Below are 70,508 nucleotides of genomic sequence, written 5' to 3'. Positions count from 1 at the left end.
GGAGAAATCCTGTATAAAAAGAGTCGAGATCAAATTTTGCTAAGGTGCGTCGATGCTGTGGAAGCAAGAATGATACTTGAAAAAGTACACGAAAGAATTTGTGAAACACATACTAATGGGCATATGATGGCCAAACAAATCATGAGAGTTGGTTACTACTAGTCTAAAATGGAAAATAATTGCATCAGTTATGCTAGGAAGCGTCACAAATATCAAATTTATACAGATAAAATTCATTCTCCTTTAGTTTCGCTACACGTCTTGGCACCTCCATGGCCTTTCTCCATGTGGGGAATGAATGTAATCTGACCTATAACCCCAAAAGCTTCAAATGGACATTGATTTATCTTTGTGGTAATCGATTATTTTACAAAATGGGTGGAAGCAACTTCGTATGCTAGTATTACGCGATCAGTGGTGTGTAGATTTATAAAAAGAGAGATAATATACCGGTATGGTCTTTCAGAAAAGATTATCTCAGATAATACTAGCAATTTAAATAATAAAATGATGAAAGAATTGTGTGCATAGTTCAAGATCAAGCATCATCATTCAGTATCATATCGCCCAAAAATGAATGGTACAGTGGAAGCTGCAAATAAGAACATCAAGAGAATATTAGGAAAAATGACTGACACATATAAGGATTGGCATGAAAAGTTACCTTTTGCTTTGCTTGCCTATAGAACATTAATCTGAACCTCCACAGGGGCTACCCCATTTTCACTAGTGTATGGGATGAAAGCTGTACTACCGATTGAAGTGGAAATTCCTTCTCTGAGGGTGTTGATGGAGACAAAATTGGATGAGGCAAAATAGGTTCAGGATCATTTCGAGCAACTGAATCTTATTGAAGAGAAAAGGCTTTCAGCACTCAATTATGGACAAATGTATCAAAGGAGAATCATAGGAGCACATGACAAAAGGATACGACCTTGATGCTTTCGTAAGGGCGAATTGGTTTTGAAAAAGATTTTGCCATATTAGCATGACAATAGAGGAAAATGGATGCCCAATTGAGAAGGTCCATATGTGGTAAAAAAAGCTTTTTCTGGTGGAGCTCTGATCCTTACAGAAATGGATGGAGGTGAATTACCAAACCCTGTAAATTCGAACACTGTCAAGAAATATTTTGCTTAAAAATTATATATATATAAAAAAAAGAAAAGAAAGAAAGTGATTTAGATTGAAAACCCAAAAAGGGCAGTTTGAGTCAAAGGGGAGCATTTAAGCTGAAAACCTTTAAAGACGGCTTGAATGAAGGTAGAGCTCGAAAAAAGTTTTTCAGAGAATGAAGGAGTGGCACCGAATGGGCAAATTGTCACTAGAATTAAAAGAGATGACTTTTAGGGGACGAGTTCTCATTAGTCACAGATGTGAGGCAAGGATTGGTCATATGAAATCACTGGCGACAAGATCGCAAATGTAACGAGTTTTTAGAAAAGACTTGGTCTGAGTAGGCCAAAGTCATTCAAATGTTCATTATCTAGAGAATTGATAATTTGGTTCTTGAAATACTTTTGAGTTAACTATTCTTTATGGCCCGAAAGGCTTATCCTTATCTTTCTAAACCCAAAATACCTCATTACTGACTTTGTTTCACACCCAACTTTAAACCTGAAAACATTGCATTTGTCATTTAAAATTAAGATATTGATTGATAAAGTTTATAATAGACCAATGCATTGTTCGAAAAAAGAATGCATTATAAGGATGACAAAAGTAGTAATATGAGGGCAGAAAGAATGAAACAAAATCGATTGATTACTGAAGACAAAGAAGAGAAAAGGGGATAAAAATAAAAAAAAAAGATTTTTGAGCAATTAAAAGCCAAATAGGTCCGTCATGAGACAAAGATTTTTGGTCAAAAATTGAAAGATTTACAAGAGTAGGACTATTGGAAGCAGCTTTTAAAGATTGAAAGAATTAAACCAAAAATTGAATTAACTTGGATGAAAATGCATAATATAATTCATTGGTTGCATATTTATCCTTTCATTCATCACAATTATTATATGCATCGCTTACCTCTTGGTAAGTTGCATAAAAGGTTTCTTTATGAAACATCAGGAAGAAGTCCTCTTTTTCAAAACAAATATGATGGCCTTGAGGGTAATATGTTACCTCCAAGATAATTCTTAAAACCAAACTGTCGGTTTATGGAGTACCCAACCCCCTATTTCTCAAATCATAGCTCAGTTATGGTTATTTTTATTCCCTTGACTTACGGTTCAGTCTCGATCATCGTTAATATTTGATTTGTGATTTAATCTCGATCATTCTTATAGCTTCTCGACTTACGGTTTAATCGTAGTCATTTTTATTTTTTTGACTTGCGGTTCAGTCCCAATTATCTTTAATTTTTAACTTGTGGTTTAATCTCGATCATTTTTATAGCTTCTAGACTTACGGTTTAATCCTAGTCATTTTTTTTTATTTCTTTGACTTGCGGTTCAGTCCCAGTTATCTTTAATCTTTGACTGTGGATTAATCTTGATCATTTTTATAGCTTCTCGACTTACGGTTTAATCCTAGTTATTTTTATTTCTTTAACTTATGGTTCAGTCTCAGTTATCTTAATCTTTGACTCGTGGTTTAATCCCGATCATTCTTGTAGCTTCTCGACTTACGGTCCAATCCTAGTCGTCCTTTTTTCTTTGACTTACGGTTCAGTCCCAATTATCTTTAATCTTTGACTCGTGGTTTAATCCTGATCTTTTTATTCTTCGATTCACAATTCAATCTCGATCTCTTTAATTTAAAATCACAGTTTAATCTCGATTGTTGTTATCTTCTGACTCCTGGTTTAATCTCGATCTTTTTATTTTTTGATTATGGTTCAATCCCAATCTCTTTAATTTAAAATCGTAGTTTAATCTCGATTGTTATTATTATCTTCTGACTCGTGGTTTAATCCCGATCTTTTTATTCTCCAATTCGTGATTCAATCCCGATCTCTTTAATTTAAAATCACTATTTAATCTCAATTGTCTTGTTGACCCTTGACTCATGGTTTATTCTCGGTCTTCTTATTTTTTGACTTGTGATTCAATCCAAGTTAATGTCATTTTTTGACTCGTGGTTCAATCCCAGTCTCTTTATTCTTCGATTTACAGTTCAATCTTGATCTCTTTAATTTAAAATCATAGTTTAATCTCAATTGTTGTTGTTAACCTCTGACTAGTGATTTATTCTTGATCTTCTTATTTTTTTGACTTGTGATTCAATCCAAGCTAACGTCATTTTTTAATTCGTGGTTTAATCCCAGTCTCTTTATTCTTTGATTCATGGTTTAATCCTAATCCTTAGTATTTCTCTTGCTCATGGTTTAATCCCAGTTTCCTTATTTTTGACTTGTGATTCAATCCAAGTTCAATCATGATCTTGTTATTCCTTGACTCGCAGTGTTGTCCCGATCACTTTCTTTATTATTTGACTTTCGGTGTTGCCTTAATCGATTCTTTATGTTTCAACACACGATGTAATTTTCTTTATCACTTGACTTGACCTGTAAAAAAAAATATGTTTGGATTCCGAACAAAATTGTTGTCTTTGTCTTTGCCCTATTATTGATTATCAGTAATGTGCAAAGAAGAGCAGCTATAGACATCAATTTTGTTCGAAAAAAATAAAAAAATAATATTATTAAATACAAATACCAAATACCAAAAAAAAAAAAACAAAATACAAAAAAAGAACAAAAAACAGAAAAAATCGAGGATGGCAGTGGTGCCTCCCTTGGCACCATTGCCACCATACCCTACACCCATCCCTCACCATGCCTTACGCCCCACCCCTCTGATCACCTAACCCTACCACTGTCAGATGTTGCTAAAAAAATAATAAAAGAGGCATGGGACTCGTGCCGAGCCCCATGCCCTCCCTTCCAACACGCACGGTCGGAGCTTTATAAACAGAGCTCCTAGCCAAACTAAAGAGGAGACACAGAGAAAGAAGGAGAGATTTTACCAAAAACAAAAAAAAAAACAAAAAAATCAAATAGTCCTCCCTGTAGGGAGGAACCCAGCGTCGAGAGCCCCTGCACAAAGAAAAAAATAAAGTCAGTTCCAAAAAAAAAAATAAAAAAGTCAATTTTTTTTCTCTGCCTAGATGTTGGAGGGAATTAAATCATATTTCAAAAATAATAATTTCGCCTAGATGTTAGAAAATTATTATTATAAAAAATATTAAATAAGCTAATAATATTTTTGATAATAAGTTTTCATAAAAAAGGAACCTTTTTTTTTGTAAAAAAGGAACCTTTTTTTTTGTAAAAAAGGAACCTTTTTTTTTTGTAAAAAAAAAGAACATTTTTATAAAAAAAATATGTTTCTTAAATTAATTTTAAAAAAAAAAATTATAAAAATTGAACTTGCTTTGAAAGTCCACCTAGATTTGGGGATTTTTAGAGATGTTCGCGTTTTCTAAAACCCTAAAATCCGAAATACTTTTAAATCCAAACCCTTAAAATTCAAATCTTCAAAATCTTGAAACCTTAACCTTTAAAACCTCTACTCAAGCTCTTATTTAAAACATTCTGAAAATTTTAAGGACACGTGTGAGAATCTTATTTGAAATTATTTGTTCTTGAATGCTGCCTAGATGATAGGGTATTTAGAAAACTTTATTTCATTAAGTTTTTCACACAAGTTCTTAATTCGCATTAATAATAACTTTAATAAATAAAAAGTATAATAGTAAATTACAATCTTAAATATAAACAGTCGCACCTAAGCTCTGCCTAGATGTTGGAGAGTCGGGGTGATCTCATTATACTTAAGAACCTAACTTTAAAATTGCATCTCATTCCACATAACATTCATTGGCATATATCCATCAGCGTGTTATCTTTGGTAATTATTTGTATTATTCTGTCTTTAATTTTCATTTACTATTTGATGATAAAATATTTTACAATAAAAAAAAGAATAATGCATTTTTTTTAAAAAAAGTTGTAATACTACAAAATAAAATAAAAATAACATTACGAAAGAAATAATTTTTGGTACTCTACCTAGATGTTGGAGAGTCACTAACAATTATTTTCTATAAAGATTGTTATTTCATTTTAAGGATTATCGTGTTAAATCTTGAGCGAAAAGAGTTATTTTAAATTCTGCCTAGATGTTGAAGAATTTTAAAATAATTCTTTAACTTTAAGATTTTCTCAATATTCCTAAATAAAGAGCTTTAACAAAATTATTTTTTTTCAAATGAAGGGAATTAGTGTTAAATTTCAAAATGAAACTATTTTTATCCAACACTGAAAATAACGCATAATTAAATGATACCAATTTATGGGCATTGTGGGGTGCTAATCCTTCCCCGCACGTAACCGACTCCCGAACCCAACTTGATTTTTCGTAGACCGAAATTTATTTTTTTGATAAATTTTAAACCCGTTTTTATAGTTTTATTAAAAAGATAAATTTTTGGGTGATTAATCACACCCTAATAAAGATTGGCCACGACTCTTTTTATTTCTCTTGATTTTAAAACACTTTATGTCTGGCGATCTCAAAACCGTTACGACATTAATAAGTTTCATTAAAGAACATTTAGTCAAAATCATGTGTTTGGAGAAACTTATGAACATTATACATCATTGACAATATTTATATTTAATTTTTAGAATTTTACTAACGCGTATACTAAAGATGATTATTTAATTAAATGTGATCGATAGTTGACAATCAATATACTAATTTTCAATGCAATGACATAAAATATTAGATCAAATAAAAAATTTAAAGAATGGCCTTAGGTATTAGTTAGACTTGAGAGTTAGTTCCTTTCCATTTCCATTTCCTTTTGCATGAAATCTTCCTCATTTTAATCATCAAGTCAGCACCTTGAGACTGCAGGGAGAAAATGGAAAAAAATGATTACCTTCCACTCTTTGAAACAAAGCCAGTTAGGGGACGGATCCTTTTCAGGTTGTTTGCAGCTTCAATCTTGGTGGGTATCTGCTTCATTTGTGTCTATAGGATAAGGTTTTTCCCAGTGGGAGGAAAAGTTGAGAAATGGAGTTGGATTGGATTGTTTCTTTCTGAGCTTTGGTTCAGTTTTTATTGGTTCCTCACCATAGTTTGTCGATGGAACTCTGTCTACCGTTTTCCTTACAAAAACAGGCTCTCTCAAAGGTATCTCATACATATCGCTTACTATAAAATTATAAAATTATGTTGTTTATATATCTATGAGATCTAATTTATCAGGAATAATAGGTTTGAGAAAGAATTACCAGGCATAGACATATTTGTATGCACAGCGGATCCATTAATCGAACCACCAAGCATGGTGATCAACACAGTGTTATCAGTGATGGCATATGATTATCCACCTGAGAAATTAAGCATATATTTATCAGACGACGGAGGGTCAGATTTAACGTTCTATGCCATGTTAGAGGCTGCGACTTTCTCAAAGAAATGGCTGCCCTTTTGCAAGGAGTTCAAAGTAGAACCAAGAGCACCCGAGGCTTACTTTAGGACAGCTTTTGAACCAGATGACGATCCTGTCAAGGTCAAAGAGTGGCTTTCAGTGAAGGTAATTTACAATAATTCTTGCACTTACTTGCATCAATAATGTTTTTGGACGTTTGCTTCTGATTTGTCGTTTCGTGCAAATTATTCATGCTTTGCCACATCCAAGTTGAACGGCCTAAAATCAATATGCATGCTTGCTTATATATAAAAAGAAAAAACATTATCCATTACTTTCCATATTTATTACTATTATTTTGCACCAATATATATATATATATATATATATATAACATGCAATTTTTATAATTTTATTTTTATATAAATAAAGTGAAAGCTTAAGAAAATTGAAAAAAAAAATACATGTTGGAATTTAATTTCAACTCTTAAAAAACTGATGAATTATTTGAATTAATTCAAGATTTCAGAATTTTTTTAATTTGTTATTACTTAAAAATGTTTAAGTTTGAAATGAGTAATTTGAGAAAAAGTTGGATTTGGGTAATTAATTAATAAATTAATTTCTGTGCATTTTCATCTAATTTCTACTACAAAAAAAAATGTTTATTATTCTCTCTTTATTTCATATTTTTTAGTTCATCTTTCACATTTCCTTTTTCGAAATTTTTTAAGCGGAGTGCTCTTTCTTTTTAAACTATCAAATAATACTGTCATTTTAATATATATCACAAATTTTCTTCATATTCTCTTACCCTGTAAAAAGCATTGAACATCAATATTATCCAAAAAAAGGTTTAAAATTTCTCTTGTTATCAACTGAAAGTCAAACAGAGACAAACATTTAAAGACAGAAGCTACAATTTTGCAATTTATTTATTATTTAATTTCGTTTAATTTTTATTTATTATTGGATATAACCTCACGTGCAATAGAAAAAACACAAAGCCGATGCGGACCAGTTTATATTTTTGCCTGAGTATGTCCAAGAGAAAATTAAAGTCTTCCATTAAGCATATATAAAACAGTGTTTGTCTCATGCTAATTCGTCCAAAATAATTGGGACCTTAAGGTTGAAAATTAATTATATTCTTTTTGTTTGCCGAAGAGAGTTGGGTACATCAAAACTTAAAACATATATAATATTATATATATACTGTTTTTTATGTAAGAAACTAACTTTAGTCCAATCATAAAGAGAATATCATTTTTTTTCACCCAAACAACTTAATGTCCTTATCTGTAAAGGAAATATTATGTATGGGGACAAAAGGAAAATTTATCACTGTACAATAAGTGTATGTTGAATTTTTGCCATTCTATTTTGATTTGGTTGAATTTTATCATTGTACTTTTCAAATATTAATTATGAAATATTTAAAAAAAAATTAATTTCAGGTAATTTGCTCTTATGCCCACTAAATTCTCTTTGCAAACAAATTTACATAAGGTTATTAGTGCAAAAAAGTAGAAAAAAATTAAAAAAAAAATTCACAATACCTATTGGCACTCCCTATTTTCTTTCATTACTTTCATGTCGATTGGTTAAAATTAAAACTCACTGAAGGGTTTAGCATGAAAAATATTTTTGGGTTATACATATCTAACCTATTAACGTAAAGTTTTAATAGGAAAAAGAAATTTCACAATCCAATTTTTAGAGGAAAAAAATGTTTTTAAGTGGTAATGGATTAAATTAAAAATTAATTATGAATTTAAAACGAAATGATTAAACATGAAAATTAGTAATCTCTAAAATATCAAAATAAGACGTAAATTAAATACTTTAAATTTAATATTTGAAAAATATTTATTTTAATATTTGAAGTATAAATAGTATTTGCCTCAGAATTTTCATGTAAAAGGTGTGGATATATATGTTTTTTTTTTTTTCCTCAATTATGCAGAAACTATATGAGGAGATGAAAATGAGGATTGAAAGCCCCACAAAGTTGAACCGAACTCCAGAAGACATTCGTAAACAGCACAAAGGATTTCGTGAATGGGACTTTGTTTCTAGCAAACGTGATCATCAAACCATTCTTCAAGTAATATCTTCCATGAACTCCTAATTAATTGAGCTTCAAAAACTTTTAATCAATAGTACTTGAGCTAATTGGTTAATAGTGCTTTAATTAATTTCTTAGATCCTAATTGGTGGGAGAGACTCCATGAAAGCGAGCCTACAAGTTTTCCACTGATTTTTTTCATTTTTCTGTCCCGATACTTAGATCCTAATTGATGGAAGAAATGCTGATGCCATCGACGTCAAGGGAAAAACTTTGCCTACTCTTGTATATTTGGCAAGAGAAAAGAGACCTCGGTACCACCATAATTTCAAAGCAGGAGCCATGAATGCACTGGTAAGCCATGTTTTACTCTGCTCCGGCAGAATGCTACTACTACAAGAATAAAAATTTTATATTGACTTTATCACTTATCATTCTTCATGATGGATTGATAGATAAGGGTGTCTTCGAGGATAAGCAACGCGCCAATTATCCTTAATGTGGATTGCGACATGTATTCAAACAATTCAAAGGCTATCAAAGATGCTATGTGCTTTTTTATGGATGAAGAGAAGGGACATGAAATTGGTTTTGTTCAGAATCCACAGAGCTTTCACAACCTTTCTAAGAATGATCTCTATAGCAGTTCCCTAAGAGTTATAGTGGAGGTGAGCATTAAATAGCCAAAAGAAGTTTTTAAAATTGATTACCAATTGTAAAGCTGTAACAATAAGAGAATATTTTGATCTACTTCTAATTAACACTATGTGCATGGTGATAATCAAGGTTGAGCTTCCAGGATTTGATGCAAATGGAGGGCCTTGCTATATTGGTACTGGATGCTTTCACAGAAGAGAGAGTCTTTGCGGAAAGAAGTATAGCAAAGAATTTAAAGGAGAATGGAGGAGAGTGAACAAAAAGGTTGAAGAAAGTGCAAGTGTCTTGGAAGAAAGATGCAAAGTCCTTGCAAGCTGCACATATGAACAGAATACAGATTGGGGAAATGAGGTCTTTATCTCTATCTCTCTGTATGGTATGATTCTTTTTTCCTGCAAAAGAAAAAAAAAGCATATCGTTCCTTAATTGCAGATGGGGTTGAAATATGGCTGTGCATTAGAAGATATAATCACAGGATTAGCCATACATTGCAGAGGTTGGCGATCCATCTACTTTAATCCCATAAGGAAGGCATTTCTAGGAGTTGCTCCGACGACACTGTTACAATACCTAATACAGCATAAGAGGTGGGCTGAAGGTGGCTTGCAGATTTTTCTCTCAAAATATTTTCCTCTTATTTATGGACATAAAAGGATCCCTCTAAAACTCCAGCTTTCATACTGTCCCTACTTGCTGTGGGCTGTAAACTGCTTGGCTACACTATTCTATGCTACAGTGCCATCCCTTTGCCTACTTAAAGACATCCCTCTGTTTCCGAAGGTAATTTTCTTCTCGAAAACAACTTTTGGATTTCTTCTCGGTTCATAATGCCATGAGAATATATGGTACTATAAAGAATCTGGACCATAAAATATATTATGATAAAAGCTTAATGATTTATCTTGATCATTAATTTATAGTACCTTAGACAAATCTCATTGTGACAATTAAGCTACTAACAATGAAATCATTTTGAAACGCCAGATGTCATGCCCTTGGGTCCTATCATTTGCATATGTCATGATAGCCAACCGTGCATACAGCCTGGGAGAATTTATATGGTGTGGAGGCACAATACAAGGTTGGTTGAATGATCAAAGGATGTGGATATTCAAAGGAACAACTTCCTACTTCTTCGCTTTCTTGGACACTGTTATGAAGCTGTTTGGATTTTCAGAGACAGCCTTTGTCATCACTGAAAAGGTGGCTGATGAGGAGATATCTCAGAGATATGAGCAAGAAGTCATGGAGTTTGGCACGCCATCAATAATGTTCACGATTTTAGCAACACTTGCACTGCTCAACCTCTTCAGTTGCATTGGGGGAATAAAGAAGGTTGTGGATGATGTTCAAACAAAGGCTTTGGACCAGTTTGGGTTACAAATACTTCTTAGCAGTCTTTTGGTCTTCTTAAACTTACCTATGTACCAAGGGCTCTTCTTTCGGAAGGACAGTGGTAAAATGCCTCCCTCTGTCACATACCTGTCAATTATTTATGCTCTCTTAACCTGCACAGCAGCCATGTACTAAGTTACTGTTATCTCACTTACTAAACAAGCTGTCTTCTTATAAATATGTAGGCAAGTTTAAAATGACCAAAAGATTTTATTTATGCAATTGTCAAATTTGTTGTAGTGTTCAAATTTTGGTAATCTCAAGTATCAAAAAGAAAGAAATTTGAAATTGAAAAAAAAAAAAATCAGAAGAAACAGTCTATGTGTTCAGAATGTTTTAATGTAGCAAACTTTATGGGATTCATCTCTTAATCCCGCATGTTGTCATATTCGAGATCAAGAAATTAAAAATTATCAATTTGATTTCATGATCTTATTACTACTACTATATATTATCCCCATGCCTATTCAAGACCGATAGAAATTAAATATTGAACTTATTTTCAAATGAATTCATAATACAATGGTGTTTAATATCATTTTCAAATGAATTCAAATTAAGGTAATTGATTTTTTAAAATCAAAATAAAAAAAATACAATTAAGCAAATGATATTTCATAACATAATTTCTTTTTTTTTTTAATTTAGAAGACAATATTCCATAATTAATTGCCACTCTTTCATTCTTGCGTACCATTTTTGGTACAATCATATTTGGTTGCATATACGTTTATGGTCCATAGTTCAGCCAGACAGCCTGGACAAAAGACTTACACAATAATGAAAATTGAACAGGAAAACGATGTCAACATTTTATGTATGCAGCTATATATGGGAATAAAAGCGGGTCAAGTTTCAGTCAATTTAAGCTAAGTAGTGGAGAGGGGGGCAGGGGGAGAGAAGGAGAGGTGGTTAGTAATGGGTGTCTTCCTCCTTTTGAAACAAGGCAAGCCAGGGGACTGCTCCTGTTTCGATTATATGCAGCTTAAATCTTTGTTGGCATCTGCTTCATTTGTTTTTGCCGAGTGAGCTACTTTCCAGTACAGCAAGGAAAAACTGAGAGATGAGTATGGATTGGAATGTTTCTTGCTGAACTTTTGTTTAGTTTTTACATTTTTGTCACTGTGGCCGTTAGATGGAATCCTGTATTTCGTAACACATTCAAGAACACGCTCTCAGCCAGGTCTCTCTTAACCATTGAAGAAATTAACGCAGAGAATTTTGAATTCTCTTATAACAGGTATGATGAAGAAGCTTTGCCAGGAGTAGACGCTTTTGTTTGCTCGGCAGACCCCGTAATAGAGCCACCAACAATGGTTTTGTACTTTGCCCTTATATTTTGATTTGGTTAAATTTTGTCATTGTACTTTTCAAATCGTAAATATAAAATATTTTTTTTAAAATTAATTTCAAGTTACTTTTATGCCACTAAATTCTCTTTTCAAGTAATTTATTTCATAAACTCCTAATTAATCAATAGTACTTGTGTCACGTCCTAAGATCAAGACGTAACACGATCATATTACCTTGAAATAAACTCCAAAGTAATACGAAGTTTTCTTTCTTAATCATTATAACATTCTTCAATAAACTGATATAGTCTGTCAAGTAAACTTCATATATTTAATCTAACTAATGATATATCTTTATATATCTAAACACAAATCATATAAAATACAAAATCATTTCGTAAAATCTCACTAGTCAACAATGTCTCCAATGCCCAAGTAATCTTTCCAACTTGATCCTCTAGCTTCTCTCAAGACTAAGCAAATTTATCATTTCAATCATCTAAAAAGAAAAAGTAAAAGGGGAATGAGCAAACCACAACTTAGTAAGTATAGGCTCACACACCTTACCGGATCAAGCATCTTTTTCATACATATCAGATATATCATTCAAAACATTCATCAAATCATAATATCAAAACATTTGCCAAATCATAAATCACGGTCAAATACATATTTCATACAAATCATAGATCAATATTTAAAATCATTATAAATCATCATCATCATAAATTATCATTACCATTTGTTTATCATTAGGTCCTGCTATAACTCGTGACATTGGCCGTATGGACAATTTCATCCTCATGATTATTGTAACTATTATATAACCCACTAGCTAGGGCCTTACACTAACTACTATAACCTGTTAGCCAGGACCGTTGATTAGTTTTGGTGTCGATGATCCCACTTCCTAGGGATGTAAAAACGTAGCCATCATAAAATTATTCTTTAAACATAAATTATTTTCTCATTTCATTCATAAGGATGATCCATCATTTATATAGAGAAACACAAAATAATCATATGCTTGATCCTATTTTCATATAACGAAAATAATGAAATAAAATATTCATTCATTTAAAAATATACATATATACATAGATTCAAAAACAAGCAAAGTGTGTGAGATTCTACTTACTTTCATTCGATTCCACCACTTAGTTTTTATCGCAAAATAATTAATAGCCTATCCAAGATCATTTCAACAAATATGAATTTAATCAACCCTTTTTGAGACCATTTATATAAAAATCAACTAAGTTATACAAGGGTTAACTTAACTAATTAATATTGGCAGCCTGACCTCTTTTCATTAAAATAGTCATATCTCAATATATCTAAATCAGAATTATGATCTCTTTAATGCGTCAGAAACTAAACTTGATAAGCTTTCTAACCATATATGGCACACCTCTTAATTCCTTGTAGATTAATTATAACAATTTTTGAAATCTACGTTATATGCTGCTACCAGACAGCCTGTATACCCTCTAATAAAAATTATATATTTATTCACAGGAAACTCCAAATGCAATTCTGCTTATTTCATTGGAAAGTAGACTCAATAAGCTTTCCAAAAATATATGGTTCAATACATAATTCCTTGTATAAAAATTAAGAAGAATTTCGTAATTCCTCACTGCTGCTGCTGCTACTAGGCAGCCTGCACATCTTTAAATAAAAATTAGGCAACTCTTCATAAAAAACTCGGATTTGACTTTCGTTTGTTTCATTAGAAACTAGATTCAACATGCTTTCCAACAATATATAATAATCATAGCAATAATCTATCCATTAATACAAAATTATATTTTAATTCATTATTACAGATCACAACATCTCATCCAAAAATAACATTTCTCCTTCAATCTTTAAATAAAACTCAAATCCCTACTTTTAGCCTTTAAACTCCATTCAATAATCATCAATAAATCTTAAGAACATGAAATAAACAAAACACAGTAATTTACTCAAATAGATCATCAAGATTAATGAAAGATTTCATGATTTTTCTTGGTTTGGCTCTCAAAACTTCAACTCCAAATAATAGCAATCAACTTGATATTTCTTTTTAAATAAAAAGAGGGTATGTACTCACCTTTAAGGGATTAACTTGATTGTAGCCTTTGATTATGAATCTTCAACTTGATTTTTCATATTTTCTAACCCTAAGAAAGATGAGGAAGAAGAACTCTATTTCTTTTTTGTTTCACGATAGCTAGGTTTTCTTTCATTTAATACTTCAGCCCTTTTTCTTTTACTAAATAATGTCTTAATAAATTGATGGGCTTTAGTATTAGTCTAGCCCAATTATTATTTGGGCTGGGGTATTACATTCTCCTATCCTTATAAGAAGTTTCATCCTCGAAACTTGATTTACATCCGCATCTCATTCCTCTAGTTTTGCAATCATATCTCTTACCGTATAATTGTTTTATTGAACTTTGAAAAAAAGTAATCATCTTGCCTCAAAACTTGTTCTTTCTAATCAACCATTCGAAATAAGATATTTCAATATGTTAAAACTTATATCATCTTGAATATTCAAATACTTATATCTAATCACATAGCTTTTACTAAGATATTCTCTTAACATAGATTCATCATGTACATTAAACATCAGAGGTGACAATATTCTTTATTTTGAACTTCTTTCACTTTTCCAAGAACTTCAAATGTCTTTACAATGCAAACTTAACCTTTCTTACTTTATAATCCTCGTAATGAGTACAAATGATTGACCACTTGAAGCAATAGATCATATCTCCAAATTTTGGTATAATTCTTGTGCTTACTTTAAACCATTACTTAATCAACCAAAATTTATCAGCCATTTGTTCCATAAATTCAAGAAATAAAAGTTTTTTTTTTCTTTGTCCTTATGCCAATAAGTTTAAGACTTGGATCTACTTCCATACAAAACCTCAAAATAATGAATCATTGAATGTTTGTCTTATGACTATTGTTATAAAATATTTCTCTTCAAGTCATGACATATGCATTTCTTAAAAAAATGTCAATCAACGATAAAGCCTCAAGAATGAAGGGAACACAAACTATTCTTATCCAAAATCCATTAGTCCTTTATTTAGTAAAGATTCATCACTTTTTTAACTAACAATAGCATAAAAATTTAGAACTTAAAACAAAGCAAGCTTCCACTGCGCACTCTGATATTTTCTTCCAATAAAATTCAAACAAATTAACTTTCATAACATTGTTTCATAACAAGAAAAATATATATCCACAAATTTTCATGTAATTTATTTTACGTCAGGTATTCATAGCCATAACAACCTTGAATGACAATATCAACAAATCTTTTAGTCCCCAAAAAGATATCACATAGTACTTTTTTTTTCTTTTCCACCAAAAACATAAAATTTTCTATCAATTAACCACTAGAATACATATGAAATCAATGCAATAGATCATATCCATAAATTTATACCATATAAATTCAATCATAAACCTTTAGTTACCTAAGTTGTCTCTAATTTTGAATATTGTTCTTTCTAATATACCAATTATCATATAACAATTGATTCTTCATAATCCCCATAAACATCATAATGTCTCAAATTCTCTTTTTATCAAATATATTGCTATCATCTCCACGTTAAAGTTAAAAACTATGCATCATAATCCATAAAAAAAAAAAATTCTTTTGTAAAGTTTGAACCAATAAGAACTCCAAACACTTGAATTCACACCAAAAGTATAATTATGAACAATAGCCAAATGCATCACATTATTTCAGAAGTTTTTTCAAACTTTTCTAAATTGAATAGATGCTCAGCATCACTAAGTACACAAAATCATCACTTGTAAGATTTCAACCAAACTTTTGCCCTTGTAAAATTCAAACAATCATTTGCACTTGTAAGATTTCAAACAATCATTCTTAACCAAAACATGCATATTTTTCTGTAAATCGATTACTCCTTTAAAACCAACTTCTTTACTAAATCATCTAGATAATAACAATTTTAATTCCTTGCTAAGTACACAACCTTATACCACAATAGGCCATGTTCTCCATAAATATAAAATTTGAAGGAATCCAATAGTATACTTCAATTAAAAACTATAACCATAAATTAATCACTTTAGCCATTAAAAATATCAACACACCTCAAATAGGAATTTAATAGTCAAACTTCAAATTAACTATACAAACATCCAACTCGCATGATCAAACCTTAAATACTTTCTTAATAAAAATGTAGAACCAAATCAAGTGAACATTCTTTTTTACATATATTAAATTATTTACCACAATTATCACATTTTTTATTAAATCCATCAAAATAAATTCTCAAACACTATAATCCATTGTGGAAAAATATTTAGTTACAAGCGGTTGTAATCTGTAATCTGTTGATTGTAATATGTATATATCTGTATCCTTAAAATTGAGAATTTGTATCTCTAAAATTAATGACAGAATATCAAGATAGATAATTCCTTGATTATAGGGATCATATTTAGGAATATCTAGTTTCCTAGTTTACCTTTTAGCTAGTTGTATTTAAATATATGGTGTTTGTATGATTCGATATACAAGTTTTTCAATATACTATCATTTTTTCACATGGTATCAAAGCTTTAAGCTCTTCTTGGAAAGCAAAATTTTTCAGCTTTCATTGCTAAATTTTATTTTAGGCTTTCATAGCCAAATTCTGTTAAGTCTATCATACTTTTATTTTTTCCTTTTTGGCCTTCATTGCCTAGACTCGTTTCAGTCTTGAGAAAGGTAACCATGTTAAAAATAGCAGAATCTATTGCTACTACTCGATTTGAAAAAGTAACAATTGGTCAAACCACAGAGAAACTATAAAATATCAAAGCTGCATACAGATTGAATGGAAAGAACTACTTGAAGTGGTCTCAGTTGGTTCAAACCTTTCTAAAAGGGAAAAAAAATTAAGCCATCTTCTTGGCACTGGTCCTAAGAAAAGAGATCCAAAATTTGAGGCTTGGGATGAAGAGGATTCTATGGTTATGTCATGACTGTAGAATTTTATGACACCAGATATTAGTGACACTTGTATGTTTTTATCCACGGCCAAAGACATTTGGGAATCAATTCGGCAAACCTATTCCAAAGTTAAAGATGTTGCTCAAGTCTATGAGATAAATATCAAGACTGTAGCTCTCAAACAAGGGAATAAGTCAGTCATAGAGTATGTTATTCTTCTTAAAAATTTTTGACAAGAGATAGATCACTATCAGTGCATAGAAATGAAGTGTATTGAAGATGCAGCAACTTTGAAGAAATTTATTGAAAAAGATCAAGTTTATGATTTTCTTGCCAGACTGAATGTTGAGTTTTATCAAGTCAGAGTCCAAATTCTGAGAAAAGAGGATCTGTCTTCTTTAAATGAAGTGATATCCATGGTTAGAGTAGAAGATGAGTGATGCTTGATAGTTTGCATGTAGAAAGATCTGCTATGGTATCTAATGGTGAAAGAACCAAAGCTTAGAACAATTACCAGTCAATGAGAATAGGAAAGGTAATTCAGCTAAAACTTTAAATCGTGACAATCTTTCATGCACCTATTGAAGAAGCCAAGGCACATCAGAGATCGTTGCTAGAAACTACATGAAAAACCTTCAACTTCAAGCAAAGAATGGGGTTATAAAGGAGGACGGCCATGAAATCAAGGACAAGCTCACATGACTATAATGGAGTTAAACCAGAAGAAGCTTCAGGAACAAAAAGAGTTAAATAAAAAAGAGATTGAGAAATTAAGAAACCTATTGGGAATTCTTGAAAAGGCTACTGGTGTATGCTCTTTGGCACACTCAAGTAAAGACTCTAGTGCAGGTAAAGTCTTTAATTCTCATGGATTAAATGTATCAAATAAATCTATTAAAAGTTCTTGAATCATTGATTTAGGAGCCACAGACCACATGACACATTTTTCACAAAAGTTTAGTACATATACCCTATATCCTGGTAATAAGAAAATTATTATTACAGATGGTTCACTTACTACAGTGGCAAGATTAGAAGATGTTCAAATTAATCCTTCATTCATTCTTAAAAATATTCTTCATGTTCTTAAATTGTCTACTAATCTGATATTTATACAAAAACTTACTAGAAATATGAACTGTAATGTAACTTTTTATCCCTCTTACTGTGAATTTCAAGACCAAGATTTGAGGAAGAGGATTGGACTTGCTAAGGAGAAGGATGGACTATACTATATTGAGACATCTAATAATATAAGTAATATGAAGAATAGTTTACCTTTGTCATTTCTTTTTAAACAATTTTTTAATAAAGACAAAATCTAGCTTTATCATTTTCGTCTTGGATATCTTTTTTTTTGGAATTTTGAGAAAGATGTTTTCTTCTTTGTTCAAAGGATTAAACTTTAAAGATTTTCATTATGATGTTTGTGAACTTGCAAAACACAAACGTGTGTCTTTTCAATTAGTAACAAAAGAAGTTCTACTCCCTTTTACTTAATTCATAGTGACATTTGAGGTCCCTCTATATTTTCTAATATTTTTGGGGCAAGATGGTTTGTTTCATTTATAGATGATTGTACCAAGATTTTTTGAGTTTTTTTACTTAAATGCAAATTAGATGTGAATAGTATATTTTTAAGCTTCCAAAACATGATCCAAAATCAATTTGAAGTGAGAATCAATAGATTTAGGTCTGATAATGCAAGAGACTATTTCAACCAGAGTCTATCCACCTATTTTCAAAATGAAGAGATTATCCATGAGTCATCATGTGTTAATACTCCACAAGAAAAGGGAGTGACAGAAAGAAAAAATAGCCATTTACTAGCCATAACCCAAGCATTCTTTTTTCAAGCAAATGTGCCCAAATCTTACTGGGGAGAAGCTATTCTCACTGTCACACACATTATAAATAGGTTATCTTCAAGGGTTTTGAGATTTAAAACTCATATTGAACTACTCTCACAATTCTATCACAACCTTAATACCACAAATAGCCTCACACCTAGGATATTCGATTGTACATCATTTGTTCATATTCATAGTCATAATAGGAAAAAGTTAGATCCAAGAGTAATTAAGTGTATCTTTGTGAGGTATTCATCAACTTAGAAAGGGTAAAAGTGATATCCCCTCCTACCAAAAAATTTTATATGTCTGCAGATATCACTTTTAAAGAAAGTAAATCATTTTTTACTCAATCTTATCTTCAGGGGGAGACATCATTTATAGAAGATAAGGATAAAGACTTCTTTTTGCTTGACTTGTCATCTTTTTTCAAAATAGTTCCACCCATTAATTCTTTTAAGCCTAAACCCATTTCTTCAGAGTCCAAGTCAAACACTGATTCTAAATCTAAACCCATTCCAAATACAAAAGTTGTGGCTAAGGATAATACTATTCTTAATTCTGTGAAAGAATTACAGGTGTACTCAAGAAAGAAAGTTTTAGCTCTTGAACTAGTGTAAATCCAAGAACTTGAACCTAACTCTGAAAATGAGGTAATTACAGTATCTGATTCTATTTCTCAAAATAAGCATGAATCTCTTAAACGTAGTGATTATGATCTACCTATTGCCATTAAGAAAGGAACTAGATAATGTACTAAACATCAATTATACACAATCTCTAATTTTGTGTCATTTGAAAAGTTTTCACCATCCCATAAATATTTTCTTGTAAGCCTAAACATTATTTTTATTCCAACTACATTATCTGAGGCATTATCCAATGAGAAATGAAGGCAAGTGATGAAAATAAAAATGGAGGCCTTAGAAAAAAATAAGACATAAGAACTGCTAGAGTTGCTCGTAGAAAAACATCCATTTAGGTGTAAATAGGTTTTCACTGCAAAGTATAAGGCAGATGGTACTGCTGAAAGATACAAGGATAGGCTGGTGGCTAAAGGCTACACTCAAACTTATGTAGTGGATTATCAGGAAACTTTTGCTCCAGTTACCAAGATGAATATAGTTAGGATTTTATTATCCTTGGTGGCAAATTACAATTGGCAGCTTCAACAATTTGATGTAAAAAATACCTTTTTAAATGGTGATTTGGAAGTAGAAATATATATGAAAGTTTCACCAGGATTTTAGGATCATCTAGAAGCAAAAAAAGTATGCAAGTTGAAAAAGGCTTTATATGGCCTTAAACAATCTCCTAGGGCCTGGTTCAGGAGATTTGCCAAAGTAATGCTAGGAATGAAATATAAACAGAGTCAAGGGGATCACACACTATTTATCAAGCACTCAGATTTAGGGAAGGTCATAGTTCTATTAGTATATGTTGATGATATAATTGTAACTGAAGATGATGAACAAGAAAGAGAGTCTCTAAAACAGTGTTTGACCAGAGAATTTGAGATAAAAGAGCTAGATAGATTGAAATACTTCTTAGAAATTGAAGTAGCCCACTCACGGCATAGTATTTTTATCTCACAATAAAAATTTATGGTGGATCTTTTGAAAGAAACTGAGAAGCTCACATGTAAACCTACAAGTACCCTATAGATTTTAATCATAAGCTTGAAGAAGCTAATGAAGATGCTGCTGTAGATAAGGAGATGTACCAGAGATTAATTGAAAGGCTTATTTATCTCTCATATACTAGACCTGACATAGCATATGTTGTGAGTGTGATAAGTCAATTTATGCATAGTCCTAAAGAAATGCACTTACAGGCTGTCGACTGTGTACTACACTATTTGAAGGCTAATCCTGGGAGAGGTATCTTATTTTTAAAAAAATTAGGGTTGGTACTAGAGGCATATACAGATGCTAATTATGCAGGTTCAGTAACTAACAGAAGATCTACCTCAGGCTACTACATTTTTTTCTAGGTGGTAATCTTGTAACTTAGAGGAGTAAAAAATAGAATGTGATGGCAAGATCTAGTGTTGAAGCAGAGTTTAGGGCAATGACTCAAGGAATTTGTGAACTACTATGGTTAAAGATTATTCTAAAAGATTTGAAGATCAAATGGGATAGACCAATGAGACTTTACTGTGATAACAAGTCTGTAATAAGTATTGCACACAATCCTGTGTAACATGATAGAACAAAACACATTAAAGTAGACCGACACTTTATAAAGGAAAAACTAGATAGTGGATTGATTTACACCCCATATGTATCAACCAAGGCTCAACTTGCAGATGTGTTGACTAAAGGCCTCAACAATGTAACATTTCAGGAAATTATTTTCAATCTGAGAATGAAAAACACCTATTCACTAACTTGAGGGAGAGTATGGGAAAACATTTAGTTACAAGCGGTTGTAATCTGTAATCTATAATCTGTTGATTGTAATTTGTATATATCTGTATCCCTAAAATTGAGAATTTGTATCTCTAAAATTAAGGACAGAATATCAAGATAGATAATTCTTTGATTATAGGGATCAGATTTAGGAATATTTAGTTTCTTAGTTTACCCTCTAGCTAGTTGTATTTAAATCTATGGTGTTTGTATGATTTGATATACAAGTTTTTCAATACACTCTTATTTTTCCACATCCATAAATAATTAATTCAAAATTTTAACATATCATTTCATTCCAACTCCAATATTCTATACTTTTAATTCCAACAATGTACGCCAATATTCCAATTTTAATCCATGATCAAAGATTCACTTAATACTTATCAAATAATTTTAAAACCTCATTAAGTCGAAGATTTTTTCTCAAACCCACAAGATCTCCAATGATCAAATCATTCTCTTGAATAATCCTTTAACTTATAAAATATATCTCATTATAAGTCGCATCAAAAATCTCTTCAACTTATAAAATCGCATTATATCAAAGTAATTACACTTTTTTTTAACTACAAGATCCAAAAGCAATATATAATTATCAACCAAAATAATTACACTAAGAATCTATTGAATCATTGATCCCTCAAAATTCATTGAAACTTTAACTACTCCAAAAATTTATCGAATCATTTAGTCATACTTACGAATATAGTCTATGGATTAAACTATGTCCTTGAAAGATCATCACATTCTCTAGAGGTCATCATCTAAATTCTTAAAAATCTCCACATAATATATAGATTGTAACCATACTCATAAAATATCACTTTCAATCCAAGGACATAAACTATATTCTTTGAAAATCACCGTTAATCTACTTGTCATAAATTAACTTCTTAAAAATCTTCAAAGATCATAATCGTAGTTCTTAGAAAATCCTCAAAATCATATTATAAGCTCTTTAACATCTCACATAGTTTAAAGATCATAACCTGAACTCTTAGAAAATCTCCAAAAAACATAACTTAAGCTTTTAAAAAAAATCTCAACACAATCTACAAATCATAATTTACCTCTTAAAATTCTCTAAAGATCGTAACTTAAGCTATGATACCATGTGTGGAGACCCGCACTCAACCTGTGAGGTATTATCTACTTTGACCCGAAGGTCTCACGATTTGGTCCCACAAAAGGTGCCTTACAAGTATAGAATTAAGTCTCTATATATATCATTCTTTATCCATACATCCTTTCGATGTGGGATTGGGGCCGTTACAATCTTCTCATCTTTAATACTTGACGTCCCTATCAAGCTGAGTCTATCCACAGGACTAAGATCACATCAGACCATCATGTAGCACTTAGTGACTCTCATGACCCTATCGTGTAGCACCCAGTGACTCCCACGGCTGTCAACTGGTAACCTTGCTCTGATACCACTTTTGTCAGGCCCCGAGATCAAGATGCAACACGGTCATATTACCTTAAAGTAAATCCCAAAGTAATATGAAGCTTTCTTTCTTAATCATTATAACATTCTTCAATAAAACTGATATAGTCTATCAAGTAAAATTCATATCTTTAATCTAACTAATGATATATCTTTATATATCTGAACACAAATCATATAAAATATAAAATCATTTCGTAAAATCTCACTAGTCAACAATATCTCCAATGCCCAAGTAATCTTTCCAACTTGATCCTCTAGCTTCTCTCAAGACTAAGCAAACTTATCATTTCAATCATATGAAAAGAAAAAGTAAAAGGAGAATGAGCAAATCACAGTTCAGTAAGTATATGCTCACACACCTTACCAGATCAAGCATCTTTTTTATACATATCATATAGATCATTCAAAACATTCATCAAATCATAATGTCAAAACATTTGCCAAATCATAAATCAACGTCAAATACATATTTCATACAAATCATGAATCAATGTTTAAAATCATTATAAATCATTATCATCATAAATTATCATTACCATTTGTTTATCGTTAGCTACGGTCACTGCTATAACCCGTGACATTGGCCGTATTGATAATTTCATCCTTATGATCATTGCTAACTATTATAACCCACTAGTCAGGGCCGTAGAACTAGTTCTGGTGTCGATGATCCCACTTCCCAGGGATGTAAAAACGTAGCCATCACAAAATTATTCTTTAAACATAAATCATTTTCTCATTTCATTCATAAGCATGATCCATCATTTATATAGAGAAACACAAAATAATCATATGCTTGATCCTATTTTCATACATTGAAAATAATGAAATAAAATATTCATTCATTTAGAAACATACATATATACATAGATTCGAAAACAAGCAAAGTGTGTGAAATTCTACTTACCTCCATTAGATTCCACCACTTAGTTTTTCTCCCAAAATAATTAATGGCCTATCCAAGATCATTTCAACAGATCAGAATTTAATCAACCCTTTTTGAGACCATTTATACAAAAATTAACTAAGTTACACAAGGGTTAACTTAACTAATTAATATTGGCAGCCAGACCTCTTTTCATTAAAACAGTCATATCTCAATATATCCAAATCAGAATTATGATCTCTTTAATGCGTTAGAAACTAGACTTGATAAGCTTTCTAACCATATATGGCACACCTCTTAATTCTTTGTAGATTAATTATAACAATTTTTGAAATCTACATCATATGCTGCTGCCAGACAGCCTGTATACCTTCTAATAAAAATTATATATTTATTCACAGGAAACTCCAAATTCAATTCCGCTTATTTTATTGAAAAGTAGACTCAATAAGCTTTCCAAACATATATAGCTCAATACATAATTCCTTGTATAAAAATTAAGAAGAATTTCGAAATTCCTCACTGCTGCTGCTGCTACTAGGCAGCCTGCACATCCTTAAGTAAAAATTAGGCAACTCTTCATAGAAAACTCAGATATGACTTTCGTTTATTTCATTAAAAACTAGATTCAACATGTTTTCCAACAATATATAATAATCACAGCAATAATTTATCCATTAATATAAAATTCTATTTTAATTCGTTATTGCATATTACAACATCTCACCCAAAAATAACATTTCTCCTTCAATCTTTAAATAAAACTCAAATCCCTACTTTTAGCCTTTAAACTCCATTCAATAATCATCAATAAATCTTAAGAACATGAAATAAACAAAACCCAGTAATTTACTCAAATAAATCATCAAGATTAATGAAAAATTTCATGATTTTTTTTTTTATTTTGCTTTCAAAACTTTAATTTCAAATAATAGCAATCAACTTGATATTTCTTCTTAAATAAAAAGAGGGTATGTACTCACCTTTAAGAGATTAACTTGATTGTAGCCTCTGATTGTGAATCTCCAACTTGATTTTTCATATTTTCTAACCCTAAAGAAGATGAGGAAGAAGAACTCTATTTTCTTTTTGTTTCATGATAATTAGGTTTTTTTTCATTTAATACTTCAACCCTTTTTTTTTTACTAAATAATATCTTAATAAACTGATGGGCTTTGGTATTAGTCTAGCCCAATTATTATTTGGGCTGGGGTATTACAACATGAGCTTGGTTAATGGTGCTTTAATTAATTTCTAAGATCCTAATTGTTGAGAGAGACTCCAATGCTGTGGATATTGAAGGAAACCCTCTGCCGACTCTTGTCTATTTGGCACGAGAGTAAAGACCCCAATATCTCCACCACTTCAAACCAGGAGCCATGAATGCTCTTTTAAGTATAACACAAGTCTATATGGCTAATTGTACATGTTTTGTATATGTTTTTGAATGATTTTTATGGTGAAAATGATCAGGGTATCCTCAAAGATAAGTAATGGCCCAATTATTCTCAATACGGATTGCGATATGTATTCAAACAATTCAGAGTGAATCAAAGATTCTTTGTACATTTTCATGGATGAAGAAAAGGGAGATGAGATTGCCTATGTACAGTATCCTCAGAATTTCGATAATCTCACCAAAAATGATATTTATGGTAATTCCTTTCTAGTAATTCAAAAAGTAATTAAGCATAGTAGAAACGTTTTACTCAAATTAATATAAACAAGATTATATCTTGATGATTTTGTTTTCTTCAATCTGTGTGTTGGGCTATATCAACAATCAAGTGGGAGCTTCCAGGACTTGACGCAAACGGAGGGCCATGCTAGATTGGCACTGGCTGCTTTCACAGGAGAGAGGCTCTTTCCGGAAAGAATATGACAAAGCCGACTGTAAGGTTGATTGGAAGAGACTAAATGATAGAAAGGTTGAAGTAAGTGCAAGCGTTTTAGAAGAAACATGTAAAGTTCTTGCAAGCTGTACCTTTGAAAAAATTACACTATGGGGAAAAGAGGTATGTGATGCTCTTTCTTACACATATAAACACAGACATGCATGTGCATGCACACATACACAATAATAAGTTTTTGGTTGCATATGGGTTTGAAATATGGCTGCCCTATGGAGGATATAATTAGAGGATTGAGTGTACAATGTATGGGTTGGAAATCTATCTACTTAAATCTTCAAAGAGTAGGCTACTTAGGAGTTGCTCCAACAACATTATTGCAGACGATGGTACAACATAAGAGATGGTCTGAAGGTCACTTACAAAATTTCCTATCAAGATACTGCTCCTTGTTGTGTGGATGAAAAAAGAATCCTCTAAGGCTTCGACTCACTTACTGTTCTTACAACTTGTGGGCTGCAAACTTCTTGGCTACGTTGTACTATGTTGCTGTCCCCTGCCTTTGCCTGCTTAAAGGCATCTAACTGTTTCCTGAGGTATGAAGTTCCTAACTACTTTTATTATCGAGTTAGCAAAAGGTCCAACCAAAGAGGCCTGAAAGTAACAAATGATCACTGATTTTGTGAATTTGCACATGACTGACTATAATTCATATTTGGCAATCAGACATCAAATCCCTGGGTGCTCCCTTTTTCATATGCTGTCTTCGCGCACCGTGCATATAGCCTTGGAGAATTCCTTTGGGGTGGAGGTAGATTGGACGGTTGGTGTAACGACCAAAGGATTTGGATGATCAAGAGAACAACTTCATACTTCTTTGCCTTCTTTGACACCATCTTGAAGCTATTTTAATACACACAATCAGCCTTTGTCATCACGGTAAGGGTAGCTGATGATGAAGTCTCTGAAAGATATGAGCAAGAGTTGATGGAGTTCGGTGCTACTTCACCAATTTTTGATATTTTAGCAACACTTGCATTGTTGAATCTGTTCAGTCGCATTTTGGCAATCAAGAAGGTCATCTTCCATGCTGATCACTCCAAGGTTTTGAACCTATTTGGGTTGCAAATTTTCCTCTATTTGCTTTTGGTTACAATCAACTTTCCTGTATACCAAGCACTCTTTTTCCGAAAGGACAATGTAGGATGCCTAGTTCGGTTGCTTACAAGTCAATTACATTTGCCTTGCTGGTCTGTACACTAGCCATGTATAATTGAACCAATAAAACAATGCAAAAAAGACGTACTGATGATACACAGGGTCACAACAATTTACTACTGTGCAAAAATTTTCGGCATAATGTGTGTTACAGAAATAAAATAAAAGATTGTTTCATGTGGAAGAGTACCTTGGAGATTTTTTTAATTCATCTTAATGCCGTGTTAAATTTAGCACATAGCGGAAAATAAATATCTATCAAATTCAGAAAAACATTGTTGCCATGCAATGAAACGCCTCTAATCCCATATTAAAAGAATTTGTGAATAAAAAAATGATATATATGTAAAAATCTAAACTCAAACTTATGAAGTATTTTTTGTGGGATAAAATCGTGAAACTTTTATATCAAATCGGACAATGCCTCACATGTTGGATGTAGGTCTCCACAAATAGTATCAGAGCAGTCACCTGTGGATAGCTGTGAGAGTCACTATATGCTACACAATGGTCTAATGTGATCTTAATCCTATGGTTGGACTTGGCTTGATAGGGACATCAAGCTTTAAAGGTGGAGAGATTGTAATTTGTTCCTATGATTGGACTTGGCTTGACAAGAACGTCAAACTTTAAAGATAGAGCACCATCAGGGTTAAATTACGAAAATTGTTTTAATTTTATACAAGGAATTATGATTTAAGCCATATATGTTAGAAAAGCTTATTGAGTCTACTTTCCAACAAAATAAACATAATTGAATTTGGAGTTTCCTATGAATAAATGTGTAATTTTTATTAGAAGAAATACATGCTATCTAGCAGTAGCATATAATATAGATTGCAAAAATTATTATAATTAATCTATAAGGAATTACGAGGTGGGCTATATATGGTTAAAAAGCCTATCAAGTCTAGTATCTACCGCATTAAAGAGATCTTAATTCCAATTTGGTTATATTAAGATATGATCATTTTAATGAAATGAGGTTAGGCTATTAGTATTAGTTAGTTGAGTTAACTTTTGTTTAACTTAATTGTTTTGGTATAAGAGGTCTCAAATGGGTTGATTAATTATTGTTATGTTAAAATTATCTTGAATAGGCTGTTAATTATTTAGAGAAAAAAAAACTAAGTAGTGAAATCAGAAGGAGGTAAGTAGAATCCCACATACTTTGTTTGTTTTCGAATCTATGTATGTATGTATGTTTCAAATGAATGAATATTTTATTTCATTATTTTCGATGTATGAAAATAGGATCAAACATATGATTATTTTACCTTTTTTATATAAACGATGGATCATGCTTATGAATGAAATGAGAAAATAATTTATATTTAAAGAATGATTTTATGATAGCTATATTTTTACATCACTGGGAAGTAGGATCATCAACACCAGAATTAATTCCACGACCCTAACTAATGGGTAATAGTAGTTATCATAGACATGATAATACGGTCTTACTAACGGGTTATAGTAGTTAGCATAAAGCTCTAGCTAATGGGTTATAATAGTTAGTAATAATCATGAGGATGACATTATCGATACGGCCAATGTCACAAGTTATAACAGTTACCGTAGCTAATGATAAACGAAAGATAATAATGATTTGTAATGAATGATTTTTACAAATTGATCCATGATTTGGTGACATGTTTGATATTGACTTATGATCTACGAATGCTTGACAGAATGTTGATTTTTTAATTATTTTTGACATTATGAGTTGATGGATGTTTGATGGAATGATTTATATTGTACGTATAAAAACGATGTTTGATCCAGTAAGGTATATGAGCTTATACTTGCTGAGCTGTAGTTTACTTATTCTCCATTTTCTTTTGCCCCGAAACCAAGATGCAACATGGTCATATTACCTTGAAGTAAAACTCCAAAGTAATATGAAACCTTCTTTCTTAATCATTCTAAAATTTTTCAATAAACTAATATAGTCTGCTAAGTAAAATCAATATTTTTAATCTAACTAATGATACATCTCTTAAATTAAAAAAAATGACATATACTCTCCTTTAGGATATTAATTCGATTGTAGTCTTCAATTTAGATTTTGTACTTGATTTTTATGCTCTCTAACCTTAAGAAAGATGGGGAAAAAGAACTTGTATTTTCTTTTTTATTTCACAACACTAGGTTTTTCTTTGATAAAACACTCAGTCACTTTTTCTTTAGTAGTTAACTTAATGGACTTATAGTCTAGCCTAATTATCATTTGGGCTGGGGTATTACATTCTCCCCTCTTTATAAAATGTTTCGTCTTAGAAACTTGATTTATATCCATATCTTATTCCTCCATTTCTGAAATCATTTCTTTTGTCATATAATTATTTCATTAAACTTTTATAAAGGTAAGAATTCCATCTTAAAACTTATTCTTGCCAATTAACCTTTCGAATAAGATATTTTCAATATATTAAAATTTATATCATCTTGAATTTTTAAATATTCATATCCAACCATATAGCTTTTATCAAGATATTCTCTTAACATAGATTCATCATGTACACTAGACATTAGATGTGACATTATTCTTTATATTGAACCTTTTTTCACTTTACCACGAACTTCAAATATCCTTACATATTGCAAACTTAACCTTACTTACTTTATAATCCTCATAATATTTTTAATAACGACACATTTGAATACAAATTAATAACCACTTGAAGCTATAAATCTTATCTTCGAATTCTAACCTAATTCTTACTTACTTTAAACCATTTTTTAATCAATCAAAATTTATCAGTAATTTGTTCTATAAATTCAAGAAATAAAAGTTTTTCTTCTTTGTTCTTATGCCAATAAGTCTAGGACTTAGATCTACTTTCACATAAAACCTCAAAATAAATCATTGAATGTTTGTTTTATGATTATCATTATAAAAAATTTCTCTTCAAGTGATGACACAAGCACTTCTTAAAAGAATGTCAACCATTGATAAAGCATAAAAAAAAAAATAAAGGGAACACAAAATATTTTTCCCAAAATCCATTAGTCCTTATTTACTAAAGATTCATCTCTTTCTCAATTAATATTAGCATAAAAAATTTAGAACTTAAATCAAATTAGGCTTCCATTGCATACTTTGATATTTCTTTCCAATAAAATTCTAACAAATTAACTTTCATAACATTGTTTCATAACAAGAAAAACATATGTCCATAAATTTTCATGTAATTTGCTTTACGCTGGGTATTCATAACCATATATAACATTAAAGTTGAATCACAATATCAACAAATTCTTTAGTCTTAAGAAAAAAATCACATAGTACTTTAATTTTCTTTTCTTCTCTACTGACAATATGAAATTTTCTATCAATTAATCGTTAAAATACATATAAAACCAATGTAATAGATCATATCTATAAATTTACACTATGTAAATTCAAACATAAATATCTAGTTATCAAAGTTATCTCTAATTTCAAATATTGTTCAAACATAAATATCTAATTATCATATAACAATTGATTCTTCATAATTCCCACAAACATCATAATGTCTCAAATTTTTTTTTTACCAAATATATTGCTATCATCTCCAAGTCAAAGTTAAAACCTATGCATCATAATCCATAGGTAAAATTCTCTTATAGAATTTAAATAATAAAAACTCGAAATACTTGAATTCGTGTTGGAAGTATAGTTATGAACAATAACTAAAAACATCACATTATTTCAGAAATTTTCTCAAATCTCTCTAAAATCAAGTATATACTAAACATCACCAAGTGCACAAAATCATCACTTATAAGATTTCAAACAATCTTTTACACTTGTAAGATTTCAAATAATCTTTTGCACTTATAAGATTTCAAAGAATTATTCTTAACCAAAACATATATATTTTTCTATAATTTGTTTACTCTTTCAAAACCAACTTCCTTACTAAATCATCTAAACAAACATAATTTTAATTTTTATTCACAAATTTAATTCCTTGCTAAGTACATAGCCTTGTACCACAATTGGCAATGTTCTCCAAAAATATAAAATTCAAAAAATCCAATAATATATTTTAATTAGAAACTATAACCATAAGTTAACCACTTTAGCCATTAAAAAAAATCAGTACACCCCAAATAGGAATTTATTACTCAAACTTTAAATTAACTATACAAACGTCCAACTCAAATGATCAAACCTTAAATACTTTCTCAATAAAAAAAAACCTAAAACCCAATCAAGTGAATATCTTCCGTTATGTACATTAAACTATTTACCACAATTATCATATTTCGAACTAAATCCATCAAGATAAATTCTCAAACATTATAATCCATAAATAATTACTTCAGAATTTTAACATATCATTTCATTCCAACTCCAATATTCTATACTTTTAATTCCAATAATGCACAGCCTTAATCAAATCTTAGTCCATGATTAAAATATTCACTTAACACTCAACAAATAACTTCAAAATCTCGTTAAATCAAATGCCTTTTTCTTTAACCCATAAGATCTCCAATGATTAAATTGTTTTCTTAAATAATCCTTTAGTTCTTAAGATATGTCTCATCATAAGTTGCATTAAAAATCTCTTCAACTTATAAAAATGTACTTTATCAAAGAAATTAGACTTTCTCTTAACTACAAAATCTCAAAAGCAATATATAATTATCAACCAAAATAATTACTTCATGAATTCATTGAATCATTGATTCCTCAATATTCATTTAAACTTTAACTATTCCAAAATTTTATCAAATCATTTACTTATACTCATCACTATAGTCTATAGATCAAAGTTATGTCTTTGAAAAATCATCACATTATCCAAAAGTCATCATCTAAAGTTTTAAAAATCTTCACATAATATATAGATCATAACCATGCTCATAGAATATCTCTTTCAATCTAAGAATCATAAACTACATTATTTGAAAATCACCGTTAATCTATTTATCATAATTTAACCTTTTAGAAATCTCTAAATATCATAATTTCGTAGTTTTTAAAAAATTCTCAAAATCATAATATAAGCTTTTTAACATCTTACATAGTTTATAAATCATAACTTAAACTTTTAAAAAATCTCTAAGAAAAATAACCTAGGCTTTTTAAAGAAAATCCCACCATAATCTAACTCTTAAAAATTCTCTGAAGATCATAACTTAAGCTCTTATATCACTTTATATATATCACACTTCGAGATCAAGACACAATACGATCATATTACCTTGAAGTAAAATCCTAAAGTAATATAAAGCCTTCTTTTTTAATCATTCTAAAATTCTTTAATAAACTAATATAGTCTACTAAGTAAAATCAATATCTTTAATCCAATTAATGATACATCTCGTAAATAAAAAGATAACATATACTCACATTTAGAAGATTAACTCAATTGTAGTCTCTAATTTTGGATCCTATACTTGATTTTTCATTCTCTAACCCTAAGAAATATTGGGAAGAAGAACTCGTATTTTTTTTTATTTCATGATACTAAGTTTTTCTCTAATAAAACACTCAACCACTTTAACATCATTAACTTAATGAGCTTTAGTAATAGTCTAGCCCAATTATCATTTGGGCTGGGGTATTATATGTAAAGTTGTGTCATGATTTTTAATTTATCAAAACATTCCATGGGTTTCTTTTTAAAAAGTCATTTCTTCTTCAAATCATTCTCTTCAAAAAATACCCTCATCATTTTGTTTTTCTTTTTGTAATTATTTTTAATATTTCACTATCAATTATTTTTGGTTTTCGAAAAAGAATTTATCTCAATAATTATATTAAATTAAATAATAAAATTAATTTTAAAATTAATACATATTGAGTTTAGTAAATTACTTTATTGTATCTAGAATCTTATACTTAAATTTAATTATAAAAAAATTTTAAATAGTGTTTAGTTTAAAAGAATAAAAATATTATTTGATGGATAATTTTACTCTTACGTGCTGAAATTATAATTCTAACTTATTTAATAAATTAACAAAAAATAATAATTTTATTAAAATTAAATAGTAACATATTTGTATCATATATTGATAAATTTGTAATAGATTTTTAATAAACTTATATAAATTTTTTTCATTTGACACAATATACTACAATTGTTATAGAATAATATAATAAACTCTATAAAAGATTTTATATTTTATGACATAATACAACAAGAAATAGTGATAAAATTAGTAATAGTATTTTACATAGATGACAAAAAATTGTAACAAATTTAATGACAATATATGAAAATTATGGTAGAATATTGTGATAAATTATTGTAAAAAAATATTGTGGTAGAATATTATGGTAATTTTTAAAATTTAATATTTCAAAAAATTAGAAAATTTTTAAAATATTTTTATATTATAAGAATTAAATTTTTTATTTAATGAGAAGATAAGGATTAAATTTCAAATATCATACGAGTATAAAATTATATTTTAAATTTCGTATAAATATTAAAATTATTTATATAATTTAATAATTAATTTTATTCATTTTAATTACTACGTCAGTAAATCAATATCACACTGATAAGTCTATGTTACATCAGCAAAATCAATATCTACGTTTGTAAGTCAATGGCCATGTCAGTATTTTTTATATCAAAAAATTGATAAAGTTAGTAATTAGATTAAAATTATTAAATTAAAATAGTATAAGGATTAAATTTATATATAATATAATGCACAGATTAAATTCTAAATTTTGACAAAGTATAAGGACTTTAAGCATAATTTGACTTTTTGCTAGTTTACAGAGTCATATCTCGGAGTCCACCTCTCTGCTGTTTTGGATATTCAGTGAATGACGTTATCTTTTGGGTATTAATGGGGTTGTATATGATAGCTCGGGGAGATTTTGGGTTGTCAACGTTTTATGGGTTTAATTTCCCCGTTAGGATTTCATCATGAACGAGGGAGAAGTGGGAAGTAAAGGATATGCCCCCCTCTTTGAAACGAGGCCAGCAACAGGACACCTACTGTTTAAATTGTTTTCAGCTTCAATCTTCATAGGCATATGCTTCATTTGGGTTTATAGAGTAAGTTACTTTCCTTCTGTGGAAGCAAAAGCTGAGAGATGGGGTTGGATTGGATTGTTTCTTGCTGAACTTTGGTTTAGCTTTTACTGGTTACTCACTCTTGTCCGCAGATGGAACCCTGTCTTTCGTTACACTTTCAAAGACAGGCTCTTTTCCTGGTCTCTTTCAAGTCAAATCCCTCTTTCGCTTTAGCTTATCCAATTTAAGTATAAATCAATAATGCAAAGAATATTTCTACAACAGGTACAATCAGGAAGCTTTGCCTGGTGTAGACATTTTTGTTTGCACAGCTGATCCTGGAATAGAGCCACCAATTATGGTGATAAACACAGTTTTATCAGTTATGGCTTACGACTACCCACCTGAGAAGCTAAGTGTTTACCTCTCTGATGATGGTTGCTCAGATTTAACGTTCTATGCTTTGTTGGAGGCTGCACGTTTCTCCAAGATATGGCTGCCGTTCTGCAGGAAGCTCAAAGTAGAGCCTAGATCGCCCGAGGCTTATTTCAGGAACACTGCTGAACCAGCTGATGATTCTCTCATGGCCAAAGATTGGTTGTCCATCAAGGTAAGTTCTCTATAGTCACCTGCTTTCTTCAGTTCCCATTTTTTTTCCCCTTTTACTTTTCAATACTGTAATGTTTGGCTAATTTAAATGAACTTTCACATGCTGATATAAGTAAAACTATCTTTATCAATTAATAGAAATCATTTGAAGACTTGAAGATAGGAATTGAAACCATCACAAAGTTGGGTAGAATTCCAGCTGACATACGAAAGAAGCACAAGGGATTTCATGAATGGAATATTGTTGCAAGTCGTCATGATCATCAAACCATTCTTCAAGTAATTGCTACATTTGTTCTTTTTCATAGAATCGTCACTTCCATGACAGAGAGCATACTAATTTTCCACTCATGTTTTTCATTTTTCTTTCCTGGTACTTAGATCCTAATTGATGGAAGAAATGCTGATGCCTTGGACATCGAAGGAAAAACTTTGCCTACTCTTGTATATTTGGCAAGAGAAAAGAGACCTCAGTACCACCATAATTTCAAAGCGGGAGCCATGAATGCACTGGTAGGCTATATTTTACTCTGCTCTGGCAGAATACTACTACTACTAGATTAAGAATTGTTTATTGACTTTATCACTTATGACTTATCATCCTTCATGATGGATTGATAGATAAGGGTGTCATCAAGGATAAGTAATGCGCCAATTATCCTTAATGTGGATTGCGACATGTATTCAAATAACTCAGAGGCTATCAAAGATGCTATGTGCTTTTTTATGGATGAAGAGAAGGGACATGAAATTGCTTTTGTTCAGTATCCACAGAGCTTTTACAACCTTTCTAAGAATGATCTCTATAGCAGTTCCCTAAGAGTTATAGTGGAGGTGAGCGTCAAATAACCAAAAGAAGTTTGTAAATTTGATTACCAGTTGCAAAGCTGTAACAGTAAGAGGATATTTTGATCTACTTCTAATTAACATTATGTACACGGTGATAATCAAGCTCGAGCTTCCAGGATTTGATGCAAATGGAGGGCCTAGCTATATTGGTACTGGATGCTTTCACAGAAGAGAGAGTCTTTGTGGAAAGAAGTATAGCAAAGAATTTAAGGAAGAATGGAGGGGAGTGAACAAAAAGGTTGAAGAAAGTGCAAGTGTCTTGGAAGAAAGATGCAAAGTCCTTGCAAGCTGCACATATGAACAGAATACAGACTGGGGAAATGAGGTCTTTATCTCTATCTCTCTGTATGGTATGATTCTTTTTCCTGCAAAAGAAAAAATAATCGTATCATTTCCTAATTGCAGATTGGGTTGAAATATGGCTGTCCATTAGAAGATATAATCACAGGATTAGCCATACATTGCAGAGGTTGGCAATCCATCTACTTTAATCCCATAAGGAAGGCATTTCAAGGAGTTGCTCCGACGACACTGTTGCAATACCTAATACAGCATAAGAGGTGGGCTGAAGGTGACTTGCAGATTTTTCTCTCAAAATATTGTCCTCTTATCTATGGACGTAAGAGGGTCCCCCTAAAACTCCAGCTTTCATACTGTCCCTACTTGCTGTGGGCTGTAAACTGGTTTGCTACACTATGCTATGTTACAGTGCCATCCCTTTGCCTACTTAAAGGCATACCTGTGTTTCCAAAGGTAATTTTCTTCTAGAAGACAACTTTTGGATTTCTTCTCGGTTTTTAACATGCAGAGTTATGAGTACAAAGCTTGTCAGTAATGCCATGAGAATATATGGTACTATAAAGAATCTGGACCATAAAATCTATCTCATAAAAGCTTAATGACTCATCGTGATCATTAATTTATGGTACCTTAGAAAAATCTCATTGTGACAAGTAAGTTACTAACAATGAAATCATTTTGAACCGCCAGATGACATGCCCTTGGGTCCTATCATTTGCATATGTCATGGTTGCCAACTGTGCATACAGCCTGGGAGAATTTATATGGTGTGGAGGCACAATACAAGGTTGGTTGAATGATCAAAGGATGTGGATGTTCAAAAGAACAACTTCCTACGTCTTCGCTTTCTTGGACACTATTATGAGGCTGTTTGGATTTTCAGAGACAGCCTTTGTCATCACTGAAAAGGTGGCTGATGAGCAGATATCTCAGAGATATGAGCAAGAAGTCATGGAGTTTGGCACTCCATCAATAATGTTCACGATTTTAGCAACACTTGCACTGCTCAACCTCTTCAGTTGCATTGGGGGAATAAAGAAGGTTGTGGATGATGTTCAAACAAAGGCTTTGGACCAATTTGGTTTACAAATACTTCTTTGCAGTCTTTTGGTCTTCTTAAACTTACCTATATACCAAGGGCTCTTCTTTCGGAAGGACAGTGGTAAAATGCCTGCCTCTGTCACATACCTGTCAATTATTTACGCTCTCTTAACCTGCACGGTAGCCGTGTACTAAGTTACTGTTATCTCACTCGCTAAACAGCTGTCTTCTTATAACCATGTAGGCAAGTTTAAAAAACCCAAAAGATTTTATGTATGTAATTGTCAAATCTGTTATAGTGTTCAAATCCCAGTAATTTCGAGTATCAAAAAGAAAGAAATTTGAAATCGAAAAAAAAAAAATGGAAGAAACGCTGTGTGTTCAGAATGTTTTATAGTAGCAAATTTTATGGGATTCATCTCTTAATCCCGCATGGTGTTATATTTGAGATCCAGAAATTATCAATTTGATTTCATGATTTTATTACTAGTACTATATATTATCCCCATTTCTATTCAGGACTGGTACTGATAGAAATTATATATTGAACTTATTTTCAAATGAATTTCATAATACAATGGTGTTTAATTTCATTTTCAAAATTAATTTTTTAAAATCAAAATTAAAAAAATCATATAATTAAGAAAATGATATTTCATAACATAATTTTTTTTTTAATTTATAAGATAATATTCCATAATTAATTTTCACCATTCATTCTTGTAAAAATTAGGTTATGCTCTAAATCTCATTTTGTCAGGAATCCGCACAGCATGAGACTATTTATTGTGAAAAAAAATTAACGAATCTGTTATATATATGTGAATAGTATTATATACATGAATCGTGATTGATTCTTCGTCATTTGAATCGACCTTTATAGAAATATTAAACAACAACAAAGAACATAAAAAATACTAACAATTAAGTGGTTTGGACTTATGCGTGCATCCACGAGTGCTACAAAAAAAAATTCACTGTAGAAAACTTGAGATTATAGTGACTACACTAACTCAATGCACCGGATTATGCAAGTGTTTCCCACTAAGATAGATTAAACAAACCCTAAAATACACCACCCTTGGCACCATCCTTGGATACTCAGGCATAACTTTCGGTCACCCCACCCTTAAACTACATGGTACATCTCTTTTAACACTTATTTGGTGCTCTCACCAAGCTCTTTAAGCCATTTACCAGACACACTTCAGCTTTTGCACGTTCAATATATTTATGAACAAAATTTTTCATATTTCACTGTAGCATTTTATTATTACTGTGACGGCGACAATATTATAGCATACGGCGCACATGTCATAAGTTACTGCAACGAATTATTTTTCAGAATCTAGATATTATGTCTTTCCAAAATTTCGACGCTACTGTAACAGGCGGCTGTACTGTAGTGGAGGCAGCACTGTAGCGACGGCAGCACCGTAGCACAAGTGAAAATAATTTACATGTTCACATTTGGTAGAATTTTCTGACCACATTGTTGCGTACCAATTTTTTGATTCAATTATTGCTGGCTGCATACGTTTTGTGGTCAATGTTTCAGCCAGTCAACCTGGAAAAAAAACTTAAACAATAATGAAACTTGAACACGCAAACGATGTCGTCATTTTTTGTACGCACCTATTTATGGGAATAAACGCGGGCCAAGTTTCACTCAATTAAGGGTCCATTTGGATTTCGTCTGACCCCCGATTATAATTGGAGTTTGTGCCAACTCACTGTACGGTGTAAAACTTTTCATTTGGTTTTCATCGTCACCGCACGATTGATACCAGTTTTTCATTGGCCAATTTTGGTCCAGTGGCCAACTAGGCTTTCATTCGTTTTTCTTTTTCCTTTTTTATCCTTTAGTTTTTATTGTAAATACAAAATCACTCCTATAATTTAATTATTTTCTTTTCTCTTTTAATTTTTATTTAAAATTTTGAAATAATTTTAATTTAATAATAAAGAATATTATTTGATACATTATTATTTTATTAATTTTTAATTATTTATTAATTTTATCAATAATTTAAAATTTTTTATTTTATATAATCTTTAAATTAATATCTTTAATGATTATTTTTTATTTTATTAAAATTCATCTCACTATTATCAATGTATTTATATTCAAATATATTTTTTTATCATTAATTTTAATTTTATTATTATAATAATTAATTTCATTATTATTATTAATTTTAATCTCATCAAAATTAAACTCTGTCCAAATGTAACCTTAAGCAAAGTAGTGATGAGGAGAGTAGGAGAAATGGGAAGTAATGGGTATCTTCCTCTTTTTGAAACAAGGCAAGTCAGACAATCGCATTTAATTAAAAAAAATTAATGATAATTTTATGTATTATATCTAATAAATTAATTTTAAGACAATATTTCATAACATAATTTTTTTTTTTTTGTTTAGAAGACAATATTCCATAATTAATTGCGATCCGTTCATTGTTGCGTGCCATTTTTTGGTACCGTCATTGCTGGCTGCATACTTTTATGGTCAATAGTTCAACCAGGCAACCTGGACAAAAAAACTTAAGCAATGATGTAAATTGAGCAGGAAAAGGATGTCATCATTTTATGCATGCAGGTATATATACGAGAATAAACGCGAGTCAAGTTTCACTTAATTTAAGCGAAGTAGTGGGGAAAGTGAAAGGAGAAATGAAAAGTAATGGGTATCTTCCTCTTTTTGAAACAAGGCAAGCCAGGGGACTGCTCCTGTTTCGATTGTATGCAGCTTCAATTTTTGTTGGCATCTGCTTCATTTGTTTTTACCGAGTGAGCTACTTTCCATTACTGCAAGGAAAGACTGAGAGATGGGTATGGATTGGAATGTTTCTTGCTGAACTTTGGTTTGGCTTTTACTTTTTTGTCACTGTGGTCGTTAGATGGAATCCTGTCTTTCGTTACACATTCAAGAATAGGCTCTCAGCCAGGTCTCTCTTAATTGATTTCCCTCTCTCATGTTTCCTTTTTTCTTTTTTATGGATTAACTATTGAAGAAATTAATGCAGAGAATTTTGAATTTTCTTATAACAGGTATGATGAAGAAGCTTTGCCAGGAGTAGACATTTTTGTTTGCACGGCAGACCCTGTGTTAGAGCCACCAACAATGGTGATCAACAGAGTCTTATCAGTTATGGCTTATGACTACCCACCTGAGAAGCTAAGTGTTTATCTATCTGATGATGGTGGCTCAGATTTAACATTCTATGCTTTGTTAGAAGCTGCACGCTTTTCCCAGGTATGGTTACCATTTTGCAGGAAGCTCAAAGTTGAGCCAAGATCGCCTGAGGCTTATTTCAGGAACATTGCTGAACCAGTTGATGATTCTGTCATGGCCAAAGAGTGGCTGTCCATCAAGGTAATAAGTTTCTTTTACTTTCAGAACCATATGATAATCAACAAGGCACTGAAAATAAAAAATCTAAAACAAATTCAAGTCTCAAGCAAAAATCAAAATGAGTGGGGTGGCTCATTGGGTGTTCCTCAAGTTGCCGAAAAAGACAAATCAGGATCACTGCTTAACAACTAGAGTAACCACCCATTCGACACGGCTTTTCATTGTCTGATTGAACATTATTGCTGAATCAGTCACTTTAAGCATCAGTGTTTGCTGATTTCATGAATGACAAAATTATTATCAACAATGACAATAATGCCTCTGATTTACCATTTAATCTCTAGTCCTTGCTTAGAAGAGTCGAACCAAATCAAGTCGTGATCATTTCTATTTCTTTTTTTAAATTGCCTACGTTATTTTTTATATATAAATCATTCCAATTTTCTTTCCCACCATTCATTGCTTAATCGATGAAAAAAGTTCAAGGGACTGAGGGACCATCTGATGGTGAGAGCTCGATGATACCACTTAAAATGTCACGGGTCACAGTTTTCTGCTATTTTTGGCAAGGGAGCCACCTTAATCATATGTCTGATTCAACTTTACTTTTGGGTCCTTTCCAAGTGAAACAAAGACCAGCACTTAAATATAAACTGAAATAGATTTTATGGTCAAGGAAGAGGACCAGCAAGCAAAATTTTTAACGGTATTGGAGTTCCAGAAATATTGGAAGTAACAACTCATTTTTAGTCATCAATATTATATTGGTTGCACCTATTTTAAAGTTCTGACCTTGGCATCAATACAACATTTTTTATCATTAAATTCAATATCCCACATAAAGATATTGAATTAAATTAATAAATTTAATTTGATCCAAAAACTAAAAATAATAAAAAATTTATATGATGTACTATTAATATATAGAATAGTTTATATACTATTAGTAAATTATATAATGTTATCAGAAATTTTTTAAAAAAATAAATTTTTGTTTATTTATTTTAAGAGTTTGTAAAAATTGTTTAATTATAAATAAAGTGGCATAATCTAATTTCTATTACTAACCATATATGGAATTTGTATACTAATAATACATTAAATATAAACTTAAATAACAAATCAAAATTAGATTGTTGCATATAATATCTCTTAACAGGGCTACAATAATCAATATCTACAATTTCTCGGACAAATAGACATAAAAGCAAAGAAATAAGATCCCCATTTTCTTGTTTTTATTAGGTGGATATACTGCATATATAACATATTTATGTAGTCTTATGTTTGGTTTAAATGTTTGATTTATATTTGATACATTATCAATATATAAATTTTATACATATCAATAAATTAGATTATACTTTTTCATTAATGAAGTGAATTAAATAATGACATCTTATTAAGAAGTAATTTTTTAAAATTAAAATTTTATATATTTATTTTAAGGGTTGACTTTCATTTATTAATGAAATCGTATCATCTAATTCAATAATAGTATATAAAATCTATACATTGACAGTATATTAAATATAAACTTTTAAATTTTTCTTTTATGCCTAAAAATATAACTTGTTTTTGGTATGAATTATAGAAATCATATGAAGACATGAAGATGCGGATTGAAACCATCACAAAATTGGGCAAAATTCCAGCTGACATACGCAAGGAGCATAAGGGATTTGGGGAATGGGATTTTGTTTCAAGTCGATATGATCATCAAGCCATTCTTCAAGTAATTAATTGCTGCATTTATTCTCGTTTTGATTGGATCAAAACTTTAGCCTGCAAGTTTTTTCGCAAGAAAAAGATTATATACACTTAAAAATATATACATATAATACAGATAATTGATTTTTTTTTCATATAAACTTTTCTAAGCTAATAAAAAGTCATTTTATTTCTTTATTTTTCAAAAATATCATTACAAAACAATTATGTGTACATATGTGTATGTTTAATGTATATAGCATTGTCCTTTCTGCAACTTATAATTAATACCTCTTAGCTTAATTAGTTGTAAATTTGCATAAACTGATAGATCTTAATTGATGGAAGAGACCCCAACACCATGGATATGGAAGGAAAACCTTTGCCAACCCTTGTATATTTATCACGTGAAAAAAGACCTAAATACCACCATCACTTCAAAGCTGGAGCCTTGAATGCACTGGTGAGCTTTGTGTTCTATATGTTGAAGTAAAATAGGTGCAATTGGTACGTGAAATAAGTTACTATTTTATTATTCTGGATATGGATGAACAGATAAGGGTGTCATCGAGCATAACCAATGCGCCATTTATCCTGAACGTGGACTGCGACATGTATTCAAATAATTCAGAGGCAATCAGAGATGCTCTTTGCTTTCTTCTAGATGAAGAGAAGGGACATGAAATTGCTTTTGTGCAATATCCTCAGAGCTTTGGTAACCTCACTAAAAATGATATTTATGGCAGCTCCTTGAGAGTTGTAATGGGGGTAAGCATCAAATAACAAAAGAAAATTTCAAGTTAATATTTCAATCACAATTAAAGTTGGCTAACACAGTGAGAGAATTGGTGTTTCGAATATCTATATATGAAGCTTGAGCTTGCAGGATTTGATGGGAATGGAGGGCCTTGCTATATTGGAACTGGATGTGTCAATAGAAGAGAAACTCTTTGCGGAATGAAGTATAGCGAGGAAGTTAAAGTTGCATGGAGGACAATGAAAAATGATAGAAAGAATAAAGAAAGTGCAAGAGTTCTTGAAGAAAATTGCAAAGTTCTTGCAAGTTGTACCTATGAGGAGGGCACACAATGGGGAAAAGAGGTACTTTCTTTTTCTCTCTCACTCTGCCTATGGCTTGGTTTCTTAGCTATAAAATAACACATTGTTATGTAACTCAAATGGAGTGTAAAAATCTGTTTGGTACAATGATGCGGTGGATCCAATTTTGGAGGCGGTGCGGTGAAAAGCCCTCCCATCACACCGTCTCTTATACCAAATGGACATTCGTTAAAAACTTGAAAGAAAAACATAATTAGGAAAAACGTTATCTAAGTTATACATATATGAATCATTTCCATCAAAAGAATGTCAAGTTTTATAACATAATAGAGGTTTATTGCAGATTGGATTGAGATACGACTGTCCAGTGGAGGATATACTCACGGGATTATCCATACATACAGGAGGTTGGCGATCGGTGTACTCCAATCCTGAAAGGAAAGCCTTCTTAGGAGTTGTTCCAACAACACTATTACAATCCCTAATACAACATAAGAGATGGTCTGAAGGTGACTTTCAAATCTTTCTATCTAAACACTGTCCTTTCGTGTATGGACGTGGAAAGATGCCCATAAAACTTCAGCTTTCATACTGTATTTACTTACTGTGGGCTCCAAACTGCTTCGCTACGTTGTACTACGTTATAATGCCATCTTTTTGCCTGCTTAAAGGCATCTCCTTGTTTCCAAAGGTATGGCATCTTTTCACCTAAAAGAGCTCTTTAAGAGTTTCCATTTTGTTCATGTTTATAGAATGCAAAAAGAAATAATAACAACTTAATCTTTTTGGAATCACTAGATGTCAAGCTCTTGGGGTATACCATTTCTGTATGCCATCTTTGTCAACAGCTCATACGGCCTTGGGGAATTTGTATGGTTTGGAGGCACATTCCGAGGTTGGTTGAATGAACAAAGGACGTGGATGTTCAGGAGAACAACTTCCTACTTCTTTGCCTTCATAGACGATATCCTGAAGCTATGCGGATTTTCAAGGTCAGCCTTTGCCATCACCGGAAAGGTAGCAGATGACCATGTAAATCAGAGATATGAGCAAGAGATCATGGAGTTTGGGACAACTTCACCGATGTTCTCAATTTTAGCAGCTCTTGCTCTCCTTAATCTGTTCAGCTTTGTTGGGGGAATAAAGAACGTTGCCTTGGATGATGTTCATATAACGGTTTTCGACCGATTTGGTTTGCAGATCCTTCTTTGCTGCCTTTTGGTTTTCTTAAACCTGCCTATATACCAAGGGATGTTCTTTCGGAAGGATAGCGGCAAAATGCCTACCTCTGTAACATACCAGTCTCTTACTTTTGCTCTCCTAGCTTGTACAATAGCCATGTACTAGTGTCATGGTCCGAGACTCAAACACTAGGCATGTACTAAGAGAGCTGACTTCTTATAAGGAAGATATTTATCAAGTAAAATTTAAGGAAATAGGATTTAGTATGAAATTTGTTTACATATCATAGACATTACAGATGGCCTTTCAATCTACATCCTAAAATTAGTTTTCAAGCGGATTATTGAGAGATACAAAAATTCAACCAGAAGATTATAATTTGCAGTTTTTGAACAAATATCTTTTAACATGCAACCAAACTGCTTCTAAACGGCTGATTGAAGCCCAATGATACCTGCTCAAAGTCAATGAATCATATGTCAGTGAGTTCCACATGCATGCAGCATCTACAAAGATGAAGAAAGAAGCAACGATGACAAGCTTGTGAATCATTATATACCACAGCTACATTTCAAACCTACCCAACTAAGTTGATTTCAGTATTACAAGATAAACATATTTTGGCAAAATTAAACTAGTTGACAAACTGATGGCCAAAACAATCTACCCATAAACTAAATATTTACCACATCCAACTCTTGCACCTGCATTCCCTGTTGTCTTGCTAAGTTCATGTCCACCTGCATATTGGTTATTGTAATTAGCAAAAGTAAATCACAAAAAGAAAAGGTGATTTTTTGGGTGAGTGACTAGAGTCATGAGCAGAATATGATTGAAAAAATCACAAAATCGTCAGACCAAGAGATAACTAATGAACGGCAAACAATTAAGTCAGACCTAGTACCTAGTAGTAACAATACATCATTCTATTTTCTTTTTCCAATTTACAATCCCTAGTACCTAGTAGTAACAATACACCTGTTCCGAAATGTCTTACAAATTTCATATCAAATCCTGACTTAGATTGACCAGATCCAACAGCAGAAGATTGCCGAGTTGCATTTCTCCACCATACCCAATTACTCAAGGTCTAAGACTAAATTTTATACAAGTTACACAAAGAAATATATCCTTCTTTTTAGCAATAAACATTGCAGTTTAATGGTACATGCAAGCTCTTGCAATTTGTAAAAACTAAACATTTCACCTCTGCCAAGATCATCAGGATCAGCATGCACAACAACTGCTCTCCCTAATATGGAATGCTGCCCACTAAGTGGAATCTACAAATTGAACAAAGAGAAGAAAAATTATTATGGCTAAGCATAATTCATCACTCCATGAAGCCAAAATTGCCCAAGACAATGGATATTAAAGAACTTGATAAGTAGCTAATGCTCCAAGGAAACAAAACCAATTCACTGTTACATGCCACCAAATAAACAAAGAAAATGAAACATTTTAATTTTCTAAGAAATGAAAAAAAAAAAAAAAATACTACAAGCTCATAGCTGTTATTAGCCTCCCCTACCTGCCAATCTTTAACCGAAATCTCAGCAACCCCTGCTATGAAGACATTGTGTTATTATCATAAAAACCAGTCATTCACAAATAACAATCTATCAAATGAATAGTTATATAAATGACAGAAACTGCATATACCATCAGGGCCTGCAATAATGTTACCCAAATCACCAGCATGGCGCTCTCCATCACTTGGTGCTCCATGATCCTTCTTTAATGGATTAAAATGAGGCCCTAAAGTAAATCAATAAATTATAAGAAACAAAAACCACCATCGTACAAATAGGGAAAAAAACTGCTTAAGAAATCAATGAATCAACCTAAATTTAACCCAAATTTGCATAAATGTTAAAAAATTCATACTTCACACCAGAGAAAAAAAACACCCACTTTAGAGATTAATGAATCAACCTAAATTTAACAGAAATTTGCGCAAGTGATAAAAATTCAAACTTCGTTCATACCAAAGAAAAAATACCCTCGAGTACTAAATGACATCAACCTTAAATTAACAAAATTTTGCATAAATGTTAAAATTTTAAACTTCATGCCAAACAAAAAGTAAAAAAAAAAAAAAAATCAAAGATAACTGGATTGGATAAGAAAGTTAAAAGGAGAGGCAGATACCAGTGGAATTGCAGCCATTGGTGGTATCACCAAGGGCATGGATATGGAAGCCATGAAGGCCTGGGGACAGACCAGTTATCTTTCCTTTGACATGGGTTATCCCTATATTCATAAAAAAAATTTACATAAAATTTTATGCCAAACACATATAAAACATAATCAACCCAAGAAACAAAAAGCATAAAAATTTAATTCTCAGAAGAGAAAGAAAAATAGAGAGAGAAAGAACCGTTTGGGAATTGAGTGAAGTGAAGAAAGCCTCTAACGTTGCTGTCTCCAATGATGAGAGCCACAGCTTTGAGTGTTCCTTTCGAACCACCTTCCATTCTTTATCTTCTACTATCGCGTCTCCGTTTCCTCTGTTTCTCTTTCTCTTCCTCTTTTCATTATTTCACTGTTCCTTTGGTTAATAGTAGTAATTTGTTTTTGGTAAAAAAAAAAAAAGTATCATAAAGCTGTCAAAAAATATTATATTCATTTGTAATTTTTTCATATGGGATTTTCTTAAATTTCATTTGTTGTGTAAAGGAAATGATTTTATGGTATTTTTAAAGATTTTTTATAATAAAAATATTTTATATTTTTAAAGATTTTTCCTCTAATCAAAAGATTAATTCGTCAATAATGATGTAAAGAGTTTAATTTTTAATTTAAATAATCAAAATTTTAATTTTAATAACCTTAAACATAAAAAAAAATTAATTATATTCTTCTATATCAAAAGAAAAATAATAATTAATATACACACAACTCTAACACTTAAGTAAATAATTCTTTAACAAAAAGTTCTATAGCACTATAAATTATAAAAGTACTTTTCTTGACTCTTTCTTTCTACAAATTTTATTTGTGATAAATCCATAATGTTATATATATTTTATACATTGAAAATATTAGAATAAGTATGTACTTACTTTCCAGAAGAATCAGGGGGCGCTGCAAGTTTTCTTTCTTTCATTTGGTAGTATTAGCATTTCTCCAAAGCCACAAATTGGTCGGCCAATGGTGCAAAGTGTGAACCACTTTGTAAAATTCAGCTCGATATTTATTGTAAATCTTGATTAATTATATGCACCGAGGAGATGAAAATGAATGGGTTGGATCACTTCGAATTATATTATTTTGGATTAAAATTTTTAAATTATTTTAAGTTCAAATTATATTAAATTTAAATAATTTATTTTTAAAATCAAAATCATTTTAAATTTAAATTAGTTCGAATTAATTGTTAAAGTTTCATCAAAATCGAATTTCAAATAATTTTGAATTTAAATTAAAAAATTTTATTTGTTGATTCTTTTTAATTAAATCATATTGAATTTAATTCAAGTTATGATAATTTGGTTAGCTATAAATATAATTTATCGTTGTTATCCATTCAATGAGAAATTAATATTTAGTAACTTTTTTTTTTTTTGGTTCTATTGAATTCTATTATGATGTCAAGTATAAAAGTTTGTCGAGAACTTAAATTGCATTTCAAACTTGAATTTCCAAGCAGAAAAATTAGCTGACTCTTATCCAAATATGACATACATCCAAATAATCACTACTAAGCTCCATCTTTCGGCTGGATCTTAACTAAAATGGGTTTCTTCAAAAGCCAACTCTATATACCTTATCAAAAGACATTTCCATCTCAACCCCCCTCTCAAAAGGGCTACCTTTCAAGATTTGGTGCAACTTAAACACGAAGACAGCCTAGCTACCTACAGAGACTTGGTGATGCCAACGTGAAACAATCGAGTCAAATCAGATGACGACAAAACAAATGTTATTTTAAGGCCCTGATTGCTCTACTCAAATTAATGTTCGTTTGGATTTGTTATTATTTAAAAATATTACAAATTTATTTTATATTAATGCTTTTAATTATAATTTAAAATTACGATTACATAAAAAATTTTATTAATAAAATAATATTTCGAATTCAATCTAAATTTAAAATATCATATTCATGATAGAGGTGTCCATGGAAGACACCTTACTGACTCTTCCAAGGCTTTGCTTAATGTCCGGTACGATCCATTCATTCTAGTTCGGTTAAATCTGTTTATTATTCAAGAAAATATATAATTTTATTTTAACATTAATATTTTTTAAGTTTAAAATTAAAATTTTAAAAAATATTTTTATTTATTAATAAAATATTAATTCAAAATTTTTTTTAACAAATACTGCTCCCACCGAATTAAAAAATATTTCAAAAATGATAAAATTGAATTGATAAATTAATTTGTGGTCTAACCACTAATATAATCTTAAGCTTTTAAATTAATAATGATATGTTCAACCACCCTCAATTATTATTATTATCCGCACATAAAATTTATTGATTAATTATTCTTAGTATCAAGAGGCTGTAGGATCATCTCTTCAGTGTCACTATTTATAGAAGCTAAATACAAAGTATTCAATAATTTTGGCCACCTTAAATTTTTTTTCTTTATTGAAACAAATTTTTTAAAATTATTCTCTTCCATTCATTGAATTACAATCCGCTTATTAAAGCTAATTAATATAATTTGCATACCCCATAAAATCAAGTATATAAAAATCACCATAAAATCTTGGCATAATAATATCTTTATAATTACAAATTTCAATAAAAAAAATAATTATTTATGTAAGTCTAATAATACAAGATTTGATCTTTTTAAACCACACCATCCTATGGCCTAAGAGATTATTACTTTTTTTTTCAAATTTATGTTTTTCATTTTTATGGTATTTAAAAAATTTTATTTTAACATATTTAATATTAAAATAATTTTTTATAAAATTAATAATTATGAATTTTAATGTAAAAAATTTTTACAATATTTTTAAAATATAAAAATTTAGATATTTAGATATTAAAAAAATGTAATTATGAAATATAAAAAAAATCAAAACATGAAACAAATATGAGACAAAAAAAATATATTAATGTGTTCAACTCTTCAAGTATGCATAATTTACTTTCACAATAAATATGCCAATTTCACATACATGTCAATTGTGATAAAAACAGTGATAAAGTAATAGAATTTGTCAATTTTTAAATAAATGTGGCCCATTTAACAAAAATCAATGAAAATTATGTAACAAGTTCATGTAGGATTTAATTAACATGAAAAAAAAAAGTTATTTACAGAGTAATTTTGAGATGTAAGATTTTTTTTCTTTATAAAAAAAAAAAAAGAAAAAGCATTTTTCCCATGCATATTTTAATCTTACTTTACTTTGTTTTTCTTATTAACTTTCCAACATAAATAAAATAATAAATTACAGAAAAAAACACTATGATTTGGTTAAAAAGAATACTAGTTTTTTTTAATAATATATGGTATGAATAATGAAGATATTTTATTATTAATCATGAAAATGAAAAAGAGAAAAATATCAAAAGTGTCAGCCAAAGGGTTGGAGCATGGGAGAACCGACAAGGGAGCCGAGCTGGTTGAACCCCACCATGCAGTTGGCTCCAAATGGTGGGACCACAGCGAACTTTAATTAAACAAAAAATCTTCGAGCCTCTTCTTTTGCCGTTTCTTTAATACCCTCACTGAATGCTTTTGTTTCTTTAACGTTCATTCATTTCGTCATTCTCTCCTACTTTTCCATTCTGTAGAGAAAAGGTTGAGAAAGAGAGAGGTTTGTTTGAAACTTGGGTTTTGAAGGAAGGAAAAGATGAGGGAGGTGATTAGCGTGCATATAGGGCAAGCTGGAATTCAGGTTGGAAATGCTTGTTGGGAGCTTTACTGCCTTGAACATGGAATTCAGCCTGATGGGATGATGCCTAGGTGAGCATTTATCATGTCATCATCATCATTATCATGAATGAGATCTTTTGTTAAGTTTTTTTTTTTCTTTTTTGTGAATCTTTTGGTAGTGTTAGAAAGATTTTTGTTGTGAGTTTTGTTTCATGGAAATGGGGTATTTGATGTGAAGTGAAGTGAATGTTATAAAATTAACATAATTTTCTATTTGAATTTCATTTCCTATTTCCTGTCCATTTTGGCTATGGACTAAATCGTTTGTAATATTGTGATCTAAACCAGAAAGGCTACGAATATGATCCTGATTCTTTGACTTAAAACTATGCTCAGATGGCGAAGTCAACAGAGCCATCTCCTCTGCTGCTGCAGGATTTTCTGTTGATCTTACACCATTTGAGGAATTGCCATTGCTGGCTGCCTGGCCTGATCTAAATGAAGATCTGACAGGAATTGGATCATTTGGTTGAATTTTATGTACTGAAATTCAAATGATTTGCTTAAATCAATGATGAATTGACATAATTCTAATACAAAGCATCTCTGTTTTCCTTTATTCTCCCTATCATATAAGTTAATGCAGTTATGTTCTTAAAGATTTCCTCTCGATTTTTACACTGCTTTATCGTTTTCTTGCAAGGACTTTGAACAATTTGATTAATTTTCTTGCCCTGAATTTTTGTCTTGTTTGTCAAAACGGATATAAACATGGAATGAGATTTATAAATGGATCTCTAATTATGGTTTTTCCTTCTATTGTTTCATTTGAACCTAACAAAGTTCTTTTGTGTTTGCTTGCAGTGACACCTCTGTTGGTGTTTGCCGTGATGCTTTTAATACCTTCTTTAGTGAGACTGGGTCTGGGAAGCATGTGCCAAGAGCTATATTTGTTGATCTAGAGCCCACTGTCATTGATGAAGTTAGAGCTGGGACTTATAGACAACTCTTTCATCCAGAGCAACTTATTTCTGGCAAGGAAGATGCTGCTAATAACTTTGCTAGAGGACATTATACAGGTACAAGCATCTTTTTGGCATTGTTAATAGCAATTCTATTAGATCTCATCACTGGCTTAGACTTGTTCATTGGTGTTGTATGCTGCAGTTGGTAGGGAGATTGTGGATCTTTGCCTTGACCGAGTGAGAAAATTGGCTGACAACTGCACCGGTTTGCAAGGATTTTTGGTATTTAATGCTGTTGGTGGTGGAACTGGTTCTGGTTTGGGCTCATTGCTTTTGGAGCGCTTATCTGTAGATTATGGAAAGAAGTCAAAACTTGGTTTCACCATCTACCCTTCTCCTCAGGTGAATTCCTTGAAGACTTTGAGGGAAAGTATAATAAAGATGCTCTAGTTGCTACTCTAGTATAGGTTGCTTTTTCTCATATGCTAGAATTATTATAGACAGTATCCACTTATAATATTTTCCCAATTGTGCAGGTTTCTACCGCAGTTGTGGAACCTTACAATAGCGTGCTTTCAACTCATTCTCTCCTTGAACACACAGATGTTGCTGTGCTTCTTGACAATGAAGCTATCTATGATATCTGTAGGAGATCCTTAGACATTGAAAGGCCAACTTATACAAACTTGAACCGCTTGATATCCCAAATTATCTCTTCTTTGACCACTTCATTAAGGTTTGATGGTGCCATAAACGTGGACATTACAGAGTTTCAGACTAACCTTGTGCCATATCCTCGTATCCATTTCATGCTCTCATCATACGCTCCAGTGATCTCAGCTGCAAAGGCTTACCACGAGCAGCTATCAGTTCCTGAGATTACAAGTGCTGTTTTTGAACCCTCAAGCATGATGGCCAAATGTGATCCAAGACATGGGAAGTACATGGCATGCTGTTTAATGTACCGCGGAGATGTTGTACCTAAGGATGTCAACGCTGCTGTTGCTACTATCAAAACTAAGCGGACAGTTCAGTTTGTTGACTGGTTAGTAGACATCTCTTCCATTTCAGCTCCTAATAATTCCATATAAGCAATGTGATTATCACTTTTAAATAGAGTTTAACAAGGGGAAAACATCGATTTTGCCTGTTAGCCTTCAGTTTGTTATCTGAATGATTTTGATGCATCTTTTCTTTCAGGTGCCCAACTGGTTTCAAGTGTGGTATCAATTATCAGCCACCCACAGTGGTACCAGGGGGTGATCTTGCTAAGGTACAACGTGCAGTGTGTATGATCAGCAATAACACAGCTGTGGCCGAGGTTTTCTCCCGAATTGACCACAAGTTTGATCTCATGTATTCCAAGAGAGCATTTGTTCACTGGTATGTCGGTGAAGGAATGGAGGAAGGTGAATTCTCAGAAGCCCGTGAAGATCTTGCTGCTCTGGAGAAAGACTATGAGGAAGTTGGGGCGGAAGGTGCTGAGGATGAAGAAGAACCAGAAGATTATTAGATCCATATTTCATAAAAGCAGTCTACTGGTCTACTATGTTCCTCTTCTCATTTTACTTCATCAGCTATTTTTATTGTTGTACATTAGTCCATGTACTTCATCTCTTGAATTTGTCTAACATTTTGTCTTGGCTCTGCACTCGAGTGGTTTTAAGTTTAGTTTGTGAGAATTTATAGTTTCCGTCGTATGATTTGTGGCCTCTTGCAATGTCTAATAAAGCTTCTGCCATGTGCCAATACTTGCAATTCATTTGAGTCAGTACCATTTTCCCTGAAATATTTTGTCTATATATAGTAAGTAGATGAGCATCCAGAAAATATCTAGAGCACAGGGAAATTTATTCTGTAATAAAAATTGTTTTGGTAGGACCCATTGGTACTCATTGAATGATTTCTTTAAAGAAAATAGATGATGGCATATCCAGACCTTATCCTCTTCCATCTCAATTATTGGTGGCCACCATTGCTATGTGGGTGGCCTTTGGTATGTCCATGTCATCAAAGCTTTTTGATTTAAGAAAACAAATGCTTCTGCAATTCCCCCCCCCCCCCCCCACCCCCACCAGCATTATCTCCATTAGTTTAAAATATGCTATCAAGAAGTTGATTTTGTGGGTCATGACTTGAATTTAAGTTACACCAGTAAAAAATAGAAACTAGAAAGCCAAGGGTTCCCATTTTTCTGTTAGGTGGGTATCAAATAATGGAGTCAGAAGCGTTGAATGATTGAATACAAGTAGGGTTTAAACCCATACAGGAATTGTACCAATGAGAAAACAAGATTTTTCTAAGCATTTAAGAAATCAGTTGAGTAAACATTTAAAAAAAAAAGTTTGGATATTTTCCAAGGTGCTTAATTTCCTCTCATTTCAGCCTCAAGGTGGATTACTAAATTCAGGGAGAATGTAGTTGGTAGTGCAGCAAGAAGAAACATCTTTTCAAAGGTCTCATTATTGGCAGGGCATGTTCAATGTATTAATGGACTGAAATCTAACGACCATTTGAATGAGATTGGCATTACAGCAATATTAGAGATTTTTTTTTGCATTGATTTGAGACTATTTCAAAGTACCCATGCCACATGAAGTGGGAGCCTGCTTGATATTTATTTTTTCCTCTCTCCTTTTCATTCATTGGTTGACTATACAAAATAGAAAACACCATCACCATCTACTGTCTTTTTAATCTTCTGCTTATACAGGCTGACTCGAACCGAAGACCCCAAACTTCTTTAAGGACGCACATCAATCGCTAGGCAACAAAAGTCTACTTGAGAATCTAATTGCAAAATCAGGGTTCCCTTTTGCATAGAAAAGGAAAGACTTTAAATCAAGGGAACAAATAAGAACTTTTTGAACCTTGTCCTTGGTTGATCATATATGCATGTTCCTAATGAAAATTTAGATATATGTATCAGTGCAGACACTTAGATATATGTATAATTCCACAGATAGAGAAAGAGACATATAGAATGAGAGAATTTAGAAAGATGAGGGATAGAGGCATTTTTAAATCAGCATGATTGCTTGGACTTTGTATTGAGAGATGGAGAAGACCATCCAAAGGAATAGTGTGACATCTCAATGTGGTTTTTTCTATTATTTTTTTTTTAATGTTGACATTTTACAAAATGGAAATCGTCTCTTATCTCTGGCTATTTTTTGCCCTTGTAACCTTGCAATAACTTGCAACAAAACCTAATCATCTACTCTCTTGATTTTAATTATAAGGAGAAATGGAAATAAAGATCAAATGAAAATCATATCTATCACTTAACAGAACAAAGAGCATAATGGTGGAAGATCCCACAAGGCTTCAGCAGAATCATGGACAGTTTCCATATACTCTTGAACTCCATTCATTGCATAAAGTGAAGCTGATATTGACCTCTCAACTTTCATCCTTTGGAATTCTGTTAAATCAGAGCCTGTTTCCTCAGGGAAAAGAACATTCTTTGGTAAATTCATGATTTCTTGTGTATAAAGAAACCTATCAAACCCTGGTTGAGAGGTATAAGAAAAATCCGATTGATGAGAAGAAGCAAACCCAAATTCCCTTGTGCAGTTGCTCATATCAGGTTTATATGCATCAGCAAACAATTGAGTATCTTGAACCATTCCAATAGGAGAACTTTCATTGCTTAAGCCTCCACTACTGTTGCAACTACTACTGCTAATACTACTGCTGGAGCAGGGGCTAAAAGTACTTGTGGTGATGGTACTTGTTGTGGGGGTTGAGACTAGATCACTTTGTTGTTCAACTCCTTTTTTGCTGTTAAGTAGATTTCGAATCCGAGAAGCAAGAGGAGAATCCAAGGACACCCGAGTAATGAAGTTTGTTCGAGTATTGGATCCGCGGAGAAGGCAAGCAGCTTCATCATAAGCTCTAGCAGCTTCTTCAGCAGTCTCAAAGGTGCCAAGCCACATCCTGATCTTTTGTGTTGTGTCTTTGATCTCAGCTACCCATCTACCAGAAGGCCTTTGCCTCACACCAACAAACTTGTTAACCTTATTGTTGCTTTTATTATTTCTTCCCTTGAATTTGCTCCCTTTGCTAACAGGAATGCTTGATTTTTGATGCAGTTGCTGCTGCTTTTGTTGTTGGAACTGAATTTCCATTGGCACCAGGCACAAAGAAAATGTAGGATTAAGAACAAGAAGGATTAAGAGACAAATTGAAGATGGACTTAGGGAAACTATATTTACCTATTAATGGTAAAGAAGAGGCTGTCTACATCTACTTGGTTGGTCGCCAACAGAAAATGGGGATTTAATTTTATATGTTTGAAAGAAGGTCTGAGTTTTCTATGAGCAATTTGGCTAACTATCCCAGGATTCACATTGTTATGTTTTATTGTGTTTGTCATTTCATGCCATTTGTTATTTTATAATGGAGACTCATTTCGTAACTTTAACCTTTCTTTTGACTTTCATTGGAATGCCTTATCTGCCCCCCCAAGTTGTGATTTTTAAAGCATTAATCCAACAACGGAGAAAATTAGCATTCTTGGAGGAGTGAGCAAATTTTGTATATGGTTTAGGTAATATTCCCTTCATATCCTTTTGATTCGTATTATTTAATTTACATTTAGTTTTTTTAATTAAAATTTAAATAAAATAATTATAAATATTAAAATTTAAACTCTAAATTTAATGATTTTTAACCAATTTAACTGTTTCCAACATTCTCATTTTGAAACAAAACCCAAAAAAAAAAAAAAAAAATGATGTCTTTTGACATGCTCAGTCCTCAACTTGTTCTATTATAAATATTAAAATTTAAACTCTAAATTTGATGATTTTTAATCAATTTAACTGTTTCCAACGTTCTCATTTTGAAACAAAACCCAAAAAAAAAAAAAAAAATGATGTCTTTTGGCATGCTCAATCCTCAACTTGTTCTATGTTAGGGGGAGGAGCATAGTCGTCGTCGCTTTTCCCTCCTTGATCCCTTAAACCAAGTCAACATGAGACAAAAGAATCAAGAAAGCTCCCAAAGACTGCCACTTGGAGGGCTGTAGATGATCGTCTAGAATCTAGATGAACACAAAAACTAAGTTTCAAAAGCCGTTGCGTACTTTAGACAATTTGGTCATTACTCTAAACTTTCTTCTTACATCACTAAACACAAAAAATAAAAATAAAAAAAGATGTTTATTTGTATTATATTATTGTTATATTCTTTGTTATTTTTTCTATTAGTTTATGATTCAGATATAACATAGCTTTCATCTTTATGTTTAACTATTAAAATGTTGTATTAATTTATCTAATAAATCTTAATTATTATTAAAAAAATGCTATTTTCCTATTTTTAATTTATCTACAAATAATATGGTTATCTTTAACCCAAAAAAGAGTTGAAAGCTTAATATATACATTTTTAAATACATCACTTGAAAGAAAGATATTATCTCACTCTCGTTTTAAATTTATATTAAATATATCATTTGTATTCGAATAACATCTATTTCATATTAAATATATATAAAATAAAAAAATTATTATATTATAATTCATATTGATACGTAAACTATAATATATATTTATTAACTTTTATCATATTTATATAATTTTTTTTAATTTTCAATCATATTAATTTTTTATATCATATTATTTTATTCTGTTTAAATTTATCAAATCTAATTTGAATCACTTTAAGTTTTTTTAATATTTCTTAACAAAAATAGACTTTTATCAATTGAAAGATGCCCGTACTGCCAAGGCATCTCTTTAGACTTTAAACTTGCTTTACCTTGAAATAAGCATGGTTTTTAAGTTATAAAAATAACACAAGTTGGTGTTCATGACACGTCGGGCAACCCTCACAGCAAAATTCAAAATCTTTTCAAATCCTGAGATGAATAAGATGAAGTTTATAAATGAAAGGACGCTTATCTCCTATTTGTGTAACCCAAAGTGTTAAAAGTGCTAAATCACATCTTATGAATACCAAAATAAAATAGAATTATACACAACAGAAAATTCCAATGCCAAAAATTGAGAAAATAACTTATTGAAACTATTTTTCACGTTCAAACAAAATATACATACCAAAACTGTTGCAAAAATCACATTGCTGTCCTTTTTTGGCCAAAGGAATGGACCAACATCAGTCCTTTCTATTATATACCAAAATTTTGCTATATTCAACCTGAAAAGACAATGAATAGCTAGTAACATTATACACACTAACGTAAACCCTCTCCCTTTTCCTTTCTTCCCTTCTGTCACCAAAAATTATATAGTAACAAAATTTAAAAAAAAAAACTCGGCCACCCAAAATTTGCAGAATGCTAAGAATATGGGAAGCAGAAGCTTTACCCACGAAAGCAAAATCAAAGTATCAATGGCGCCATAACTAAGATGACAGAATTGATTGCAAAGCAAGCTGCTGCTGTGGCTGCAAGGATGACCAGGTTGATGCTAGTGTAGACGCAGGTAATGATTGCTGGAGATGCCTTAACAGATTAATCATTCTACTAGCAGTTTGCTCTGTCGCCAGATCTTTACCGGCACATAAAACCTATATATCATAAATTTTCAAATTAATAACAACGGAAATGATAATCTGAGCAAATGAAACGGGCAACTAAAATATGGTAAAGATGATACCTCTGCAAAAACAGCAACTATCTTGGGAAGATACTGATTGTTGGGCCCTAAGAGTTCCTGATCTGACCTGAAAACAGAAGCAATTGTTTTTCAAAATGCACAGCCAGCAAGGTTGAAGGAAAAAGGAATCAAACAAATGATCAGAGAAACAAACTTTTATCAGAATGTTCCAATAACTCCAAGTCCTACCTTTCAACCATTGAACAAAGCTGGTCATGAACAAACTTCGCCTCAATCAGATCACCTTTTATCGGCAAGCAACTCAACCAAGCAGGGATAATCTGCCAAACAGAAAGACAGATGGGTCAGAAAGTCCACAGCTAGATTTATAGCTAACTTAATAACAAGACCTCGACTTGAAACAGCAATTATCCCAGACAAAAGTAGGTTGCTAGATAAAATTTTTATTAGCAAGGCCATAAACTTGGGAAATGTAGCATAAAGAACCCAAAGCAAAAGGCAAATCCAATCTCACTTGAACCTTAAAATAACTGTTTATGTCTAAAACTGATCTCCTAGAAATTTCCTGAAAAGCAGAACTCCACCTTTTTCAGCTTAGCTGGTTAAAAAATTCCTAGATAGATAAAATTGGTTGAAACTAAAATCTAAGAAGTGCATTCACGATTGAAGATGGACCATAGATCACTATAGGGAAAACACAAAGGTACAAGACTTAGCAATTGAAATCATGACCCATACAGAGAAAAAGTTCTCCAATAAATAATAATTCATAAATCTTAATTATGACACATCAATAGGAATATGAGCCAGAGTCTACAAATTAAGGGCAAAGATTGAACAAAATAACAATTTCAACGAAAATCAAGCAGGATACAAACAAGAGAGATTATGCAATGATACAAGTACCTGAGCAGCATCTATACTATCCCGATGAAATTGGCATATTTTTCCAAGAGCTGAAACGGCATTGTCATAAACCATAACATTGTCTGGATGCAATGCATTAGGATGTCTAATAACAGCATCCAGCCTGGAGAGGGCCTCTGTAAAGATGAAAATAAATCATAATTTACCCTTTTATTAAAGCTAATAAGACAATAATCTAAAGGAGAAAGGTAATAATGCAAGAGAAAAATTACCTCGAACAAGAGGTTTGAACACAGATCCACCAAACTCAGCACACACACCAACCCCATATACAGCTGCCTGAAAAATGAGGAAATATATTTTCAATGCAATCCAGATAGACTAAAGCACAAGACAACTGCTAATGATTAGATTGCAAACCTGGCAAACATCAGGATTTTCATCATTGCACGCCTCTAATAGGAAAGGAAGATACGTGTCATAGTACCTGTCCCACCAACATTCACCATTAATATCTAAAAGGACTTTTGATAAATGGCATTCTGATAACAATTATGTGGCAAACCACTTACTTAAGAGCTGCCTCACGACAGTGCTCTGCAACATCATCAAATATACAGATGGCAATTCTCCTTTCTTCTGCTGTTTTATCCTTACCCTGTATAATCAATAAATTTAATAAGCTAGTCATAGGCTTAACACCTCATTGATGCAGTCATAAGTCTGGATTTGTCTTTTTCTCTCTAATACAACGAGGAGAAAGAAAGGAAACAGGGCTGATATTATTTAGAACATTTGCTCCACAAAAACAAATTCACGCACGTTTAAACAAGAAATATAATAAGGACAAAGAACTCACCCACATAGGGGTTACATAAGATGTAAGCTCCTGGAAGAAAGGCAAGAAGGATAACTTGAATGTTTTTATCAAAGTGCCCAACAAATCACCAACCTTAATCGAGAGAAGAAATACGAAGCAAACAAAGGTGAGAGCATTAAAACCTAGTACCAAAATATAGTTCAACTGAGAACCAAAAATCCATTAGAAAATAGAAACATACTTGACCAAAAACTTCTTCTTCCTGCTCATTTTCCTCCTCAAGCATTTCTCTTTCTTCTGCATCAAAGTCCTCTGCTTTAGCCCTCTCTGCTCTTTCTCGTTTTCTAGCTGAGCTAGCTATGATCACCTGTTTAATCTCATCAACAATGCACCGTACTTGGCCCTCATCAAGAAACGGTCCAGAAATCTGTCACAGAGAAAGAGTGCATTATCATAAGCTCAACTTCTTCCAAGGGGAAAGCAAATATGAAGGGATGGTCCATGACAAATCTCAGTTTAAAAGATCAGAAAATAGTCATCAGCAGGAATTGAGCAAACTACCACAAAAACCAAAAAAAGGAAAAAGAAATAAAGAAATAAATCAAGCCAAATTACCAATTTTTTCATCGTAAAATTAGGCATAATTAGAAGATGTATATGGTAGAATATCTCTTAACACCACAAAGAAAAAACAAACTTGTGTACCCAATTGCACAAAAAGCTAGAAAAACATCACTGGTAACTTATGTAGCACCTTGATGATGTTTTGGAGTATTATTTTACTCTTTACATGATGGTTATTACAATAATTCAAATGACAGGGAGATATTTATTGCTTTCAATCTTTCATCCTTCTGCTTCATCTCACTGCTCCACAACCATCAGTAACCAACATATTAAGGAAAATACATCACAATCCCATCAAGAGTAAGCTAAGCTATTCAGCATGCTCAGCTATTTTAAATTACAATGACAATAAGTAGTTAAATTCCAAATTACTGAATCACTTCATCATTCAATTCTCTTTCTCGAAAGGCTAGCACATTCAATAAAATGAATAAGGCACGGCAAACATTGGAAGGAATGGACAAAATTTTCATGGCTTCAAAAAATCAGCTGGATAATTGATCATAGGTGCCATTGAGGTATATCCTAAAGGCAAAACTATCAGGCAAGTAAAAGCTGACAGAGATAGCCATTCATACAAAAGAAATAGCATATAAAACTCTCTTCTAGTCATGATATCACCACCTCAGAAACTTAATGAATATCCACCAAAGTTTTACTTGCAGTAAGGCCCAGTAAACCAAAAAACAAAAAAAAATCAGAAATAGTTCAAATGTGATAACGACTACAAAAAAATGTTTTCCCTCAAATACATCAAGAGTTCTACATAAAAACATATGCAAACAAAGTCACATATTCCTAGCCGATGATGGATGAGACTAACCTGTATGCATTCATTCAATGAATCCAACATGCTCCCACAAATTTCTACCTCAGGCTCCTGCAAGCAAATTAACAATGGAAAAAAAATCAACATAACCATAAATGCCAAAATACTAAGTAGAAACCATGTGTATCATTCAAGGACTAAATGACAACCCCAAAAGAACATATGACCTTGTGTAAAGCCTCCACTAGAGTTGGTATTATGTAATCAGTCAACTGTTTTATATATGTTTCATTTCGACCTTGAGATTGCCCTTTCTCAACGGCTAATTTAGCTGAATGTAATAGCTCTGGCATGGCTAAACAAAATAGACAGATAACATCAAGAATGCAGGTGAGGCAATACAGGAAAAGATGCAAAGGAAAAGGAGCAAAACGTCAAAATCATACCTGAAACAGCTGCCTTCCTAACTTCTTCATGAAAATAAAATTTTAGAAGGGGAACTAAAGTAGTAGCAACCTGCAGTGTCTCAAGCAGTTTGGTAACCTAGAACTTAGCTTCTCACAGAAAGCTAAAATATAAAATGTCAAAAATAAAAATAACCTGATCAATCCAAGGAAAGAATCCTTCCTTCAACTCATCAGCATAACAACATAACATGTTGCAAGCTGTAGCTTTTTCTTCCAAGACACTAGTTTTGATCCCTATCCTTTTATCACCGAGAGTAATAGTCTCAATGCTGCAGCCAACACAAACAGTGGGAAATAAACATCTTAGACACTTTAAAATTCAAAAGAAACATCATTGTGAAGGTACTGTTAAAAGACAAAAAAGTTATTTAAGAAAAGCATTTCACTAACACATCTTGTTATTTCTATTGATATCCTAGAAGCTAATTTCTAGACAACTCAAAAGGCAAACTGCACAGTTATGTTACTTATGTATGACAAGGTAAAAAAAAATACATACATCTTTTTATCACTTTGAATTTGAATTAACAGTCTTACATGCAAATAGGAGAAGAAATAAGTTAACAAAAATATAAACAGACATCCAAACCAATCCACTAAATTTACTAGTTAAGAACATGTAAAACAAATTGCAAACCTTTCATCATCGTCATAAATATCATCATCAGAATCTGTAGATGTGATTGTTACATCAGGCTTAAGCTGAGCAGATTGAAGCAAAGGAGGCATGACAACACTCATGTAAGGAAGAAAATCCTGTCCAAGGCACTTGCAAAGTCTGGCCCAAGCCTACAAAATTAAGTTCCACCCCACAAAAGCAGTCAATACATGAAAGGTGCACAATATAATTCAATTATCCATGTTGTTTCTTTAAATTTCAGAACATACCTGTAACATGTAGCTTGTTGTTGGATCATCCGACTCCATTTGAGATCCTTGCAATGACATTAAGACTTCCATAACCTTGCAGTGAAAAAGTAAATATTTAGGCAATGAGAATATGCACCATGGACCACAAGAAATCCAATTGAACCTCAGCAAAACACAGAAAATATCAGTTGTTCACCAAGATCAAACTAAATACAATAACTTAATCCCTGCCCAAGAACACTCAATCCCTTGAAGAGAAGTATATCAAATCTACCCCAAAGTCTCTTCATGTGGCTTGTTATTAAACAAAACTTATTCACAAAGGACATTCAATCATTATGAAAAAATTTTGGACTTACGGAGTAAATGCATTGTTTAGGGTCTAAAATGCTCTCTCTCAAACAATAGACTACTTTAGCTGTAATGGTTTTCCAAGAGAACAAGAAAGAGTGTTGAAAACTCCTAACTTGACAACAAATGCCCATAATTTGAACATTGAATAGCAATGGTTTATTATCGATATTGGAAAAGGTAAAAGCACATAGAATGTTAGAAAATGTTTCTATTTTTTATCTCCACATTTTACTCAAAATATGTCCGATGAAACAAGATATTACAAGTTAAGTATCTAGATTCCAAAGCTCTTGTTTAAGGTATCCAAAATATTTCATTGAACACATACAAATCAAAAGATAGAGACAGAAATTGGAAACACTTTCAAAAATTGAACAAGACCTTTGTTTGACAGTTTCACTTTCAAAGGATCCCAAGGTTGCCCAAGCCTACTATAAAGAATAATAATTGACAACCTAGATTATAACTACAAAATAAAAACCAAACCATTAACCATTACCTGTTTAGCATCATCCCTAAATTTGCCCTTTCCAACAGCCATGCCAACCAGACTAATGCATTCCATAGCTCTGGCACGAAGCATACGATTTGATTTATCATTTGCATTAACCAAGATAGCTTTCAAGTAAGGCATCACAGCATCATAATATTTCTGGAATTGCTCCTGTTATTAAACATCCCATGTCAGATAAAAGCACTTAAACTTAAAGGGTAAAACTGAGAATATCCTAGAAGCCCTTGAGTACCTGAGATGAATCAGCAACTGATGCCAAAGCTGTCAAAGCACCCTCCTGCACCATTTGCTTCCCATTCTGAAAGCAAAATAAGGTGAGGATAACAAGCAAACAGGTAAATTAAATTGAAAATTCCTCCAATGAAAAAGGAGCTTATTCATGGAAAGATAAAGAAATTTCTAAGCATTTTTATCATGTGTTCTAAACTAAATTCTTTGACATTTAAGGGAAGCAAAAGCATGGCTAGATAAATTGATCAATGATTATCGATGAACCTAAGGGCAAAAAAGAGCATCCAAATCCTACAAAAGCAGCAGCATGCAACATGTTTATTTTGACACATTGCAGAAAAGTGTTTTTCCTACTACCTTCTAAGCTTTCTCTCATTCTAGAACTTTTCAATATTTTACAACAAAAATTTGCCTATCTTAAAAGATATAAACCATTTAATTTTCAAATTTCTAGGAATTAACAAGGTCTTTTACAGGAAAGTAACAAGCTGGGATGTGTTCTCCAACTTATATACCTGAAGGAGTACCAAAAACTTAAAGGAGTGAAAGATTATATACCTGAAGGAGTACAAGAAGTTTGCTCACAATCCCATCCAGATATGGAGTTAGGATGTCCGGGGTACAATTTTCACTGAAATTAAGGACAGCTGAAGCAGCATGGGCCTATATTACACACAAAAGAACAAATATAAAAGCACAAAATTATTTTACAGCTAAAAAAAGAAATCAGATAACAAAGGTTGATGAAAAAAGATAACATATTGCTTCAGAAAGACATCATTGATTCAGGAGAACATTTCCAAAATATTATGCTTCAAAACAGATTAAAAGAAACAAAAATTCTTCTTCTATCTTTTCCTTTTATTTTTTGCCAGAGGGAGAAAATAGTAACGATAAAAATTTCAAATTTTTTGTAGCATATTTTATAATTTATATGACATTAATAGATAATAAAACAAACTCATGTTAGATTTAAATAAGTTATCGATCCAAAATGATTTTAATTAGACAATAAAGTAAAAGTCCAGAAACAATTATTTAATCATTATGACATATGGAATGTAATGATATTGAAGAAACCTGCACACGAGGATTTTGAAAGTCGTCCATGGCTCCAGCTAGTGCAGGCAACACTCTGTAATGATATTGAGTCTGCAACTCCGGGCCCAAGTCCGTAGACAACTGACCAATGGCATTAATGGCTGCCCATCGAACTCGAGGATGGCCATCCTGAAATGAATTCAAAACCATTGACACTACCTGTTCTAGATTTTTTATCATAACCTGCCAAGAAAAAGAAAATATAACCAAAATCCATTTAGAAACAAGGAAGCATATTACAATTTTATCAAAATAGATAAAATAATAAGAACCGGAAAACAATTCCCAATCCAGAACAAACATAAAAACACATTAAATATAATCAAATTAATGACTTGTAACTTCAAAACTCAAACCTTGGAACAACCCTCAGCAATCTGAGCAAGCGCAATAAGAGCAGCATGTCGTTTCTGCCACTCCCCAGCAGCAAGAAATACTGGAAACAACTCTGAAGCTACCGGAAGAACCGTATTACCTCCTAAAGAAATTGACAATCTATCCAAACACTCTTGACCAACTCCATAATTACTTGTTTCCCCAACATTCTCATCCTCATTCTCTACATCATACCAATCTGGTTCATCTTCAATATCCACCAACATATTCATTAACACCCCAAATAAACTTCTTATAAACTGCGGTAATTTTCTCATCATCCCCGGAGCCCTCTCTCTTGACTCTGTTAAGGTGATAACAAATTCAACTGCTAAATGACGTGTCCCTTCTTCTAAACTATCCGCCTCTGCAATTTGTAACATTGATCCGACTACTTCCATTATTTGCCTCCTTAGAAACCTTGGCTCAGTCCCGGCTAATTCAATTAGCAATTCCAAAGCCTCCTGAGCCGTGGCTTCTAATCCAGAGTTCAACGCCTCCGTCAAGGTCTGCATCATATACGGCAATAAATCTTGGAAAACGTCGCGATCTTTAGCGTTTGAAAGACACTGAATAAAACTCACTGAAGCGTTTAAAGCTGCTATCTGAACATCGCAACTAGAAGGATTGGATAAACATCTGAAGAAAACGGAATGGAGAGTGTTTGAATGAGGGATTAGGGTTTCGGTTATTTCTCCACTGTTCTGAGCTAATCGAGATAAGATGAAAAGAGCCGATTCTTCAAGATTCGAATTCGCAGAATTCACACATTGGAACAGAAAAGATAATAATTCCGGCCAGCCTCCAATACAAGCGACGGAAGAAGCAAGTTCGGAAATGGTATCGCAGAGTTTTTTAACGTTAGTTTTCGATTGTTCGGTTTGGAGAGAGGATAAAAGTGCAGATTTGATGCTGTCACGTGTGGTTTCAGCTAGTTGTGAAAAGAGAATTGAGTAATCAGGGGCGGGAGTTAAGATTTTACGGAGGAGAACGGCGGCCAGGGCGCGGAGTTCAGGACGAGGGGATGAAGATAGGACTCGGCAGAGCGCAAGTGATAGTGAGTCAGGTTGAGTTTCTTTAGCGAGGTGGAAAAGCGACTCAGCTTGTGAACGTTGGTCGTTGGAGGAAGACATGAGGTGGGAGATGAGGGTTTCGAAGTGGGTCGGGTCAGGGCCCAAGATATGGGCGAGTTGGAGCTGAGCTGGATCCGTGGCCATGGTGAGTTTCAGGATTTTAGGTTTTCTGAAGAAAGAGAATTTGGAGGCAGTTTTTTTTGGGGTATGTAAGGAGGGCAGACAGAACGAAAAAGAAATTGAGGGTTTACGAGCGGAGAATTTTAAACGCATAAAGTAGTTCCTGTAAGTTTCGTTTCTCTCCAATTGTTTTCTATATTCAATGACATTCTGCCACGTACAGCCCCGTTCGAGGTTATAAAATTAATCACCAACAATAGGCTATTTTTTATTTTCATCACTGAAAAATTATGATTTAATCGCTAAGCTAACTATGTATCATTATTTTTTTATTGTTTAATAATTAATCTTAAATAATATGTTGATGTCGCAATGATACGTTATTACATGACATTATACTATGATGTGATCTAATAATTTTAAAATTTTTAAAAATTAAAAACAATTATACTTTAGATATTTAACTTTTTTTTTAAAATTTTATTTTGATTACTTAATACAATTTTAAAAAATTTAAAATTTAATCCATTAATCTTTTTTAAAATTTTATGTTCTGATTTTGTATTAGAAGTGGATGAAGTTTTAAAAATTAGTCTTACGGACCACCATATATTATCAAATGATCAACACTGTAAATAGAAACTATTTTATTTATACCAACTGCTAAATTATGATTTAAATTTATCAAAAGTTTTAATTCTGGCTTTTTTATCGAAATATATATATATAGTACCAATTTTCAGTACAAAAGGAATTTGCTTTCGTTTCACAAAAAAATGGAAACATATCTTCATTCTGCATAGGCGTCTTCAATCGACAAGTGAGAAACATATTTGGAATTTACGACCAACTCATCATATCATTCAACTCTTTCAGGATTAAAAATTTAAATTCTGCTATCTTATACTTTTGCTTCGATTCTTCATTTTTTTCAAACATTCGTTTCGACACTTATCCCATCCCTCAAAAGCGAATGATAAAATAAAGCATACCATTAATGAATGTTGACTTAATGGTTAAATTTGTTCGTCTCGCTACGAAATGAATACCATTGTTTTTTTTTTTTTTTAACGTTATTCTTGGATGCAGTTAATGAAAAATCGACGGTATTTCATTATTCTTTTTGTTTAAAAATAATTTTTATATATTAATTTTTATAAAATTTAAAAATAAAATTCTGATTTTAATATATTTAATATTAGAAATTAAAAATATTTTTCTGAAATTAAAATTTAATAATTTTTAATATAAAAAATAAAAAATAAGACATAATTTTGAAATATCTTTAAAAAAAAAAAAAGATATAGAAAGTATTATAATTTAGAACTTGAGATATTTTAGAATGAATTTTTGGGGTAAAAAGAAAAGCTATTATTGTTAGTGAAAAAAGATGACAAAGAAGTATAAAAGAATAAAAAGACAAGAGGGTCCAGTGTCAGAGCAAATCGATGAAAGGGGCCTTAGATAAGCATCTTTCAGTATCATGTCCGAAAAAACAGAAAAGAAAGTGGTTTTGGTCATCAGGAGCCTCCACTGAGATTATCATGTTATGCCCCGTCTTTTTTTGCTATCTGATTTGAGAAAAATGATGGTTTGGTGGCTCAGGAATCCCAACTTCTGTATTCCACTGCTAGTCTTCTGTGTTGATTTGAGGTGTAAAGTTGAAGGCAGCTTCGGGTTGGATGGGTTGAGCAAAGTTAAAAGCTACTCAAGAATATTTATATCTAATGCCGTTTGCAGCCCAACCCCAACTACTCACCTTTTCTCAGTTCTTGACCCATACCATTGTCTCCAATGGGCATCGTTGACACACTATAGGGCCCAACAACTAAATTGTTGCTTGATGATTTATTAATCATCGAGTTGAGTTCCAACAGTTAAAAAGGTTGCGCTCATTTAGTTTCCTTTTTTTTTTTTTTTTTGTTTTAGTAACATTATCCGTAATATTTTCTCTTATCCATGTTATGATACATTTAAAACTTTGCTTCTAAAATGTTTTTACATGATCTAAACTCTATTAACAAGAAAAAAAAAATCATCCTTACACTAACTAATATGCGAGGGTATCGGATTCCATTTTTCTAACACATGCTCAACTCCTAAAAAAAAAACCTATTTGAGTTTGATCCTCTTAAATAGTGAAACAAGTTTAATCAAGCTCCAAGTAGGGATAAAATATATACTCGAACTTGTCAAATTTTGATTGAATTCAACTTTATAAGGTTTAAAAGATTTTAAAAAATCAAATATTGGATCCAATTGAATTGAAATTTAATAAAAAAAAAAAGTCGAATATGAGTCGGAATCACATTTTAAATGAATCCACCCTAATCGGACATATATATAAATATTTTTTATTATTGCTTAATATTATATTAATAAATTTAGTATTTAATATTTTAATTTAAAATATTAATTTAAAAAAATATTATATTTATATATAATTAAAACATAATTTATATTAAAGAATATTTTTTGAATATTATATTAAATTTAAATTATTAAATTAATTTCAATTCTAATCAAATCAATTTAAGTGTTATGTATATTCGAATCAAATCAAATTAAATATAAAATATAATATTTTAATATCAAATCAAATCATATTCAAATATATATTATTTTATGAAATCAGGTTGAAGCCGGGGAAAATAAAAACTCATCCCGTTGCCATCGCTAAGCTCAAACTTGATCATTTATATTAAATTTAGAGCTCGTGATATTTTTTTTATATACAAATATTTTTTAATACATTAAAAACCATTTTATATATAATAATTCAGCAAATATATATATATAATACTAACTAGAGTAAGGTGACGAACTACGGAAGTAGGGTGTTACTCGAGCTCGGCCTGACCGGGAAAAGCAAATCCTGTAGTTAGTACCTACTACACTGATAAATAAGAATAGCCAGCCTTCTTCACATGTAGAAAACTCTGTTTTCAACATCGATCAGCCTTCCTCCCCTTCTAGACCTTTGTTTTGGTCTTCTTCACATGTACTTTAATATGACAACAATACTGTGCATTGTTAACAATGTATCTATTGACCCTGAAAAATAAGTTGAAAACCTTCACATTTCCCCCTCTTTACTGTTTCAAACTGTACGATTTAACAAATCCTTGTACCACCTTATATGTCATTAATCAGTTACCACAAAATGATATTATTTGATTCATTGATAGTATATAATTACGAGAGTGCATCATCAAAACTAAAGCTACAATTGAGTGCATGTCTGCCTGTAATGAGACACTGAAGCTGTAGCGCTTTCAATGTGCCATTCTTGAAGTTATAAGATATTGTTTTTGCGTGTGGAAACACTGCAAACATTGAGTCCCCTTCTTCCTCAGATTGAATTGTGCAAAACAGAAGATATACTCCACAAAACACATGATCTGACCATAAACATTGCCTGGAGATCAGGGTCTGCATTTCAGCTTCAAGGTTTAAGCTGTACTCCAAGTACCAGTCTGAATAAACCCCCAACATCGCATAAACACTAAACGTTAAAAGACCTGGCTTGAATGCTACGGCAAGGTTCAAATGGCACCCAGACTCCCCAGAATATCGACATCCCACATTGTTTACGATCGGCATAGGCATTGTTTTCACGCATTCATTCTCCACATCCAGATACTGTGATTCTCCATGGTCACTGTATCAATGAATCGCGCCATTAAAGAAAACACCGTGATAGATATCTATAGCCCAATTCGAAGTGAATTTGACATTTGATGAACTCCAAATATCAGTTTCTTACGAATTTATGTCAATAGAAAACTTCGGGTTCATTTGGTTTCTAACCAATAACAGCTTTATTTCCCGAAGCCAAACAGAAAAAATCTTGTAATGAGGTGATTTAAGAGGATCAAAAGCTAGATTAACAACAACATGATGATAACCCTGAGGACTAGGAAAACAGAGCATCTTGAACTTCCTGGTAGTTGGGTTACAGATAAAATATTGATCATTGGAAGCACGTGCAAGATTGCAATATCTTGACGTTTGGGGCATCGATGAAATCAAAGAGCGGGAGTCGTCGTTTGCGGTTTGCTATCAAGATTCAGAGGAAGGGAGACGGATTCTGAAGTTGGAGAAACATCGGCGTCGAGAAACAAAGCGGAGGGCTTGAGAAAGCCTTTGGTTTAAAAGGATCAAACGTGGGAGAGGCTGAAAATGCTGCTGGAAATAGGAGGCATCCGTTGTTTCTAGACGACTTTGAATTTGAGGAGAGATTTTGTACGTAATTTTAGGAGGATTTCCGTCAAAAGGTCTTAGTTTTTGCCCATCTGCTCTGCAGAGTTAGTACTCCTTGTTGTCTTCGTCTTATTTTCCATCCTAATGCTCGGAAGCTGCTGCTTTCCGCTTTGGAAATTTATTAATCTCTTTTTGTAGTTTGTGTTATTGGGTAGCCGATTCATTTAGGAAAATTAAATGCAACTTCCAATCTCCTTTAGGAAATACAAATACAACTCCAAATCTGTTTAGGTTTAACATATTTTTCAGAAATTTTTACTATAACCCCAAAATAAATTAAAAATATTTTATATACTAAAAAAAAGATTAAATATAAAAAAGTTGTTAGCTGATTCCTTATAATATTTTTGGATCTAATGGTTAAAGAAGTTTTAGGAAGATATAAAAATTTTGGTTTTGAATTAAAATTTTTTTCTTATAAGGATTATGCCATTATCTGAACTAAAAAAAATTTGATACTTAAAAATTAAATATTTGAAGAATTAATATATTTAATAATTTTTTCAATTAAATAAATATAAAATAGAAGTTTGAAAATAGATAAAAAAAATTTTAACAGAATAAATAAAAAAATTAAGAGCGTTGGTCCCAATATAAATTACTTAGTATAAAAAATTAAAATCTTTACACCTAACAACGATTATTTTAAATTTTTATTTGACATATAAACATATGATCCAAAATTATTCCATGTGTGCTGTTCAAAATGGTGACCAGCTTCAAATTTCATTCTTTCCAAATATATATGAGTTTTTAATTCGAGTTTAAATTATCTTATGGCCCGAATGTGGGATCCACTGGTTTGGATAAGATAAAATTACATTATCCACTAAGGTATGAACAATTTTTATTTAGTCCAACAAAGTATATAAATTACAAAATTTCTACACAACATTTTTTGTTCTTAAAGCAAGTCCTTTCAAGCCGTCCGACCTACCAGAACGATGTGGGCCCATGATTTGAAAAAGCAATCTATTCGTCCACGTGGCAAATGACTTGATTCTCAGGACGGTGAATTTTCCTTAACCAGAAGGCAAACAAAAGAAAAGGACGGCACTTGTCCCTAACTTTTTTGACAGTAAAAGGTTTAGAATTTCAACACGTCATTGTACATTAACCATGCGATCGAAAT

General features: G+C 31.8%; 8 protein-coding genes and 1 pseudogene across 11 annotated transcripts; 5 read left to right on the top strand and 4 right to left on the bottom strand.

The window, feature by feature from the left end:
- Window positions 1-5,592: 5,592 nt before the first annotated feature.
- On the top strand, window positions 5,593-10,809 carry LOC111277810 (cellulose synthase-like protein E6). Its single transcript, XM_022864227.2, has 8 exons — window positions 5,593-6,143; window positions 6,228-6,549; window positions 8,351-8,491; window positions 8,675-8,806; window positions 8,908-9,120; window positions 9,239-9,460; window positions 9,542-9,889; window positions 10,094-10,809. The coding sequence occupies exons 1-8, from the start codon at window positions 5,872-5,874 to the stop codon at window positions 10,637-10,639; spliced, it is 2,196 nt and encodes a 731-aa protein (XP_022719962.2). The 5' UTR covers window positions 5,593-5,871; the 3' UTR covers window positions 10,640-10,809.
- A 14,141-nt stretch (window positions 10,810-24,950) lies between these two features.
- LOC149518152 (cellulose synthase-like protein E1) lies at window positions 24,951-26,966 on the top strand. The gene is made up of 6 exons (XM_089763430.1): window positions 24,951-25,032; window positions 25,208-25,392; window positions 25,804-25,887; window positions 25,954-26,038; window positions 26,153-26,477; window positions 26,888-26,966. The coding sequence occupies exons 1-6, from the start codon at window positions 24,951-24,953 to the stop codon at window positions 26,964-26,966; spliced, it is 840 nt and encodes a 279-aa protein (XP_089619556.1).
- A 6,207-nt stretch (window positions 26,967-33,173) lies between these two features.
- Window positions 33,174-36,698, top strand: LOC111277809 (cellulose synthase-like protein E6). 2 transcript variants are annotated; one of them, XM_022864226.2, is made up of 8 exons: window positions 33,174-33,622; window positions 33,708-34,032; window positions 34,170-34,310; window positions 34,413-34,544; window positions 34,653-34,865; window positions 34,984-35,205; window positions 35,286-35,633; window positions 35,871-36,698. In XM_022864226.2, exons 1-8 carry the CDS (start codon window positions 33,333-33,335, stop codon window positions 36,414-36,416), a joined length of 2,217 nt encoding a protein of 738 aa, XP_022719961.2. In that variant the 5' UTR covers window positions 33,174-33,332; the 3' UTR covers window positions 36,417-36,698. The 2 variants fall into 2 exon arrangements, with proteins under 2 accessions (XP_022719961.2, XP_089620027.1); XM_089763901.1 differs by having other exon boundaries at window positions 33,225-33,464; window positions 35,871-36,660.
- A 2,155-nt stretch (window positions 36,699-38,853) lies between these two features.
- Window positions 38,854-43,798, top strand: LOC111277036 (cellulose synthase-like protein E1). 2 transcript variants are annotated; one of them, XM_022863141.2, is made up of 8 exons: window positions 38,854-39,169; window positions 39,273-39,597; window positions 41,171-41,311; window positions 41,618-41,749; window positions 41,842-42,054; window positions 42,160-42,387; window positions 42,689-43,036; window positions 43,144-43,798. In XM_022863141.2, the coding sequence occupies exons 1-8, from the start codon at window positions 38,895-38,897 to the stop codon at window positions 43,690-43,692; spliced, it is 2,211 nt and encodes a 736-aa protein (XP_022718876.2). In that variant the 5' UTR covers window positions 38,854-38,894; the 3' UTR covers window positions 43,693-43,798. The 2 variants fall into 2 exon arrangements, with proteins under 2 accessions (XP_022718876.2, XP_022718877.2); XM_022863142.2 differs by lacking the exon at window positions 41,171-41,311.
- CSD3 (copper/zinc superoxide dismutase 3) lies at window positions 43,758-46,066 on the bottom strand. Its single transcript, XM_022863143.2, has 7 exons — window positions 45,908-46,066; window positions 45,679-45,780; window positions 45,190-45,285; window positions 45,059-45,090; window positions 44,735-44,810; window positions 44,214-44,267; window positions 43,758-43,981 (listed from the first exon to the last, which is right to left on the bottom strand). The coding sequence occupies exons 1-7, from the start codon at window positions 46,002-46,004 to the stop codon at window positions 43,953-43,955; spliced, it is 486 nt and encodes a 161-aa protein (XP_022718878.1). The 5' UTR covers window positions 46,005-46,066; the 3' UTR covers window positions 43,758-43,952.
- A 3,179-nt stretch (window positions 46,067-49,245) lies between these two features.
- Window positions 49,246-52,096, top strand: LOC111277035 (tubulin alpha-5 chain-like). Its single transcript, XM_022863140.2, has 5 exons — window positions 49,246-49,463; window positions 50,238-50,452; window positions 50,541-50,740; window positions 50,875-51,383; window positions 51,539-52,096. Exons 1-5 carry the CDS (start codon window positions 49,351-49,353, stop codon window positions 51,849-51,851), a joined length of 1,350 nt encoding a protein of 449 aa, XP_022718875.1. The 5' UTR covers window positions 49,246-49,350; the 3' UTR covers window positions 51,852-52,096.
- Window positions 52,097-53,423: 1,327 nt separating this feature from the next.
- LOC111277808 (ethylene-responsive transcription factor ERN1 pseudogene) lies at window positions 53,424-54,610 on the bottom strand (annotated as a pseudogene).
- A 1,724-nt stretch (window positions 54,611-56,334) lies between these two features.
- On the bottom strand, window positions 56,335-65,248 carry LOC111277033 (uncharacterized). 2 transcript variants are annotated; one of them, XM_022863138.2, is made up of 21 exons: window positions 63,902-65,248; window positions 63,525-63,728; window positions 63,003-63,107; window positions 62,446-62,511; window positions 62,199-62,363; window positions 61,364-61,438; window positions 61,113-61,264; window positions 60,609-60,744; window positions 60,455-60,524; window positions 60,236-60,363; window positions 60,063-60,119; window positions 58,854-59,039; window positions 58,652-58,744; window positions 58,365-58,450; window positions 58,213-58,279; window positions 58,065-58,131; window positions 57,832-57,968; window positions 57,154-57,245; window positions 56,965-57,031; window positions 56,674-56,875; window positions 56,335-56,503 (listed from the first exon to the last, which is right to left on the bottom strand). In XM_022863138.2, the coding sequence occupies exons 1-20, from the start codon at window positions 65,135-65,137 to the stop codon at window positions 56,711-56,713; spliced, it is 3,354 nt and encodes a 1,117-aa protein (XP_022718873.2). In that variant the 5' UTR covers window positions 65,138-65,248; the 3' UTR covers window positions 56,335-56,503; window positions 56,674-56,710. The 2 variants fall into 2 exon arrangements, with proteins under 2 accessions (XP_022718873.2, XP_022718871.2); XM_022863136.2 differs by having other exon boundaries at window positions 56,335-56,875.
- Window positions 65,249-67,915: 2,667 nt separating this feature from the next.
- Window positions 67,916-69,133, bottom strand: LOC111277495 (F-box protein At5g07610-like). Its single transcript, XM_022863928.2, has 3 exons — window positions 68,880-69,133; window positions 68,313-68,774; window positions 67,916-67,988 (listed from the first exon to the last, which is right to left on the bottom strand). Exons 1-3 carry the CDS (start codon window positions 69,131-69,133, stop codon window positions 67,916-67,918), a joined length of 789 nt encoding a protein of 262 aa, XP_022719663.2.
- Window positions 69,134-70,508: the final 1,375 nt, after the last annotated feature.

This window comes from Durio zibethinus, chromosome 7, assembly GCF_047325235.1.
Source record: "Durio zibethinus cultivar Kanyao isolate XHJ-2024 chromosome 7, ASM4732523v1, whole genome shotgun sequence".
NCBI classification, from domain to species: domain Eukaryota; kingdom Viridiplantae; phylum Streptophyta; class Magnoliopsida; order Malvales; family Malvaceae; genus Durio; species Durio zibethinus.
Note: the sequence above shows the minus strand (reverse complement) of the source record. Positions and strands in the feature narration are given on the sequence as shown.

Coding starts and splice junctions, on each gene's coding strand:
- LOC111277810 (XM_022864227.2), top strand. CDS start 5,872: ATGGAAAAAAATGATTACCTTCCACTCTTTGAAACAAAGCCAGTTAGG. Junction 6,144..6,227: donor AAAAACAGGCTCTCTCAAAG/GTATCTCATACA, acceptor CAGGAATAATAG/GTTTGAGAAAGAATTACCAG. Junction 8,807..8,907: donor CAGGAGCCATGAATGCACTG/GTAAGCCATGTT, acceptor ATGGATTGATAG/ATAAGGGTGTCTTCGAGGAT.
- LOC149518152 (XM_089763430.1), top strand. CDS start 24,951: ATGGATGAAGAAAAGGGAGATGAGATTGCCTATGTACAGTATCCTCAG. Junction 25,033..25,207: donor CACCAAAAATGATATTTATG/GTAATTCCTTTC, acceptor GGGCCATGCTAG/ATTGGCACTGGCTGCTTTCA. Junction 25,393..25,803: donor TTACACTATGGGGAAAAGAG/GTATGTGATGCT, acceptor GCCTGCTTAAAG/GCATCTAACTGTTTCCTGAG.
- LOC111277809 (XM_022864226.2), top strand. CDS start 33,333: ATGAACGAGGGAGAAGTGGGAAGTAAAGGATATGCCCCCCTCTTTGAA. Junction 34,545..34,652: donor CGGGAGCCATGAATGCACTG/GTAGGCTATATT, acceptor ATGGATTGATAG/ATAAGGGTGTCATCAAGGAT. Junction 35,634..35,870: donor GCATACCTGTGTTTCCAAAG/GTAATTTTCTTC, acceptor TTGAACCGCCAG/ATGACATGCCCTTGGGTCCT.
- LOC111277036 (XM_022863141.2), top strand. CDS start 38,895: ATGAAAAGTAATGGGTATCTTCCTCTTTTTGAAACAAGGCAAGCCAGG. Junction 39,598..41,170: donor AAGAGTGGCTGTCCATCAAG/GTAATAAGTTTC, acceptor TATGAATTATAG/AAATCATATGAAGACATGAA. Junction 41,750..41,841: donor CTGGAGCCTTGAATGCACTG/GTGAGCTTTGTG, acceptor ATGGATGAACAG/ATAAGGGTGTCATCGAGCAT.
- CSD3 (XM_022863143.2), bottom strand. CDS start 46,004: ATGGAAGGTGGTTCGAAAGGAACACTCAAAGCTGTGGCTCTCATCATT. Junction 45,091..45,189: donor CATTATTGCAGGCCCTGATG/GTATATGCAGTT, acceptor TCTTCATAGCAG/GGGTTGCTGAGATTTCGGTT. Junction 44,268..44,734: donor TCCTGATGATCTTGGCAGAG/GTGAAATGTTTA, acceptor ACCAATATGCAG/GTGGACATGAACTTAGCAAG.
- LOC111277035 (XM_022863140.2), top strand. CDS start 49,351: ATGAGGGAGGTGATTAGCGTGCATATAGGGCAAGCTGGAATTCAGGTT. Junction 50,453..50,540: donor TGCTAGAGGACATTATACAG/GTACAAGCATCT, acceptor TGTATGCTGCAG/TTGGTAGGGAGATTGTGGAT. Junction 50,741..50,874: donor CCATCTACCCTTCTCCTCAG/GTGAATTCCTTG, acceptor CCAATTGTGCAG/GTTTCTACCGCAGTTGTGGA.
- LOC111277033 (XM_022863136.2), bottom strand. CDS start 65,137: ATGGCCACGGATCCAGCTCAGCTCCAACTCGCCCATATCTTGGGCCCT. Junction 60,364..60,454: donor TAGGAAGGCAGCTGTTTCAG/GTATGATTTTGA, acceptor TATTTTGTTTAG/CCATGCCAGAGCTATTACAT. Junction 58,451..58,651: donor CTTATGTAACCCCTATGTGG/GTGAGTTCTTTG, acceptor TTGATTATACAG/GGTAAGGATAAAACAGCAGA.
- LOC111277495 (XM_022863928.2), bottom strand. CDS start 69,133: ATGCCCCAAACGTCAAGATATTGCAATCTTGCACGTGCTTCCAATGAT. Junction 68,775..68,879: donor TTTTCTATTGACATAAATTC/GTAAGAAACTGA, acceptor TCATTGATACAG/TGACCATGGAGAATCACAGT. Junction 67,989..68,312: donor AGTTTTGATGATGCACTCTC/GTAATTATATAC, acceptor TACTAACTACAG/GATTTGCTTTTCCCGGTCAG.